Source organism: Alosa sapidissima, chromosome 20, assembly GCF_018492685.1.
Source record: "Alosa sapidissima isolate fAloSap1 chromosome 20, fAloSap1.pri, whole genome shotgun sequence".
NCBI classification, from domain to species: Eukaryota; Metazoa; Chordata; class Actinopteri; order Clupeiformes; family Clupeidae; genus Alosa; species Alosa sapidissima.
In genome coordinates, this window is record NC_055976.1 from 26,144,474 (window position 1) to 26,216,247 (window position 71,774).

General features: G+C 42.6%; 3 protein-coding genes across 5 annotated transcripts; 1 reads left to right on the forward strand and 2 right to left on the reverse strand.

Annotated features, from left to right (window-relative positions):
* Window positions 1-5,342: 5,342 nt before the first annotated feature.
* On the reverse strand, window positions 5,343-11,947 carry LOC121694523. 2 transcript variants are annotated; one of them, XM_042074709.1, is made up of 7 exons: window positions 11,652-11,947; window positions 10,023-10,665; window positions 9,689-9,803; window positions 8,906-9,023; window positions 8,474-8,665; window positions 8,098-8,288; window positions 5,343-7,875 (listed from the first exon to the last, which is right to left on the reverse strand). In XM_042074709.1, the coding sequence occupies exons 2-7, from the start codon at window positions 10,632-10,634 to the stop codon at window positions 6,557-6,559; spliced, it is 2,547 nt and encodes an 848-aa protein (XP_041930643.1). In that variant the 5' UTR covers window positions 10,635-10,665; window positions 11,652-11,947; the 3' UTR covers window positions 5,343-6,556. The 2 variants fall into 2 exon arrangements, with proteins under 2 accessions (XP_041930643.1, XP_041930644.1); XM_042074710.1 differs by lacking the exon at window positions 11,652-11,947 and adding an exon at window positions 10,778-10,823.
* A 1,218-nt stretch (window positions 11,948-13,165) lies between these two features.
* Window positions 13,166-19,896, reverse strand: LOC121695021 (kyphoscoliosis peptidase-like). The gene is made up of 6 exons (XM_042075501.1): window positions 19,244-19,896; window positions 19,025-19,139; window positions 15,901-16,018; window positions 15,152-15,343; window positions 14,756-14,946; window positions 13,166-14,499 (listed from the first exon to the last, which is right to left on the reverse strand). The coding sequence occupies exons 1-6, from the start codon at window positions 19,544-19,546 to the stop codon at window positions 13,166-13,168; spliced, it is 2,253 nt and encodes a 750-aa protein (XP_041931435.1). The 5' UTR covers window positions 19,547-19,896.
* A 1,543-nt stretch (window positions 19,897-21,439) lies between these two features.
* LOC121694524 (sodium bicarbonate transporter-like protein 11) lies at window positions 21,440-47,409 on the forward strand. 2 transcript variants are annotated; one of them, XM_042074711.1, is made up of 20 exons: window positions 21,440-21,670; window positions 31,379-31,429; window positions 33,081-33,197; window positions 34,083-34,126; window positions 34,507-34,726; window positions 35,124-35,205; window positions 35,789-35,912; window positions 36,332-36,532; window positions 40,587-40,671; window positions 40,943-41,068; window positions 41,194-41,307; window positions 41,437-41,569; window positions 41,921-41,994; window positions 42,121-42,346; window positions 43,253-43,359; window positions 43,895-44,060; window positions 44,354-44,527; window positions 45,178-45,373; window positions 46,172-46,341; window positions 46,677-47,409. In XM_042074711.1, exons 1-20 carry the CDS (start codon window positions 21,607-21,609, stop codon window positions 46,741-46,743), a joined length of 2,541 nt encoding a protein of 846 aa, XP_041930645.1. In that variant the 5' UTR covers window positions 21,440-21,606; the 3' UTR covers window positions 46,744-47,409. The 2 variants fall into 2 exon arrangements, with proteins under 2 accessions (XP_041930645.1, XP_041930646.1); XM_042074712.1 differs by lacking the exon at window positions 21,440-21,670 and adding an exon at window positions 26,605-26,802.
* The last annotated feature ends 24,365 nt before the right edge of the window (window positions 47,410-71,774 follow it).

Sequence of the window (71,774 nt, forward strand, 5' to 3'; positions counted from 1 at the left end):
ACCGTATGTTTATCTGAGCCATATTTATTTGGCATTTTGTGTTGGTTTACATGTTGTTTGTCTGATGTCAGTTTGTTGTTTTGCCACCTTACAATCGTATTAATATTTTGTCTTCGTTAACTTTATACATATAGTGTGTGCAGCATATGAACACTTTAGTGAATTATTCATTCATTGGTTACACTTTACTTGACAGTATAGACATAAGAGTGACATGACACTGTCATGAACATGTCATAAACAAGTCATACACGTTTATGACATAACATTTCTGTTATTAAGTTACATTTGGTTTTTGTCATAACAAGTTAGGTTAAGGGTTCATGTGATCATGACAGTGTCATGTCACTCTTATGTCGATACTGTCAGATAAAGTGTTACCCATTCATTATATTCACAGGTTGTACTGTGTCTCCGTTTTTCTCCTTTTCTCTCTATTATCATATATTTGTAGTCATAATGCATCTATTTTTACACATGGGGTAGAAACCAATTAGGCCATGGTTATGTATGAGCTGTGGTGCCTTTGAGTATCTTCCCTCTGTTGGAGCTGTCCTTTGGGTCTTCTCTCCAAAACAAAAATCAGTAGCCTATTTAGGTATATTTTGCTGTCTCACCTCACTACACCTACCTGTCTAATTTGCACTTCATGATGCTCTGCAATAAAAGGCAAGGTAAACTTATTCAAATAGAGACACATTCGTTCACATTAATAATTCAAACTGCTTAAACATGCGCAGACATGAGCATGTCCTCCCAATCCAAACCTATATAGCCATGCAGATATGATGCCGCTGCATCCAGCACCTGTGTGTTAGTGAGCAGCATTTTAGCTCCTCTTCACCATCACTAAAAAGGCCATTTATCTCACACCTCTCACTCTCAATGCGTCACCTCTTCTTACAGAAGAGTTCAGTCGAGGGTGAAGGACCCTGCAGTTAAATGCTCCAGAAGAGGACCATGACATACGCTCAACTCAAAGCAGCAATCTCTCTCTCACACACACATTCTTTCTCTCTCTCCCTCACTTGCTCTTTCTCTCTCTCTCTCTCTCTCTCTCTCCCACATGCACACACACTCTCTCTCTCCCTCGTTTGCTCTCCCTCTCTCTTTCTCTCTCTCTGAGGGGTTATATAATAACTTTTGTTTCAACTCATCATTCTGGATACCACTATGAGTACATACTCAGGAGAGGGGATATTATAGTTAAAAGTTTGAAACTTCTATAAGGTGAATCATTAATAACCACAACGTAAAGCATTCAAATCTACGAGGGCGCTCCTTGAAAACTGATACAATTTAGTAAACATCTCTAATGCTCTTCTGCTGTTGTTTGTCTCCATATTTCTGTGACTGGGGGCCGTGGGGAATGACAGCTCTGTTGAGTGATGACCGGCGGCATATTTGATGGGAGGGGTGTATTTGTCACTACCCTCCTGCTCTGTCTACTTGACTGTAAACCACTTGGCTCCATGTTCTTGTTTGCACGTTTCATGCATCACTTGTCACTCGTGCGTGCGTGCGTGCGTGCGTGCGTGCGTGTGTGTCTGGCTCTGCTCAGCACCAGGATCACGGTGTCAGAGGGGCATCTGAACTGTTACTCAGTTGAAGTGGTACTCACCACTTGAATGCAGGGCACGTGTAAGTCCATTAATTAAACCTCCCCGTCTCCACAGGCTCTCTGTAAAACGTTCCTGCTCATGCCAGGGATACCTTGTCATGCTTGATATTATAGCTTTATTACCTTTCATCCTTGGCCTCCTTGAGGCGATGCTGCCATGCCGCTCATTCTGGTCTCTCTCTGCCCTTCCAGGGTCCCCCTCGCAGTCAAAGAGGTGTCATGGGCCACTTTGATTCTCACTGCTGGGCCCCTCGTTCCCAAGCAGCACTCTGATAACAACCTTCCAAAAGAGAAGGGAGCTTTCACACCCTGTCCTCCAGGAGCCGACTCGGGCCTTTCAACAGCCAGTCACATCTGAGAAAGTCAGTCCGCGCTCTGGGCAACGCTTTGGGGATGGCTGTTATGACAGCAGCGGTATTGTAACCCTTCAAACCCCCCCCCCCCCCACACACACACACACACACACACACCCTTTAGTGTGTACGATAAGATTTGAGGTGAGCTGTCTTTATTCCCCCTCTTCAGATAGGCACTGATCCGCTTAAGCATCTAGATATGCTAGTCTTCAGACTTATTGACTTCTTCTTTCATCCGCTTAGATTTTTTTATTTAGCTTTCTATGCCTGCTGTTTCTGAGCACTGAGCTCAATAGCAGTGTTGAAAAATCTTGGTCAGAGGTTTGTGTTCTGTGCTGTGCTTTCTTTTTCTGATCGTTGTGAATCAATGTGTTTGAACAGAGGTCGCTGTGTTCAGTTATCCTAACGCCGGCTCAAAATGGGCAATACTCAATGGGTATGTTCTTTCACACTCTCAGTCTTATGCAATGCTCATCCTCTCCCACATTAACAGCATGAACCCAACACTGTAAAATTATGTATTTGGACGGAATTTAAGTATATATAAGTATATATACTCTTTTGATCCCGTGAGGGAAATTTGGTCTCTGCATTTATCTCAATCCGTGAATTAGTGAAACATACACAGCACACAATGAACACACAGTGAGGTAACGCACACTAACCCGGAGCAGTGAGCTGCCTGCTACAGCGGCGCTCGGGGAGCAGTGAGGGGTTAGGTGCCTTGCTCAAGGGCACTTCAGCCGTGGATGTGGGCATGGGAGAGCAGTGCTCAACCACTTCCCCCGGCCACATTTTTCCTACTGGTTGGGGATCGAACCGACAACCCTTCGGTTGCAAGGTAGGCCACAGCTGCCCCCTATAAATTTTGTAGCCCATAAGATCAAAAGCTTGCGAGGCTTCCCGTCTTTGCTTAAGGGCTTCTAAACAGGGCACTGGACCAAGCTTCCTGCCTCATGGTTGCTTGGCATATAGTAAACTGGTAAATGGTAGTACGAAGCAGTTATCGCCTCTGTGTAAGAGCGTGAAGGTGGCCGCCTAATCTCTGTTCCCGAGTGGGGATCATGGCTATTTATAGATCTCGGACAGTACAGGACTTTGTTGTTGTATCTGGCCACACATTGTGTGTGTGTCCTGTGTTGCACAGAAATGGAAAAATCTGACCCGTTTCAGTGTTTGTGTGTATGTATGTGTGTGTGTGTGTGTGTGTGTGTGAGAGAGAGAGAGAGAGAGAGAGAGAGAGAGAGAGAGAGATAAAATGTGGTCTCTGTAGCACTACACATTGGCATGTGTTTGAAGCATACATAATGCAGATTCATGAAGATGTTATTTGTCTCTGTGTTTCGCTTCGAGGAGTTTAGACCATGATAACAACGATACAATGAAATCGATTCCACTCTAGAGGTCTCTTCCTCAGCCTGTGCCAATCATCCTGGTTACATAATACACCGTCAGCTGTTTTTATGCCAAGTGAACAGAATGCAGATTCATGACAGAAGTTTTTTTTTCTCTGTATATATATTGCTTTGAGGAAGTTGCTGAAGACTCTGCTGTCATATAGGAGACGACTGATTCCTCTCTAGTGAAACTCTACTTCAGTCTGTGCCAAGAGCATTCGCTGTTTTCTTAGAACTCAATGCCCTCCAGAGAAACCTGGAAACTTTGATATGCTTGCAGGCGGAGAGTCAGCACCATGCTGTGTGCAAGGTGATATAGTTTCATTTGTTTGCCAGAATGTTCCACAGGAGTCTCTCCGCTGGGAGTACTTAGTCACCTGTGAATTTCGACATACTGAGACAAAACGTCTTCATCTCATAATTTTTTCTCTAATCTTCAGGTTGTGGCAGAGAAAAACTCATTTAACGGTCTTTCCACAGTGGCTACCCGTTACAGATTTGTAACTGAATAGTCAGTTGCACTCGGAGCCAGTGATTAACATTATTGTGGCCTGGTTGAAATTAGGAAATGAAAATCGATTGTGGCTGTCAGTGTGGGTTGTGGAAGTCCATGATAGATAAATAAAATGAGAGTGGAGAGAGAGAGATAGAGAGAGAGGTCACATCGCAGTGATTTATACACATATTGGCTAATCATTTCATCCTACTCAATAAATTGGAAGCCCCAGTACTTTTGTCTCACATCATCTGATTGCCTATAAATGAAGGAACCAGGCAGTGTGTTTTGTCTTGATTAGATGTGAAGAGTCTCATATCTAGTCTACCATCACCACTGTGGCTGTGGTTTTTAAACGCCATGTTTTGGTCTGGTGGCCATTTTGTTTTCCCATTACTGGTGAACTCGAAGAATTGCTCTTGTATCTGAAAAGGACAATGATAAGGCAAGTTATCTCTTTGATGTGGGGGAAAAAACTCAATCTCAATCTCGTCTGTTCTCTGAGCTGACAGCTCTGTCCTCTTTAGCGGAGTTTAATGCTCATCTGGGACAGCGAGGAGTCAACACAAAAGTGAGACACATAAATATAAATAGTCAAAAAAGGAAATCCAGGAGGACCATGATATCCCCCCAAAGGCACAGACTCTTAATGCCTCAAAAAACAACAACATTTCCAAGTAAACAATTCTGTAGAACATCAGAGGCTGTCTGAAATGACAAAACACCGCCCCCTGGTCCCCCCCAAACAAAAAAAGACGTCGTAATACTCAATTGTAGTCAGAATATGAGTCTGATACTGCTCCATTAGGACGTGACTTGGGGCGTGTTTCAACCAATACAGGGAAAATGCCTCTGCACTCAATTGGATAGACCTAACCAATGAGAGCAATGAAATAGCCTACTGTGAATCCTGTAGGGGGAACAGCCAAAACATCCTTTTTCTCCACAAATGCCTCAACGCTGTTTTTAAAGTTATTGCACTATCAATATCTTGTATAACAGGCGCGATAAATGTCTGCCTTTAGCGACAGTCTTTTTGTTGCAAACAAAATTAATTGAAGCACGCTCAGGTGACGTGATAGATGAGGCATCGTTGTTCATCTGTCCATCATCATACAAAGCCCGCCCAAACAATTTGATTGGTTTGAACCGGTCTGATTCGAGCTAGTTGCTTCTCAATGGAACAAGTCCAGACTCAACTTCCTGACCTCAAATTTTGTGGGCGGGGCTAATTTTGGGCTGGCTTTCCAGGTTAAGTGTCAACTGCAGTCTATGACTATTTAATATAAATAAGTGATATGCTTGTATGTAAATATTGAAGATTTGGAACAAGGCTTGCTGACATTTAAGTGCATATCATATATGTCTATTGGTCTATACTGGTTTGGTATTGGTAGCCTTTAGAGAATGTGAACTATATCAAGATTAGTGATTCAACTGCTAAACACAGAAACCTGGGGAAGGTTTAAGAATAAAGCTTCAACATTCATTTATTTTTCATTTCAGCATGATATTCATGCTTTTTTGCAATGCATTTAAACGTGACATATGTTAACATATTTTGCGGAGTATGATCATCACATTAATTATAAAATCACTATGCAAAGTCCAAGTGATGGTCTTTCATTACTTAATACTCACTAATAATTTGAATGGCAGATATTGGCCTTTACTTATCTGACTTTCCCTCTACCACAGCTTTTGCATTCATTTGCCAATCCTTTAATGCAAGGTGATATCTGACAACTGTGAGACATGCTGTGGCAAAGGGCATTTGCGAGACATACTGTACATGAGCTCATACTAACATATTGCCATCTACATGTATATATAACATAACAATTAAAACATTACAATACATTACAGTACCTAGTCACAGTTTATATTCGCCCACTGCAGTCCATGAGGTTAACCTCAGCCCCTGAAATCTGCTGGGCAAATGTTTGCCATTCTCTGTGAGGTATAAATAGCAGAGGTGGTATGTTCGAGAGGGTGTGAGGGTCTTGCACAGTCTTTGACATGCATGAGCGGACAGGTACACAGAGAGCGAGTGCTAACCCAGCTGAACATGCCACATATGCCCCGTGGGATACGATATATAATAGCCCCCCGTGGCCTGGCTTCACATCGCTCACCCCTCCAACAGAGTGGGCAGAGTGAGCGGCAGCAGATAACAGTGAGTGTACATCGCTGGTTAATGGAAGTCGAGACGGAAAGTGTGTAAAGAGGCAGCACGAGGGCCCTGGTATGGAGATAGATAGGGTGTTCGGTCCTGCTCATGATGATGAAAATGATGTGTGGCTCAATGCACTGCAAATGTATTAGAGATGTGTGATAAGCCATTTTGAAATGATGAGTTTATGATGTGCTTTATCACATGTAAGAGGTGCCCAGGTGTGGAGATGGAGACCTGGGAAATAATGTGTGTCAGAATGTATTGCAAAGGCATGAGAGATGTGCAACAAGCCATACTGAAATAATCAGTTTAATACTATGATGTGTTTTATCACATGTAAGAGAATCGCAAGGCCAAGTTAAAAACAAATTGCCTAATTATTAAGATGGTGATAGCCATACATGATGAAAGGTGATACCAATGTACAGTGACGCATGAGAAATTAAGCATAACAGTGCCTTGATCATTTGGGTAATTAACAGATTAACAGGCAGTGAGTCCTCAGACTTCTCATCTCATTGTATTCGGTGTCCTGAGGACGTCAAAGCACAGCAGGATGTTCAACTCTCCGGGCACTCCCTCTGGGAAGCTGGCGGCGAGTTGGAGCTGGGGGACAGTGCTGGTGTGCACCTCCCCCTCCCACATCTGGCTCCTCTGGTTGAGGCGCAGCTCCGTGTGGTCCTGTCCGATGACGTTCACTTTTATCGCCCTGGGGACTTTCACGCAGAAACGCACCATGGACATGGGCTCCAAATGGCCCGTGCGTGGCTCGAAGAGAACACAACCACAGTCATTCCAGATCGAATAGCTGAGGGGGAACGGAGGCAGGGTGCCGTCCCAGTCGTTGCGCAGCACGTAGTCGCATATGTGGGATAAGGAGGTAGAGGTCGCAGGCCCACCGAACAGGCTAAGACAGTAGATCCCTGCCCCTGGCAGAGCTACACTGACCGTGACGTCCTTCCCATCACAGGAGAGGAGCACGTAGCGAGACAGGGGGTTCTTGGATTGCTGACGTTCCTGTCTTGACAGATTAGCTTGGAGTTTCATACTCCGCTGATTGCGAAAGGTGATACTACATTGCCCCCGCTGAGTGTTTATTATGGCTCTGGTGTGGCTGAAATCAGTAAGACCGGCTTTAAGCGTTTCATTGCCGGGCCCACAGTTATTGCTCAGACCTGGTGGGAAGAGTTTATTGATGTTAATGACGGCACTGCTCGTACAATGCAGTAGGAACGTACCAACAGGACTGTATGAGTTACTAGTGCTGTCATTATCCTTTACAAACACTACCAGCCGATAATAGCCCACATAAGGGCAGAGAATGTGGCAGTTGAGCTGGTCAGGTTCACTTTGTGTGGCCACGCATCTCTTGGCCAGCGCTTCATCCAGGTCTTTGTGGGAAAGTGTGCACAGCATCATCAGAGGCCGGCTGGTTTGGAGCACCATCTCAAAAGTGGCAGACTCCAGCATGATCTCGGCCTGATATTGGCATGGTTTGAGCCCCATGTTCTTTGCGTTCTGATCCAGGCCCCAGGACTTGGATGGGTTCTCGGGGAAGCTGTCTAAAGGCGAAGGCTTGGGACATTCCAGCAGGAAGTTGCAGACCTCTGGGAGTTCACCAGACGTTTTTGCTGTTCGAGCAAACACAGTCACGTCGAACGACCCCTGGGTCGGGGGTCGAAGTCGCATCTTCATGTGAGTGGTGGTGACAGTGAGGAGAGCGGCAGAGGTGCTCAACTCTCTCTGTATATTGCCACTGCGCTGACAGATCCGGTAGGAGAACTCCAGAGGCTCTGGGAAAGTCATGGAAACAGTGGCCTCACCATTCTCTGAAATGGAAAAAGAGAAAGGTAAAGATGTTTATTGACCTAACAACATATAAAGGAAACAGCAGACAAACAGGAATAATAGCATTGTAATACATTAGGATACCCCTACTAATTTAACATCAGACAATTGTTCACCAGTTGACGAGCAATGTTTGACTTGCTCGACTTGTCTTTCACGGTATGTATTATGACAAATCCCCCTAACGAGATAGGAATGCAAACCTGTGACCAGCAGGAAGTGTGTGGGATGGTGAAGTGTCAGTCCCAGCTGGAAAAATCGGGAAGTTTTTAGGACCCTTTTCCGGAACTCCTCCAGCGAGATAGGCTGCCTGAGAAGTTGCCACTCCACGTCATCTGGGAAGTGGTCACTAATGAACATATCTGGGTCCGGCAGGAAGTAGAACTCATTGTAGCTGGACAAGAGACAAAAATATGTCTGATTTTTATATGGATTTTTATTAGTTGCTTAGTTATTTCTGCATGGCGTTTAATTAACATTTTTTTTTACTTTTTTAACACATTTCATTGACCTTTTCCATTACAGCAGTGAATTGCACTATCTCACGTATAAGACAAGTGGCAAGGCAGCCTGTCTCACCATTTGTTGAAGACTCTTTTGGTGAAGTCCACATTTCCTGCTCCCCAGCATGAGTCCAGCAGGTACCAGTGACCCTGGATACGCACGGCGTTCCAAGCGTGGTCAGACTTGGTGGGTTCGGCATGAAGACCAGGCCGGTAGCTGGCACCTTTGCTGTGACCACTCACCTCCTGGCACTCGATCCCAACCTCACTGCAGGACCACACAAGAGGGCAGTGGGGAAGAGCAAATCACCAGAATGTGTTAATATGGATTGTCCCAATTCTTTTATAGGTTTACATGAACCAGAAGAGTTTCTAGAGCAAATTGTGAGTGCTTTTGTAGCACTACTGAATAATTCATTAATTCATCTCTCTTTATGTGTTTCTTTTTCTCTATATGGAGGGCTTCACAATCAAGTGGTCAATGTGAGAGGTCAGGAGGTCAACCTACCTGCACATTTGCATGCACAACCTTGAGTATCCACAACAGATGCCTCGGCCAGTCTCGATGACCCGCTGAGGTGAGGTGATCTTCTCAGTCATCCCCAAGTATCCGCTTACATCATATTCTATACAGAGACATCCAAGCACACTCTCATCATGTCATCTAAATAATTATACAGCTACAGAGATGGCGTCTCAAGCCATGACAACGACTACGGCTACACAACAACAGTGACACATTAATACAAATGTTATGGCATGGTATGACTTACTCAGAATTTAGAATGCATCTAAATTTGAATTAACTGCTCCCTCCACATAATTAAACACGGCAATATTCATTAACCAAATGTATCTCTGGTTGTCTAGCACTGTCTGGCTGTGTACACAAATATAAACTCATATTGGGTGTTTAAGGACACTCGTAATCTCTTTCGCAGTATTGCAATGTTCAGCCTTTGGCAAACAGCATATTCTTCTCCTTGACACCAAGGTCTTATCTGGTCAGGAATCTTGAGCACATATTGGTCTATAATGATTTCATCCTCCCAAAGCCTAATAAACGAGCTTGCCAAGTTTGCAGGCTCACGATGTCAATGAATCTGTGGCAAGTTTTTTTGGGGCCCTATTTAGCATGGCTACAATGTAATCCTGCTAATTCATGATTGTAAGCCAGTGTAATATTAACTATTAATATTATTAAAAGTGGCTATGAAGCAACAGACTTGGGTATGGATATTACGATGTCAGGAGTATAGAATAGAATGATGATTAGAGTTATGGAACTGACCAATGTTGTGGCACAGCCAGATCCAGATAGCCCTTAACTTTTGCAGGTCTGTCGCTGCACCCACAGTGATGGCTTGAGTGATGGCCTTCACAGAGAAGATCCTCTTTCTCCTCAGCTGCAAAAGAAAACAATATGATATAATTTTTGACACACAAACATACACACAAAAATGTCTTTTAAGTAGTGATATCCACCAGCCAAAAAGTCGGTTTCTGCTGGCCTGGTTTCTAGACCCTTGCGGAGATGTTTGCACTTTGGACCTCTGGGCACCAGTTTAATATATTTTCTTATCAGAGACCGAGATAACAGTCAAATGATAATGCGATAATCTCACCTCCTCTCCGGCCTTGATGGCATGGGCATCAATCTGGCTGAAGACGGCTGGGCTTGGGAACAGGTGCTTTTTGAGCTTCCTGCTGCTCTTCCGCCTCCTGAGGCTCCCCCTGGCACTTCTCTGTGAGGCTCGGAGTTTGCCGCCACGTTGAATGTCGTTATCACCGATTTTACCGCCGTCCGTCGTGTCTTCCCCACGTTTCGGGAAAATGTCATTGAGTGGCCTTCTCTCTACGGCAAACCCTTTCCCTTTCTGGCTACGCTTTGTGCCGCTCTTCCTTCTCCTGGTGCTTCTTTGTTTGCTTCTTTGTGTATCAGTAGCTTGTGTGCCTCCCAAATGTGCAGCTTGCGCATTGTCATCTATCTCCATAGATATATGTGATGTTTTATCGGTGTCTGTGTTTGTTGACACTTCAGTCGGAGGTTTTCTCTGTTGGTTCTGACCACGTTGAGCTCCATTGCTCCTTCGGCGCTTTGTGCTAGCCCTCCCAGTCTTTCGTGAGGTCATGCTTCCTTTCTTTCCCACTATAACTCTTCCCTTCTTTTTCTTTTTGCTTTTGGGCTTCCTTTCTTTTTTACGCACCTCCTTCAACCTTGTGATGACAGCACCCATCTTGTCTTGTCTTTGTGTGTTTCAATAGTGTCTGGAAAGAGATGGAAATCTTTGCTTAATTGTGCATTTGAGAAATAATTTAAATTTAATTTAATGTATCTCAAAATCAATTCAGAAGTTCTACTGTATATCTTGGACACAACCTTTACTGTGCCATCAAAGTAAAGTGTCAGTTCATCTTCTCACAAGGACACAATACTTCACTCTGTCCTCAAAGTGAAGTGTCATCTTATTTTGCATATTACAAGAGCATAACAAGAGCATACAATTAATTAATATGCAAACATTCACTTTACTCCAGTATATTTCATTGTGCATTCTTCAGCTCAACTTGCCGGTATAGAGCTCCTCTTTATTAAATACGCCTTGAATATACCTCTCTAACATATTGTATCCCTCAACCTCTGCTGTGCTCTGCTCTCACTGTGCAAATGTTTTCAGGACCTTGGCTGTCTTATTTCATTCTTCTAATTTCTAACTTCACTGATTGATGATATTCAAGTTCCTGGACTGAAGAAAAGGACAGAAATCTTAATTTAATATAAAATTAATTAATTAAAAATGAATACATTTTTGTTTTAGTCTTTCATGTGAGTTCGAGTCAAATATTTTTTTTTTAATTTGAGTCTTTCTCTCCTGTGAATAATCAAATTCCCTCTGGTATTCTTGGAACTGTCTCCTGGAGTGAAGGAGACAAGCTATTTCATCTGATCACTGATGAGTGTATCTATTCAAAACAGCATAATGTAAAAATAATAGCTTAAATAATGTAGTACCTCGTTTCATGTCAGCTATCAAAAAGAAATACTGAACACTAAAGTGTCTCTGTCTTCTCATGCATTCAGTATCTGAATCATACCACATTAAGCAGTAGCTTTTGTCCAAGATGACATCACGGCCATGGACATTTCAACCACTGGAGTTTAAATCAAGCAATTCACTATCGTCTTCACAGCTCTCTTTAAATGGCGGTGTGAGACTTTGTTTTAGTGCGTCAGTCTGTCTGTGCAGTCTTACCTTTATTCCTTCTTTGACAGCGGTGCACCTTGTTCTGGCAAGTGGTGTATCTGTGTGTCTAGACTTTCATCTACTTCTCTCTGATCCCACCATCATCTGCAATGGATCTCCTCTCCTGAACACCTTCCGAATATTATCCCTTGCGCCTAGCTACAGGCTGAAGTCCACATTATAGGATTTACCAGAAATTAGGAAGACAGATAAAGGTTAATGTTGACAGGGGTGGAGTATCAGCTGTGCCAATACCTTCCAGTAATCTCCTCGTTGGCGCTGATACAATGTTTGTTCAAGTGCATTTTACATTACAGTTCTGCATTCAAATTTACTCATTGGCATTCTGTCATTTGTTCTCTAGCACCGCATTTTAACTTCTACAACAAATTCGTCCATTTCCTAGTGTTATATTTCCACACGCATACAATATCCCCAAAGATGAATAGTGTAGTGAGAGGGAAACTGAAAGCTTAAGCCTGCAGGAGAAAATAAAATAATAAAATGACGCTGTTGTGTCGTTATGGGCTCCCTATCAACAGAATGAGTTGGTCCGGCGTACTTTGGCCCTGTGCTGTGGTGTGTTAGTCATATGGAGGTAGTGGCATGGGATATCCAATGTGGAACCACACCCTTTATTATAGTCAGCTGTAAAACTGCAGAGCTGGGTGTGTCAGGGAAAGTGGGCACTTGTGTGAGTGCATGTCTGGGAAAGGAGTTCCCTGCTGCTTTATCTTGTGGGACTGGCTGGTACTGACCAGGTTTTCGAGTGACCAGTGTCCCCGGATGGGCCTCAGGTTTACTGGTATAGGTTACTTCCCTCTCTGTGAACTTTATGTCTTTATCTTTATATAATTCATATAACTTATAATATAAGTTCTCTTGTCCTTGAGCCTAAACAAAACCATTATGTTTGCCTTAGAGTTGGATATTATCAAAAGATAGACTATCTACTGGTATCTATAAAGACTACTGTTTACATATTAACACACTACTCTGCACTGTGATAAATATATCTGGATATTTATTGAAGCCTTCTCAGATTGGTTGTGTGACTGGTTTCAATGATTTACAGATGCACATTACAATTATAGAAACAAATCAAACATATAGCATTGAAAGCAGATTGCACTTCTTATTGTTTTGCATTTCGGAAAGGAACACAGTACCACATGTAAATCTTGGCAACAAAATACTCCATAAATATATAATAATACATACATACATAAAACATAATACTTAATACATGAATTTTAATCAAGGTCCTCATGATTCGATTTACAGCAAAGGACACATGAAGGAAACATGTCACCACTTTTTTGTAATTTCACAGTTCATATCTTGTCATCAACCCATAACTCATTGCTTCCCAGCCCATCGCGAGCCTCAGCACCTCTCTCCATTCAAACTGATGGTCGTGCCATAAAAAGTAAGTTGCTTATTTTTTATTTTAGAACGGTGCAGCAAATTACTTTTTTGATGTTGTTACATCTTCATCAGAGTCTGTGATGCTCGTGTCCACCTCACAGTTCATTTTGTCCAGTCAGAACATCAAAAGACATGACGATGGCCATGTTGTTGTTAGAGCCTCCCCCACAGCCTGCAGTACCGGCAGTGGCCAGTTTGAGCTGGGTGGCGCTGTTTCCCGTAAACACCTCCCCCTCCCACACGCGGCTCTTGTTGAGCTGCAGCTCGACTCGCTGCTCACCCTGCACACTCACGCGCTGGGCGCCCGGCACCCGCACCCGGAACCGCACCCAGGTGCCCGGCTCCAGCAGGCCGCTGCGGGGCTCGAACAGCACGCCGCCCCGCTGCCAGGCCGTGTAGCCACAAGGGAATGGCGGCCAGGATGTCTCTGAGCTGCTCCGCAGGACAAAGTCACAAAGCAGGTTGAAGTCCTGGTTGGCGGCAGAGGTGGCGGCTTTGCCGTAAAGGCTCAGCTTGTAGACACCGGGCTCTGGTAGAGCGACGCTGATGGTGACCTTGCTGCCGTTGTGGGTGAAAAAGACGTGCCGGGAGAGGGGGTAGCCGGGGCGCTTGCGGTGATCTTTGGCGAGCACGGCGTGCAGCTCCAGGTCCTGTGAGTTGTTGAAGGTGATGTTGCATTTGCCCTGCTGCGTGACGAGCTGGGCCGTGGCGTGGCTGAACTTGGACAGGCCGGCGTTGAGCGTTCTCACTCCAGGGCCACAGGTGGCGCTGAGGTTGGCTGGAAAGAGCTCATTGAGATTGATGGCACCAACTGTGCAGCGGAGCAGGAAATTGCCTGCGTTTTGGAAGGGGTCACCCACACTCTCGTAGTCCCGCACAAACACAGACAGCCGATAGTAGCCGATATATGGGCAGAGTACATGGCAGGTAAGCTGGTTAGGCTCAATTTGTGTGGCCAAGCATCGCTTTGCCAGTGTCTTATCAAGGTCTCTGTGGGTTAATTCACACAGCATCATGACAGGTCTGGTGGTGTGTAGCACCAGCTCGAAGGAGCCAGAGTCCAGTGCCATGGCGTCTGACCCATTCTTGCACGGCTTCAGCCCTAAGATTGTGGCATTCTGCTGCAGACCCCAGGAGAGGAAGGGGTTCTCAGGGAGCTCCTCGACCGGTGCAGGCTCTGGACACTCCAGCAGGAAGGAACAGACCCAGCTGAACGTTCCCGTGGCGTTGGCGGGCCGGGCGAACACCATGATGCCGAACGTGCCACACACGGGCGGCATCAGCTTCAGCTTCATGGTTCCCGTGGTGACAGTGAGAATCCCGATGGACGCGTTTGGTTCCTTCTGGTCAGTTCCGCTATGCAGGGAGGCTTGGTAGGTAAAGTCCAGTGGCTGGGAGTAACTCATGGAGATGGTAGCTTCGCCATTCTCTGTGAAAACACAAGTAATGGTGAGTCCCTTTATTTGGGTTCATCATTTGATAAATGGGCAAGGAGAGAGCTCACCTGAGCACAGTGAAGAAGGCTCTATGCCCAAACAAGTCTGTGTAATACAAATTTACTCATGCAAAGTGTGGCCTTTTTTCCCCTCTTTTACTCAGTTACAAGTTCGGTCCTGCACTCTAAGAAACTAAAGAGACTGAGTGAAGCCTGCTCCTATTCCTGTGCTTCCAAGGAGAGAGCTCACCTGTCACCAAGAGGAAATGCTTTGGATGAACCAGGGTCAGACCCAGTCGGTAGAATTCAGATGTTTTCAAGACCCTCTTCTCAAACTCGTCCAGAGGGATGGGGTCATTCAGTAACTGCCATTCGGCTTCATCTGGACAGTGAGAATTGATGAAGTTTTCAGGATCAGTCAAGAAGTAGAAATCATCATATCTGTTAAGATGAGGCAGAACGCAACATAGTTTTAAATGAAGGAAGAGTAAAAGGTGTTTAAGCAGGTTGAAGTTGCTGACTCCATATTCCAAAATCGTCATTTGTGAAAAGTCCTCCTATTGTAGCACATGATAGATTATTTGTAGTTCCTTTACATTTGAGGATCTGCAAAATAATGAAACATGTTTATGTTGTTATCTCTCACCTTTTGATGAAAGCTTTATTGTCTAGGTCCACTCTGCCTGCCCCCCAACAGGAATCCAATAGGTACCAATGACCTTCCAGATGAACCGCATTCCACATGTGGCTGGACTTAGTGTTCTGGAATGTTTGGCCTTGCCGATATCCAACGCCTTTACCATGACCAGACACCTCCTCACATTCGATTCCCACCTCCCTAGCCAGAGAGAAGGTGAAATTATCTCAATGGGATAAAATATGTTTCAAGTTCATGTTTCAAGTGCTGCACAGTCTTGTTTGTTTGTTTGATAATGGTAGCCAATAATACTGTTCATATATCCAATGGACCACATCGGCCTAAGTTTACAGTAGGCTATGGTAAAAAAAACACCAGGACATAACTTTTCAGACCTCTATGCTCTCTGTAGGCTTTCATCAGACCAGACCATGCAAGTAGCCACCTTGAAGGTCAATGTTAATTGAGGAAGTAATACATTTCACATTGAGCCTAGAAAAAAGACATCCTTCTTTACTAAATCGTATTTATATTTTTAGAATGGGCTTCTCCTTAATGGTAATCCTGACTGACCATACTCTGAAAATCACATACACAATCATTTTATACAGAGCTTTTCTTTATACACACCAACACTGCTGAGTGTTGATGATTAACACTGAACTATTAACTCAATAATAAAATAAACACTGGAAATGTTGCTGTGTATAGTTCAGAAGTTGTATATCCCAGTTTATCCATGTCATGAAGTCACCTACCTGCACATCTGCTGGAGGACACTGGAGTATCCACAGCACACGCCTCGGCCAGTCTCGATCACCTGCTCAGGTGAGGTCACCTTCTTGGTCAGCCCCAAGTATCCACTCACATCATATTCTACAAACACACACACACAAAGAGAGAGAGAGAGAGAGAGAGAGAGAGAGAGAGAGAGATTGACGGTACTGAAAGATACAGTTACAGTACCCTCCAGAATAATTGTCACCTCTGCTAAAGTTCACTAAAAACCTGTATCATACATAATCTGTTGGTGATTTATTGTAATCTCACAAAGAAAAAAAATAGGAAAAATCCAACCTTGAAGGGAAGCATTGATAATTTGCTTCCCTTCCAGGGTGGATTTTTCCTCATTGTTTTCATTGTGAGATTACAATAAATCACCAACGGATTATTTTTTCTACCTGTTTTTAGTCAACTTTACCAAAGGTGCCAATAATTCTGGAGGGTACTGTATTTACAAACTATAGGCAGGTTATTAATTGAACATCACCGTGTCATTACAGCACAGTGTCAATTTGATTTGTGTCGGTCAGACTCACCCCGTATCTATGATCTTTGTTGCCAAAGCAAACTTCTCCTCAGACATACTGTTATGTTCTTTAGGAAATGGGCCATGTTCCGCATTGTTGATGTGATAATTTCATGCCTGACTCTGAAATCGTATATGGCCTGGTACTCATGAACTCATATTAAACTTTAATCATTTGATCCTTCTTAATGCCCAATTAATGAGCTGGCCAAATCCACACGATGCACCATGCAAACCGTCACATGATGAACTTCACTCTGTATGGTGTCAATACACCCAATTGTGTTGCTATCCTTACTCGGGGGTCCTGCTGCTATATTCCACACTGAGGATACACTAGCTGACAGCTGCTCGCTCCATCTAATGTGGATTTCTAGGGAGCCTGTGGGCCACTTCAGTGTAGGCAGCTGGACTTTAAGTGGAAAGCATGTAAGTCATGATCAGACTGACCCAGTCCTCATTAGGAAGGTCTGCACACTAATCCCCTGCTAACACACGACACACTACCAGTGTCATACTGGCGGGAGGTCATTCTGTGGATCTGGACACAGCAGGCTATATCAGAGACTTTCTAATGAGCAGACACAGCACTCGAAGAATCTCCCATAGAAATGCATGGGGTTAGTTTGTAACGCAAACATGGCAGTCGTCTACACCAGTGTTTTTCAACCACTGTGCCAGGCCACACTAGTGTGCCGTGAGAGATCATCAGGTGTGCCGCAGAAAATTACCCAAATGTCACTCACTGGTCCAGAAAAGCAACTGTTGCATCAAAGAATTTATAACCACATGCTCTCATTGATTGTATGATTGCACTATTTGTGGTATGCAGGCATTGTACAACGGGGGCCCCATATCCAGTATTCACAGAATCATCACATATCCAGTTCCAGTAACAGCAATTAAATGAGATATAGTCACTTACAAATGAAACAGAGGGCGCTTGTTTTATTGAGCAGGTCTTGCATAGAAGCCATAATAAGGCCATATTTGTGTATTATTTGAAATTTTAGGCTATGGTATCTTTATTTTTTCTTCACACAGGATGTTAGTGTGCCGTGGGACATTTTAAGTGTCAAAAGTGTGCCGTGGCACAAAAAAGGTTGAAAAACACTGGTCTACACATATTCCGCCCCTTCCTCCGGCAAAAGTTGACATGTGTATACATCGTGCCAATCATGTGTTGTGATCTCACAGCTAGAGAGGCTGGTGTGTCGTGATTCGTAAAGCATTGCGCACGCGCAATTCTACCCGAAATAGATGCCCGATAAGTGCCCAAAAAGTGTTGCAATATGGCTGCCGAGTGGAGGGACTTGCCTATAGTAGATAACATGGTGTTCCTGTGCCCAGAAAGAGTTATCATTATTAGGGCTGAACAATTTGGGGGAAAATATTAGGTATTGTGATCTGATTTGCAATATAATTTTTGAAAGTCAAGCCTCGGTTCACTATTCACTATATAATATATTTTAAAATCACTAGCATTACTTCTGCTTGCCTTTTTTGCTGTACATTCATCATACTGTTTCCTATGGGGCTTTCTGCAATGTTGCCTCAGGAAGTAGCAAAATACTCAGTCATAATAAACAGGCCTATAGTATTATATCAGATATAATAAACAGGCCTATAGTATTATATCAGATATAATAAATAGGCTTATAGTATTATATCAGATATAATAAACAGGCCTATAGTATTATATCAGACATAATAAACAGGCCTATAGTATTATTATAATAAATGTGGTATAAAATTATCACTAATGTCTGTAAACATCATGATGAGACAAAGAGTGTTTAAACGGTAAAACATGTATTTATATAACCTCAACGACAATCAAGTAATACCCAGAAATCATTCTTATATAATAACCTTTTATAACTTTTTAAATAACAAGTTTAACTATTTCTAATAACATAACGAAGCCATCCTACAAGAATGTGCACTCTGTATCCCGATGTCTCTGCTTGCTGCCCTGTGTCTCATTTTGTTGCACTGTGTCTCATGCTGCCTTAGCCTAGGCCTTTTGAAGAAACCAAAGTCGGCCTTGAAGCTGCAAGATAACACGTACACAGGGCGAGCTCTACTCATAACAACCAGTAGGAGAGTGCAGGGAGACAAACGATATTTAACCCATGCACAATGTATGACCTGTGATTACTCTATACTGTACACCCCTGAACTTTCCGTAAACTTAAGGTGAAAAGTTCGTACCCTTGGCAGCAATATTGCTGACTTGCGAAGATAAGAGCGAACAACGATCCTTTCATAACGCCATCTGTGGGTTCGGGGTAGTGTTGTGTCAGCATTGTGGAGGGGTATAAGTAGGAGAGTTCTACCTTTGTTCGGGAGTGCCTTCTCGAGATACACTCACGGTTTATTGCTGTTGGTATTGCTGCTAGCATCAATAAATCCATTTTTGCATCGAATTCTGCCTGCTTGAAAGCTCCTTTTTGCTTTAGCATAGGTTTTACTGGTGATTTTTCTTGAAGTCGTGAGCTCAATTTTCTACTTATCTACTGGCCGATTTGATGACCTTAGAGTTGTGAGTTAGGTCAAATGCAACCACTGACCGATGTTGTGGCAAAGCCATATCCAGATTGCTCGAAGTTTCTGCAGATCAGTTTGTGCACCCTCGGTGATGGCTTGTGCGATCATCTCCACTGAGTAGATCTTTTTGCTCCTTAACTGCAAATCATTAGCAAATTATCAAATACACAAATGTCCCTAAACCTACAGTAGCCTACATAATGTATAATAATTTGGGAATATGTTTTTTTTTTCCTTCTCACCTCTTTCCCAGCTTTGATAGCATGGACATCCACCTTCTGGAAGACATCTGTGCTTGGTAAAAAATCTTTTTGAAGCTTTCTGTGTGTAGTATGTGGCTTGAGGGCTGTCCGTGGACGAGCACCACCACCACCACCACTGCTCTCTGTTTGCCTTGTCTGGGCAGTGTCAGCACTGAGCATCTGCCGTACCTCCACAAGGTCCCTTTTCACTGAATTCTTCTTCACCCTGCAGGAGGTGGCCGACGCCTTGCTCTCGTCGGACAGCTGCCTCTTGGCCAACGGCCGCTGGTGGTCCCTGTCCATAGAGGCCCACTTCTGAAACACAGCGCTCTTCACTGCGGTGACACCAGACGGGCGGGGAGGGGGAGGGGATGTTGTGATGCCACCGCCACCATACGGCTTTTTGCCACTTGATGCCTTCCCCACCTCCAGCCTCCATGCCTGTTTGATGACAGATTTATCTGCCACTTCTTCAGAAGTCGGGGAGGTGTCATCGGCAGGGTCTTCTGAGGCCCTTTTAGGAGCCTGAAGGCCGCCCTTCTCCTCCTGAGTGACAGTTTGCTGCTTAGTTAGAGGAAAAGGCTCCTCGGTGACTTTGGTGTTGTTGCTGTTATTGCGGTTGTTGTTGTTATGGTGCCTGACTTGGATGTCAACATCAGACAGAATCTGTCTTTTTGATTTCAGAGGCTCATCTCTCCTCAGGTGGATAACATTGCCCATATTGTCCTCTTCTGTGATACAGCAAGATATCTGTGAAATTATGAAATAAAAATTATGAAGAGATTATGATTAACAGATTATGACACAGTAAAATACTGTGTTACATTTCCTCAGAGTTGAGGCCATTTCCACCTGCAGGTATTGTATAAGCTTTTCTAGCACCCAATAGGTAACAAATTACATTTGAAAGTTGATGATTGCAGTCTTAGAAATGCAGGCACTTATGCAAATAGCATCTCACAGACAAATCAGTTTCCTCTCATCTCAATGTGAACTTTAGACTATGAAAATAACAATAATTTTTGTTTTTAAGACTCTGAGACCTTTTTAAGGTTATCAACTCAAGTACAACCCAAGCTAGCAGTGTCTCATTCTATTAAGTGCTCCTTGTCTTAAATGCAAGTGTTCTCATGCCTTATGTTGTGCAACTACATCTGGATTAAAATGCTTACCTTGAGAGAGTCTTGCCTTGAACCTTGCTTGACCTGTGCAAGCATGTGTCTGTTTGTGGTTGTGTATTTCGCGTGTGTGTGTGTGTGTTTGCTTTGCTCCGATGGATAGTGTGTGTGTATGTTTATTTCAAGCCCTCGGTCCTCTCCTCATCTCGGTGCGTAGACCTCTGCACCCGTCGAACCACTGGCCAGTTTTATACTGCACCCGGGGCTGGGATGTGTTGTGCCTGCGTAACCGGGGGATGACAGAACCTAAAAATACTGCATGGCAGCTGATAGAGAGCTGCTGTAGGACTTTCCACCAGCCTGGGATTGATGGGTGGGTGGCAGAGGGGGGGGGTGTAATGATGGGCCATTGAGGTCTCGGGTAGTGGAATGGTGTGAGATTGTGTGGAGGCCTTTCAGTTGTTTGAAGTTCACACTTGTAGATTTTCTTTCAAAGGAATAAAGTTTTACTTCAAGCTAGGAACTGCGAGGTGATGCATTCGGCGGTGATTTTTTTTAGTCACACCATCAAATAGCCTCTTTAAAACAGGCCGTTGGAGTAGAGGATGCTGTGCACCCGAGCACCTCCAACATGGAAAACACTGATCTGTCTGGATTAACACCAAAGAAATATGGGCCAGGCTACTGGCTGTAGGGCACAGTATTTTCCAAGTTTTTAGATTTTGTTTTCTGATGGAAATCTGCTTTCCCCTCTCAATTTCCTCATCATAAACCACGTCTAAAACAATCTACAGGCAATATATTTAACAACTTGCTCATGGACAATCCAGAAGAAAGCTACTCTTTAAAATCAGCCCTGTCATAACAGTACTTTCATGAATTGTATATTAAACTGTTGTTGTGTCACTTGTTCTTGTAAACATTCTCTTTGTGATGACTGGTAAATGTTTAGTGGTTTTATTTATGGCCTAGACTGCTCGCAAAGTTTTAAAGCCTTCGTTTTCCCCCACCCACTTTCTTCTTTTCCAAACCTCTGGTCTAGTTCTCTCATTGGCTATCCTAAATCCATGACTGTCAGGTGTGTGCTTGTCCCTCTCACCTGTGGGACGGCTCCTCTTGCCCTGGCAGTGACAGTGTGTGAGCGACTTCCGCAACCCCACCTTGCACCTCTAGTCCTCAGGTGCCACCGCTGTGGACTAATCTCAAAGGAAATCACAACACCACACAACACCTGAACAGCCAAGCATGAAGAGCCAGAGGGGACCAACAGACGCAATGGAAGGAGTTACTGTGAATAGGTTCGCTGAAGGTAAGAGAGACAACAGGTATTTTTTAGCCTTGTGTGGTTTTTGTGTGTGAATTCTTATTATTAATAGTCACACTGTAAAGGAAAAATATGCAAATTGTGGGTACTCTTAAAAACAAAATAGGCCTAGGAGTTTATTTGCAGAAATGTTTAAGGAAGGTTGTCTTGGCTTTCTGAGGGGATTCAAGGAAGGAAGTAAAAAAAAGTTAGGGTTAGGGTCTTTATAGGCTACATTAAGATACAATTAAAATGAAAACATAATATAATCAAATAATAATTTGTGGAAGTCAGGGGCATGTGGTTTGCAAATGTGACTTTGTGGTGTTGTTTATATGATAACTTGCTGCTTGCAATACGTTACACGTTTCGTGAAAAAAGCTTACATTTTTCTTTAAGGTCGGGGTTTGTAGCATATTGAAATAACAAAATAGTACATAGGCCTACTGATGTCTTATACCTTCAAGACTCGTTGTGATCCACTCTGTCTCTCTCAGTCCGAGTGTCTGATTGATTATTGATGAGCATAATGAACATTCATATGGTAATTCTGGTAATCTTTTTGTCTGCTCATCTTTAATGGTTGACCCCCATGCATGTTAAATGAACCGTATCTGTGTTTACCCTCGCAGTCCGTTATGCATTTAGCATTCCCATTCAGTCATCTATCTCAAGTCAGAGAGGACAGAAAGATGAATGAAAGTCTTTTTTACCTACTCTGTTAGGTATACCACTGTTGTCTCTGAATTGAATTAGGCTAGAGGTTTCAAAGCATACAAGTGGTCTGTAGATGTCACCCTAGAACGTCGGTGTTAATCTTTTTTTTTTTCTGCATGTTTTGTCGGCTGGTTTGAAATAAAAATTTTCCTTAAGGTATGCAAAATAAATGTTGACCATTATAAATACAGTAAGTAAGTATGAGTATATATACTCTTTTGATCCCGTGAGGGAAATTTGGTGCAGTGAGGGGTTAGGTGCCTTGCTCAAGGGCACATCAGCCATTCCTACTGGTCTGTGTTTGAACCGGCAACCCTCCGGATACAAGTCCGAAGCGCTAACCAGTAGGCCACGGCTGCCCCTGAATACTTACTCGTGACGGCATACTGTGTTTTTAGACAATACCTCTTACAGTAAGACAAAACCCCTGCTTCTTCGAGAATGTCCTCAATACTCAGCTATGTAAAACTACTTTTAGAATAGTATCGACTGTGATTTTACAATATGCTAAATATCTAGAATGCCTGATAATTAATTATCCATGACTTAATGCAGGGTTTTCCTAGATGGTTGATTAGGTGTAGGTTGCTTTAAGTATTACATAAAAAGCTGTGGCGTCAGTGCTTTGAAAAGTAACACAAAGTAACTATGGCACAGAATGTTCATGAAAGCAAGTGGCAGTGTAATAAGGCGCTGAAATATTGTTATTGTGTTTTATTTTTCTCTGTATTGAGTAGCAAACAGAAAGGTAAATATTGGTGGAAACAGGAAATCCAATAATAATGCAGGCACTAGGTTTGTGATAGACCCCAAGCATACTCTGTAGACCTATTATTGTGTCTCTATCACCTGCTCACAGTACATTTGGTCTAGATTGCACAGTGATGTGTTCGCTGTGGCTTTCATGGTGCCTATTCTCATTTAAATGATCCAGGCGCCCCGGGCTCACCACAATAACTGAGCGCAATTATTTTTGTGTTCTGTCATACCGTATATCAGATGACTGAGGGAAGAAGTCAGCCTTTCTCACCTCACTTCACCTCAGTCTCAATCAGCCTGCTGCCCAACCCCATTCATCTTCACACTAGAGTTATTGAACTGTGTCTTGCCTGTTGATTATCTAAGAACTCGGGCCACAATGGGCTGTTATGATACGGACAGAACTCGGGGCTGCCTGGGGTTGGTTGTGGTCATCAGTATGTTGACAAGCTTCTGTCTCACTGATGAATCAGACTGTAGCCCAGCACCGCAGCACAACAGACAGGCAGACAAACAGACAGCAGAGAAAGACAGACAGGCCACGTGACTGGAGTCAGGATGAGCCTAGCACAGAAGTAAGGAGGCAAGCTGCACTGCTCTATTCAACCAGCAGATGGCGATAGTTAACTTCAGATTTCTTTCCCCTCTCGCCATATCACTCCATTATGTGCATTTTTTCTGCTTTGCCCATTCTCAAACATTGCACAAAAACAGACTGACACAGTTAAAAAAACTGAGGCACTGAATGTGATAGGAGGTGTTGTTTCCTCTAAACACGTAACACTGCACAGCAGTGAATGGAACTTGATGTTCATCTTTTACATGTTTTGTGGCTGGATAGATTTTGGTCGGCCTAACCGTCTTTGCATTCCTAAGGTTTTTGAAGCAAGTTGTTGCCATGTTTTGTGTGCGATTTGTGTGCGATGTTCACACTTCCATTAACATTTACCAATAGATTTCCAAATTTTAATATATATATAGAAGAAAATAGAAATACAGAAAGTAGAACGTCCTGGATAGTATTTAATCCATGAATCTCAACATTTGGGATTATAATGTTTATTATACTGAATGATTGCATTTGTAATGATTTTAAAATCACTACCCAGATCATTTTCTATCCATTTGGCAAAAAGTATGTGTCTTGTTGGTAATATTGGTAGCATTTGTTAGCATGGTGAGCATTACAGCAGAGAAAGAGTGGTTACTATGAATGCTTGTACAAAATAGTGAAAATATTGAAAACAATTTCAATGTATTTACCTCTAAAACATCCTTGAAACAATTTGGCAAGAAAGAATGGGAATCTTGTTGGTGGCCTGCAATTTCTACCAACCCGTTTTCTTCCTGGAATTCAACCAGTGGCCTTGGACTTACAATCAACACTCTCACTGCCCCTGTCTGAGACACTGGGCCCGCTGCTGTGGTTCTGCCTTGCTGTCTACAGCCCCTGTGAGGAAGCTTCAGGAAGGCAAACAATAAGTCCCAGGGCCATACGCAGTACACACAGCACAATGTCCTATCTCTGTTGCTTCCCTACTACTCTTATGAAGCTCGCTTGATCCCATGAAAGCCTGTTATTTACTTTGTCTGTTTGTTTTTTAACCATCCAGTACATATGGAACGATTAAGATGCCACAAACATTTTTACCACCTTGAAGGTTGTTTGTCTGGCTTATATCTTACAGAATTAATGTAGTGTTTTGTGCACACTACAATTATTTTTTTTCTTCTCTTCTTCTGTTTTAACTGAGAGCCTTGGGTGTTTTGTGGAGTTGCCTTTTGATGTTGGTTTAGATGAGAGAAAGGGGTTTACAAGGCATCTAACCTCTACAAAAATAATTAGCGGGAATGCTTCAAATGATTACATTATTGTACAGGAATTCCATGAGCAGCATTCATGGGAGTGCCAGGGAGCTCAAACAAAGGTTCGCTTTCCATGGAGAAATGGGAACAAAGGCGAGCTTAAATTTAGATGTCCTGACACATCTAATGAAATGTCCAATAACAATGAAAGTGTTTTTGGTGGCCTTCAGTGTGAATGATAGTCATGTTCATCTAGTCATATTTTGTATATTATTCTGACATCAAAACAAACTAGCATGGAACAGACATAAAGCGTTTTTTTCACCTGTTATCTGTCTATATTATCTTGCTGAGCACTGTTGTTGTACAGGGTCATATTTTTTTAGTTTTTTTTTTTTAGGTTTCTTTGACTAGGAACACTTTAATACTATATAATTTATTGTTGTAAAGTTGTGTTCCAAAATGCGACTGTCACGTAAATCAGTACTGTGCACACAGATAAACAGAAAACAGAAGAAAAGTCCCTCAGACAGTTGTCAGCACAGATCATTTGAATTGCTTACCACTTGAAAAAGAAAACAGATAGTGCCTTTGTTTCAGGACACAGGAGTATTAAAAGTCACACACACACACACACACACACACACACACACACACACTAGCATAACTACACTTAAAAGCATTGAATCTCTACTTAAGAAAGCCATAAAAACGTTTGATAACAAAGCATTGTCATTTCACCTTGCAATATCTTAGAGAGACATACATTTTTAAGCTTTGACAATTTCAAAAAGTATGCTTGTTTGGTATATAAAGTGTTACATAATCTTGACCACCCCACCCCCCGCCCCACCCTACCCACTGCATGGCTATTTCCAAAGACTTGAAAGCGGAGGTAGTACACTGGCCTCTGTAAAAGGGGACTGTGATACCATTTAGACACACCACTTTTGGGGAAAACGTATTGTCAATAATAGGAAGTAAACTCTGGAATATCTTGCCTCTCCCAATAAGAGAGTGTCCTACATTGAACACCTTTAAAACTCACTTAAAACAGTGGGTCCTAGAAAACCAGAGATGCACTCAGTTTTAACGGTCACACATTTCATCACCCATACACTTTCACTGTTAAATTGAATGCAGTATAGAGATGGATGAATAATGTCTTTGTCATCGTGTACTTTTATTTTGCTTTGTTTGTTTTGTCAATGTATATGTCATCATTATGTATACCTTTTAGTTTATAAACTGCTGGCTGTTTCTATGTTAGTCTTATAGTAGTTATTTTTACTAATTCTGGCATATTTACATGGTGTTTTTTTATAAAACAATGTTTATAAAATAAATATGGTCCCTATCAAATCAAATAAACAAAACAAAACACAAAAACACACACACACACACTTGATTGCAGCATGATATTCTTCCTAGAAGTCTAAAAAAAGTCTTTACTCGGAATATCTAAAAAGGAAAGAGCTGAACTGTCCAACTACAGTACTTTGTAGTTTTAATGGCCATAGACACCACAATCCTCCGGATCATCCTCCACCCTCCTGCACATGTGGAGCCCAGGGGGTTGGAGTTAGGTGGGGGTGGAGGGGAAGGAAGGTGCGGGGGGGGGGGGGTGGTGGAGGGCATAACGGAGGCTTCTGCTGCTGCCGTGCTTACTGAGAGCTGAGGACTGGAGAGGGAGACCTGGAGTGGAGCCGACAGCATTCTCACTCATAACCATGATGGGTTGACCCGGGGGGGGGTACACTCACACACAGTAGGGGCACAAACTGGGCAACTCTGAAAAAACTCACAGACCTTGCGCAACATGGACGGCAAGAAAGTGCTTCATTTTGTGCCATCTGGTGAGTACAGACCGGTTATTTTGGGGTGTGTTTCCTGGAACATGAGAGACCTTGTGGCATACACGTGTGGGTCCCTGCCATATGCTCTGCTAACTCAATGAAGGGGGAGGGGAGAGAGGTTATGTCTGTCGTGGCTGGAAATGTAACTCTTTATGTCAGAGAGTGTCCTATGTCCATACATGAGGAGAAGTAAACGAGCTTTATGTTAGCATAATGTGACCTAGACCACTGTAAACGGCATGCAGCCCTGGCGGGTGTGTCAATATTGGCCATGCTGCTGTAAAAGTGGTAACTGTAGCACTTGAAATAGGAAGTTGGGCCATGAGCAACAGCTTGCAAAATCAAGATTCAAGAGAAAGGTGATGAAACTTATAGCACATAATTAATTCCATTTCTCTGGTTTTAGGTCTTCTAGGTCCTATGAACTGACTTTATAACATGCACAGGAACTGAAGTATTGTTTTGGTTTTGGTTTTGAATGTAAATTGGCTGCTGTATGAAATCCTCTACCTATAGCATGTGTAATTTAACGTCTCTCCAGTGTATATTTGTAATTGTACAAATTAGAGTGTAAATGTTATTCCATGTGGATTTTTGTGGTTGTAACAGTAGGTCATCTGATGTGTTCCTCTATTGTCTCAAGTTGCCCTTGACTGGCCATATTTCACAGATCTCCCACATTCCTGTCAGCAATGCCTAACCATAACATTTCCCTTAGGGCCCGTCCACACGGAGACACTTTTTGGGTTAAACGCAGAAGTTTTGCTTCGTCTTGGCCGAGCATCCAAACGAATCCTGTAAACGCACTGCCCGAAACCGCACTTTTTTGAAACCTGGTCCCAGAGTGGAAAAGTCTGAAATCGTAGCCCTTTTGAATTCGTTTGGACAGCAAAACCGCACATCCTACTTGCGTATCGATGATGTCATCGCCACACCTCAGCTGCCCTGGGCTTGACACTTTATAGTATTGCCTAACAATACTAGTTTTCATACATGACATTACCTACGATTAAACTCCGTAGGATAAATATCACAACTGGTGCTGCGCAGTGCCTATAGCTTATGACTTGGTGGACTGAACACTGTTTTTTTAATGCATTCTAGCTACTGTCAGTGATGCGAGAGAACTTAAGTTATTAAGGAAGTGCGGTGTAAGTTTACATTAATTTGTGCATAGTGCCGGTGTCATTAATTTATTTTACATGTCTTACAACATAAAAAAAATGCATTCATAGTGAAGTCAGATATGAGCATACAAAGACGCTTAGAACTCATGTTAAGCCTATACACGGGTTTCCCGTTTACCAACAAAACTAGATGCGCGCGCAGCCGTGGGGCAGAAGACGCTTGGTGGCCGTCCACAACGTTATTAACTTAACCTAAATAGTCGGCTGCTGTAAGCTACAATCGGATTTTATTGTATACCCCTGTTGTCTCAATGATAATAACATCTAATTTCAGACTATATTTCAAAGTTTGCCGTTCATTTGCATTATTAATGTAACATCGTATTTTGTCATTTTTGGCGAAGACATGCATTCCGTTAGGGATATTGAACATATTTAACATTCTCTAACCATCGTGATTTCGAATTTTCAGCACAAAAACTAATTTTATTCTTTTGCTCTTTTGCATTGCTCTATGCTGTTCTATGGTGCTTTCTGCCTCTTGGTTGCGCACGCGTGTTTTCATGACGTTGCATAGAAATCCATGTGTAGATGCGCACTAAATCCGAATGCGCGATTTGATGCAAGCAAAAGTATCGACTGTTACTAACAAAGGTATTATAGCAATATTATAAATGTGGTGACGGAATGGCCTAGAACTTGGGTACGCCTAGCCTTTGCACTTGCGGTGATAACCAAAACTAATGTGAATCGCGGACTATCCTACAACCAAAGAAAGTAGAGGAGATTATTTTTACCTGCGTCAGCCAAATAAAGGACGGGACTGTACCCTTCACAAACCGTAAAAATGAAGTTTATTAGTTTTACAGTTGACTACAGTTGACAGTTCACTATAAGTCCACACAAACAATTCTGGTTTCCTTGCACTAGACAGTTTTGTCGTAGCCTACTCTGTCTGTTGTATGGCCTACTCTGTCTTTTGTGGACGGGCCCTAGTCTCACCAAGCTATGTTCAACCTCACCTCCATGTTGGTACTTCAGAGAGCCCAGGTTGTAAAGTCCCCTTCTGCTTAGAGTGATCAGTACCATACTGCTCAGTGCTCAGCCATTGAGCGTGAGATCTCCTGTCTGTTGGTTTCAGGGGAGTTTGCATTACAATTGGATGTATAGTCATACCGTTGTGTAGGTGACTACTTGTGTCATGATTAGGGGAGGTGGGTTGGTCAGTCTCAGGAGTATTTAATGGGTTAAAATGTTCTGGATGGATTTGCTAAAGAGAGTGCTAAGAAGATTAATGGCAAGAAAAAATCTCTCCTGAACTAATCTGGCCAATTTCAAGGGTTTGCACACTCAAGCCGCGGTCATTTTCAGTTGATAATTGTGGTGAATTGGTGACTTTTCATTTAGCCTCTGTCATTTGATATGAGTTTTCCCCCTTCTTCTATGTCAATTTGTTAAAACATTCATTGCGCTGTTGATAAATCAACTTAATTCCTCTTTTTTGAATTAGTATGTTTTTGTAACCACTGCTTCACCCTAAGAGGATTATTCTTTGTGACACAAGATTACAGATTCACATACCTCTCTTGATTTTATTGCGTGAACTTTTCTAACAAATATCAGGGTTGCAGTGAATGTACCACATACACCACAATACATGATGTTGTATAAGACCTGCGATTGTTCTGATTACCATGTTAAAGACTCATGCAGTGAAGTATGCGGCAATACCATGGACACACACACACACACACACACACACACACACACACACACAGCCTATACACACCTGTATGTACACACACAAAATGCTTATTATCTATACTTTCATTCAATTCAATTCAATCTTACCAGTGTTTTGAAAGGAATATACAATGAACACATGCATACAGAATCATGTAGGGACTAGTAGTTGTTCTGTATCGTCGAAGGTACAAAAGAGGAGAATGGTATTTAGATATACAACACAAAGACATGCCTCGACTGTTTTACAGGGCATGCTGAAAGGGCAAGTTGTTTCTCTTGAGCCAGAGCGGCTTCTCCTCCTTTGTATGGATGCAAATCACTCTCAGGTGCATAATAGGTGCACAGCAGAGATGGGCAGCCTTTATGCTAATGTGGCATGTGGAGGATTTAATTCCTTCACGCCTGGGATAATGTAGCAAAAAAATATCTGCTTGATTCACACATACCGCTTTGCTCACAGGGGACTTTTTCTCATCACCTGTCTAAAGCCATTTTTTTAGAAAGTAAATAATCTTTGCAAGATGCTATAAGAGTACTGTTTTTTTGTCTGTACTGACACCAGCAGAGATAGTTGTTTTCAAGAAATGCTGCATGGCAGTGTCATTAGGTCAGATAGAGTACAGCTTGCCCACTATTTCAAGGGCTGCCAGCTCACAGGGGCTCTTGAGAAAGGCACGGGCCTTGACATAATGCTATACTCCTGTCAACACCCCAGTACAGCATAGTCAGCAATGGGAAATCAGCGAGTCTGGTAACAGGAAGTTCTCAGAAACGGGCAACAAGGAGAGGACTACAACAACACATCCGCAGGAGAGACAGGAGGAAACACTCACTACAGTAACAGCTCTGACTGGCCAGGGTTTGGTGGAGCAAAATTGCACAATGTTTAAAAGACTTGTGCAATGCTACGATTTAAGGATTTTCCGTAAACATATGATCATTGTTGAACTAAGTGTGAACATCCAAATAAACCCTAAGTATATAGTTTGCCAATCTTTTCATCCAAAGAAAGAAAGAAAGACACAGAAGCATACATACACCCAGAGGCACTTTCTGCACTAGTATCAAGGAATGTGTCTTTAAAAACATTTTATTTATGAGCATGCAAACTGCTCATGGTAGTTCTACTGCTGCAGGTTGAATGCACTAGAAGCCAAAGAGCAGCTCGGGTTAATGTGGCATAACTCTGGGCTGTCTCAGAGCTATGTGGCTATTATGAGTACATCACATGCATGGACACATACTTTCTATCTGTCTGTCTCTCTCTCTCACATACACACACAAAGGCACGCACACACACACACACACACACACACAAAGTTGTCTTTGTGTTATCTTATTTCAGCTTTTTAATAGCTGTTAAGGCAACAATATGACACAGACATGAAGCTACACGCTGTTATTTCTTCATAGTTAAAGTTAAGGCTTCTCATAGGCAGTGGTGATTGTAGAAAAAACACACAGACAAGACACATAAAGTGTGTGTAAAGTGTGCTGCTGTAACGTGGTATATCGCAAATAATTAAATAATATATTATTGTTATAATTACCATGTCAACTATATGGTCATGCTAATAAATGTGTAATTCCACATGACATTACACACCCCAGTGTAAACCTACAGTAGTCCTACATTCTGTTTTAGGAAAAGCCTACAGCAGAAAAAAAAGCTCTTCATGACCCTTTTTTGTTTGGTCTCACAGAAGCTCCATCATCCGGGAGGTCTAAGAATGGATATGTGTTCCAGGAGATGGGTGAGTAAGACAACTGAATGGAGTTTTATTTGAATGTCAGTGTGTTGGAATATTAGGCCCATTTGTATTTTTAAATGGGTAACCCTCTTCTCTGGATGTCTTTCTCAGATTATGCTGTGTGAGTGATGGGTTTGGTCACATCTGAAAAATCATGGTGGAAAATTGGAATGTTAATCTCTCCCATGTTATTCTCTCTCTCTCTTCTTTCTTTATTATGTATATACCTCTAACTCCACACTACGTTATGAGTATTGCTTTCCATGCGATGGAAGAATTTATTAGAAGCGGCTATTGTTATATTGCTCTGAGTGTCTGGTTTGGAGTGAATTTTTTATTAGGCTGCAATGGGTTCTGTTCTCTTAAACAGATGGTAATGTGGGCTCAATATATGTGCTATATATGTGCTATATGCACTGTAAATAATGGTAGGCCTAGTTTCACCCCACACCTAGCATAAGAGATTCTATACATGTATTTAATGATTCATGTCAATGAAAGTCTTGTCCTGTCCTTATTTCCATTTTGAATTATGCATGTTTTAGACATGTTATACCGTTAAGTAGGCTAGCCCAGTGTTTCTCAAAGTGTGGTCCGCAAGCTATCCCAAGTGTTCCGTGAGCAGACGTGGTAAAATATAAGATGAGTTTTTTGCAATATTGAACCAACTTGTATGTAAATCCAAACAGTTCTGCAACACTGTCTATGTAAGATATGCCAGTTTAAATCATATGAGTCCTCTGACACAATAAGCAAGGAGCCAAGACAATAAGCAAGGTGGTTCAGTGAAGGCCTATTGTGTAGGCTTATATAGGCTACTGTTGAAGTGGGTCTAATCTTTTTTTTAGGTGGTCCGTGCGTTTCTTTTTTATTGGTTAAGTGGTCCTTTGTCTGAAAAAGCTTGAGAAACACTGGGCTAGCCTACTATGTTGTTGTTTTTAGATAGGATAGTAAGCCTAGGCCTGTGCTAAAATGGTAGAATTGTACATTTTGGTAGAATTTCATAGCATAATATACACTTCCATGTCGTATTTATTTGTTTGTTTATTTATCACTACATTAATAGGCTATTGTAGCCTAGTCAACATGTCACGAAAAGTCAGAGTCGGAGAAACGTGCCTTTTTAGTAGTTTACTACTAGTAGGCCTATGACGCTACCATGGCCTGACGCTACCGAGGATTATGTGTCAATTTACTTAAATCCACAGTCAAAAACGTCATGACATATCTGCTGGCGTTATAGCAAGTACCCTACAAAAAGCTCCATCAGAAATGTTTGTGTTGCTATATGGCAAGGGCATGGACAATGGCAGGTTATGTTGCGCTTATGATGTGGTGACTGACTAACAACTCTGGCAAAACTAACGTTAGCTGAAGGTTAATTCATCAGGTCGAGCATGCATTTATTTATGACTGCAATATCGGTGGATTTAAGCCATCAGAACACTTGAATATGTCTGAGTGGAGCAGAGCGCTCTAGAATCTTTGCTTTGATGTCCTTATCTCAGTAGAGTGCCCGTATTCTGATAGGCATTTGAAAGCATGTTTCCTGATCTTTCACGAAAACATAAACTAAATTTGACCCATGTGATTTGTTACTTTCGCCGTAGAGTGTCACATATATGATGGATACCCAAATCTCTGACCTTTTCAGAACTTCAAGATGAGGAGCAAGAGGAGTTTAGGGAAGGTCAAAATGGACGACAGAGTTCATCCAGTCCCACAGAGGATCACAGTCACTATGACAATCAGACAGAAGTGAGCGTTTCAGGTATGTAAGCCATTGCATGTGTAGCTTAATATGTATAATTGTGTGTGTGTGTCTGTCTTTTACTGTCTATGGTGTGTGTCTGTCTGTGTGTGTGTGTGTACACGTGTGTGTGTGTATGTAGGTGAGTGGGTGTGCATGAATGTGTGTGTGTGTGTTGCCTGTGTGTTTGTGTGTGCGTGTGTGTGTGTGTGAATTTCTTACATTTGTACTCTGTCAACTGGCGGTCAGTATCTCTGTGTAAGCTGCTGTCTTGAGCAAAAAGGCTGCCTTTGTCGGTCATTTCCGCTGAGAGGCAAACAGCCAGGCCTACTCAGGGTAGCCCCAGCGGTACACCAAACAAATCAGACAGACTGGCTGGCTCAGAGCACAGCTCCTCCCTCTCTCCAGCCTCCCCTTGAAATAGAGAGCGCTGCCAAAAAGCCACATATTTCTAATTCATAGTCAGAAACAAAGTCAGTTGTGCGCAATGCATAGTTCTGCTGAGTCTGTGTGATGTCACAGGGGAGAAGCCCATTGCCAGGTTTCTGCTTTGTCATGGTGGAGGTAGGCAGACGCAGTGAGCTCGGGGACGTTTGTGTGCCCAAAACATACGGCTCCGCGCCAGCCAAGTTGGCTCCCGCACAGGGTGAATTTATGTATTCTTGAGGACAGGCTGTAGGAATTTCTGCCATAACTCCAAGCACAAAGCCCTCAACAGGCATGACACAGATAATGAGTTTTTAGTGTGCCCTCTTTTCTCCCTCCTTAGTGTATCCTATCTCAGGACAAGCTGGATTGTACTGGAAGTTATATGACAAACAATGTAGTACTTTCCTCTTTGTTTCTCTCTCTCTCTCTCTCTCTCTCTCTCTTACACACTCACTCTCACCTTGCTTTTATTTATAGACTGCGATGACTCAGGATTCGGTCTCCTGAATACATCAAGAAAAGTGAGCCTTTATTTAATACACTCCTTGTTACATTTTAAACACAGACATACTAGACTAATACAATCTTAGCCCATAACCTTCAATCCTACTCAGAATCAGAAGTTTTTATAACAAAGCCATTTATTTATTATAATTATAACTATTATAATTATAACAGCACACATCCACTATCGATTCACTCACTGGCCTCTATCAGCCATCCACAGTATGTGAAGCTGATGGACTTCATATAATAACAGCACATATCACATTAATAACAGCACATATCCACTATTGATTCATTATACATATGCACATCTTGCTGCACGGAATGAGTCACTGTTGCGAACACCGATGAAATCTGGTGCGAACACTCACTGGTCTCTGTCAACCGTTCACAGTATGTGAAGCTGATGAACTTCCAGGAGGAAGTGAGGGCCCACAGGGACCTGGACGGCTTCCTGGCGCAGGCCAGCATCCTGCTGGACGAGAAGGCGGCGTCCCTGGACGAGGTGCTGCGGCGCATGTTTCAGCACGTAGCTAACGATGGGCAGGCGAGCTGCAGCTCGGACGAGGTGATGAACGGCCTGTTCACGGATGCTGGCGGAAAAGGGGCCAATGGTGAGTTTGAGAGAGTGCAGGGGTCAAGAGAGTTGAATTACTTTTATATTATATATTCCTCTCCTCCAGGATGACTTTTATATTATATATTCCTCTCCTCTAGGATGAATTTTATATTATATATTCCTCTCCTCTAGGATGACTTTTATATTATATATTCCTGTCCTCCACAGTCTTTCACAGAAAGTCTTGTCTCGACCTTTTTATCAAATCGTTTCTCTTTTGCCACTCTCTGTTATGGAAATCAGCGCTGTGGGAATTCCATCTCATGCCAGGAGAAATAACAGGAACAAGAAGCTTCCATCATTCGACGTTGTTTAACCTCATCCACCCCACCCCCCCCACACACACACACCACCACCACCTCCTCCTTATCCTTCCTTCTTTTCTCCCATAGTGCATCTGTTGACGGAGACCATCCAGGGGGTGACCGCCACAGCTACGGGGGTGCGCTACCAGCAGTCTTGGCTCTGCGTGCTGTAAGTGACCCACACAGTGGCACCAGCGTTGATCCATGGCTCCTTCTCCTGTCCGTGGTGCCACGTTTCTCTCAGCCCAGTACATCTGTCCCTCGCGCTGTGCCATGCTGCTTGTTATCACACCATATGAGTCACCGCTGCCCAGGGCCATGTTTCCCACTGAATAGCGGAGCGCGGAGTGAGCGCGGAGTGAGCGCGGAGTGTTGCCATGCTCCACTGAACTAATTGATATTGTAAATGGGAATATCTGTCACGCGGTGCCTTAATCCTTTCACGAAATTGGACATCTCTGTTTTGTTCTATCTCTTGCTCATTATTCTTTCATGTCTTTTGCTCTGTCTTTCACATTATTTTTTTTTATCTCTCTCTCTTCTCTATCACTCTGGCACACACACACACACACACACACACACACACACACACACACACACACACACACACACACACACACACACACACACACACACACTCTCTCAACCATTCTCTCTCTTTACTCTCTCTTGCTCATTCTCTCTAATTATTTGGAGCTCCTCCTCAGAGGCTCTAACCCTCTAACTGTGTAAATATTCCTCCCTCCGCACAGCTGCACTGTGAAGAGTCTGCAGAGGCGCTGTGTGTGTATCACACGGCTGGAGAGGCCACAGAACTGGGGGGTGAACTGTGCTGAGGTCCGCTACGTCATCCTCATCCTCGCCCCACCCAGAACGGTAAAGACCTGTGGTCTCTGACCACACCATCTGACTACACACTGACTATGCACTTAAAGGAGTTTTTTTTCACACAGATCTCTGTTTCTTAAGGTCATCAAGTACTGTCAGTACGGGAAAAAAACCAACTACAGTGCACACTGGGGGATTCTTTAAAATCATTCATTCATCCCCAGAGTGTAGCACTGTAGCTGTCTGGTTGCTTTAGCTGCTGGCTGCAGCAACTCGAGCTAGGTTTTTCATTTGTTCGTTTTGTTTTTTCTTCGAGTTTTCCTTTAAGGCACATGGCAATCAAAGTACTTTGTAGGCTTAAGCAATAGGAAGTACTGAGTGAAAATCTTCGATCCCCCTTCACCGATTCATAATAACAATCAATAACAAAATTCTTCATTCCCACTCTCCTCTTCCTCTGCTCTCAGAAAAGCACAAAGACAGCCATCGAGTTGGGCCGCACGTTTGCCACCATGTTCTCCGACATCTCCTTCAGACAGAAGCTCCTGGACACCAAGAGCCAGGAGGAGTTCAAGCAGGAGCTCATGTGCCAGAGGCAGAACCACTCCTCGGCGGTGAAGAAGCCTGCAGTGGAGGAGAAAGACCTGCACAGCAAGGAGCCGCTCAAGGTCTTTACCATAGTCGTCATTCGGTGACTTCACTTCATTTGAATATCTGTGTGCACGCATTAACCCTTAAAGGAGAATGTTGGGAAATTAACATTCTAAAGAATATCTGGGTTCATTGAATTCAACATAGAATTTTAGAACCTTCAATTGTTGCGGAACTTAGAACGTTCAAAAACCTACACCTTTAAGGGTTAAGTCTTCTCCTCAGATTTTATTACTGACAATTTACAGGCCTCCAAAACATTCAGCAAAGGTTTTTCTTGAAGAGCTAGGTGAACTGCTATCAGTCGTTTGCATAGGGTTTGACTGTCTTATTATATCAGGGGATCTGAACTTGCATGTGGATAATCCTGAAAACAATTACGCCAAGGAATTCATTGCACTAATCGATACTTTCTCCCTAACACAGCATGTACAGGGGCCAACACACTCTCTCGGCCATACCCTCAACCTTGTTATCACAAAGGGTCTCGATGTCTCTACACCTGGCCTTATCTGATCATTTCTGCGTGTTCTTTGATGTGTATATGTCCCCACACACTCAAAACACAGTTATGATGGTAAAAAGGAGAATCATAAATGATCAGACAAGTGCTCTCTTTGAGCAAGCACTTTCACTAAAGTCAAGTCAACTGTCAGACTCTGTAGAAGACTTATTCGATCACTTTAATGCAAAAATGGCAAACATTATGGATGACATTGCTCCATTACAATTCAAGAAAGTTAAGGACAAACAGAAAGCACCATGGAGACAAAATCCAGCAGTTAAACTTCTAAAAAGAGAGTGTAGGAAGACTGAAAGAAAATGGCGTAAATACAAACTTCAGATCCACTATGAAATCCATAAAGAGATGCTCTGCACATATAACTCTGATAAATGAACAATTCCCCCCTCACAATTAGCGCCTGAACTTCTCTCAACTAATAAATGCAATGAGTTTTCATCTTTTTTTAAAGGTAAAATTGACAAAATCAGACTCAACATATCTGCTCAATTACAAATTCAACAACCTGAACTTCCAGCAACAAACAGAGGGAAACTAAACTTAATGTCAGAGTTCAGCTTGATGGACTACGAAACACTTAAAAAAACGGTACAGAATCTCAGCTCTTCCACATGTGTCTTAGACACTCACTGCCTACCAATTTCTTCAAAACTGTTTTTCATCTCATAGCGGCGGATGTCCTTCAAATTGTAAATGTATCACTGCTGTCTGGCACTTTTCCTAAGTCACTGAAAACAGCTGTTGTAAAGCCACTTCTCAAGAAGAATAACCTGGATGCCTCCATGATAAACAATTACAGGCCCATATCCAATCTACCTTTTATTGGCAAAATTATTGAAAAAGTAGTCTTTAATCAATTAATCACCTTCCTAACATCAAATGGGTATTTTGATTACTTTCAGTCTGGTTTTCGGGCAAATCACAGCACTGAAACAGCTCTCATTAAAGTTTCCAATGACATACGCCTAAACTCAGATTCAGGTAAAACATCAGTCCTAGTGCTACTGGACCTTAGTGCAGCATTTGACACTGTTGATCACAATATTTTACTACACAGACTAGAACACTGGGTTGGATTTACAGGCATAGTTATCAGCTGGCTAAAATCATATCTACAAGAAAGGAGCTTCTTTGTTGCCATCGGAAACTGTACCTCAACACCAACGTCCTAAACCTGTGGTGTTCCCCAGGGGTCGATCTTAGGGCCACTATTATTCAACCTCTATATGCCCCCACTTGGACAAATCATCCAAAATAACTTGATTTCATATCATAGCTATGCAGATGACACACAAATTTACTTAGCTCTGTCACCAAACGACTATGGTCCTCTTGAATCTATGTGTCAGTGTATAGAACAAATCAACACCTGGATGTCTCAAAATTTTCTTCAGCTGAACAAAGAAAAAACTGAAGTAATTATATTTGTTAAAAAGGAGGAATAACTTGCCACTCTCCTTGACACAAAGGGTTGAAGGCAAAGGATACAGTTAAAAATCTTGGTGTATTAATTGTCAGTGATCTAAATTTCAACAGCCACATGAAAGCGACAACTAAATCAGCTTTTTACCACCTCAAAAATATTGCCAGACTCAGAGGGCTGATGTCAAAAAATGACATGGAAAAACTCATTCATGCATTTATCTCCAGCAGGGTTGATTACTGTAATGGACTGTTCACAGGCCTTCCTAAAAAGACTATTAAGCAGCTTCAGATGATACAAAATGCAGCAGCTAGGATTCTAACAAAAAGTAAAAGAACTGACCACATTACTCCAATTCTTAAGTCCTTGCACTGGCTTCCAGTAAGTCACAGAATTGACTTTAAAGCTCTATTGCTTGTTTATAAATCAGTAAATGGAGCAGGACCTAAATACCTGTCAGACATGCTTCAGCAGTACACACCTTCTCGTCCTCTCAGGTCCCAGGTGAAAAACCTGCTAGTAAAACCTACAGTTAGAACTAAACATGGTGAAGCAGCTTTTAGCTGCTATGCGGCTCAGCTGTGGAATCAACTTTCGGATGACATCAAAAAGGCCCCAACTGTAGCCAGTTTTAAATCTAGACTTAAGACCAAACTGTTTTCAGATGTTTTCTGCTAACTGTGCCGAGTTCTGAATTCTGAATCTGCCTTGATAATTATTCTACTTTATCTTGTATTACTTTTTTTTACTACTTTTGCCTTCGTTTTTTGCTTACTAATTATCCTTTATTTTTAAATTATTTTACCTTGTGTTTTATGTTTTCTTTTTATTATGATCTTTACCTTTTAACTATTCTTTGACTATATTGCCTTTCTATGCTTTTTATTTGTTATTATTGTTTGGTTTTGTTTATGTAAAGCACATTGAATGACCTCTGTGTATGAAATGCGCTATATAAATAAACTTGACTTGACTTGACTTGACCATGGGGTTGGGGTGATTTGTGGGGTTTTGGGAGGCTCCGTTTAGACATACCAGGCTGTTATTTTTGTTTACATCGAAATGCTTTTTGCTTGTAAAATGGCATCTTGATCCTCTTTTTTTTTGCAGGTTTTTAGTTTTTTTTTTCAGGGGCGGGGGGAGGGGGCTCAGCTTGTTTTGTTTTTCTGGTCAGGCAATAATATATCTCGTTTGTGAGAATTCCCCACACACACACTGAGACCACCCTGAGGTTTCCCCCCTCTTCCCATCTATCCCTCCTAACAAATAAAGCGCTACTCCACAACACAAATCAGTGCCAGATTATTACACTTCTTCCCCCCCCCCCCTCACTTCTTTCTCCCTCGCTGCTCCTCCGCACTCACTCTCTCGCCCAGCGCCCAGGAATGGCTAGCAGCTGGAAAGCAGACCCAGTTAAAGAGCAGCTTGCCTGAGCCTCTGCCAAGTCGGCTGTGGTTCTCTGGCACCCCAAACGGGCTCGTGCGGCTGGTGCGATGAATTATTTCATCATGTATAGCTTTCTAATGGATGGAATTACTTTGTCCTGCAAGTAGCCTGGACTTCCTGAAGTGCTCACCAAAGATAAATGACAAGTGCTATTGTCCGAGGCTTAGCATTCCTAAATATTTACACGCTTGTAAGCATCTTGGTTATTTTGAAGCCCAAGCACTCAAATCTATAAATAAACAGTGTATGTCTCGATGTGGCTGGATTCCAGACAGCTTTTCCTGCAGTAAAACATGAAATGTTATGTTACTCCCAGCTGTTACAAGGGAAAGCTGTCTGTAAACACATCAAAGTGATTTTTTTTCTCTGTGTTACCTGATGAAAGAGCAACTTGCCTTTATGCAGCCTTTTTATTTCATTTAGAATTCCTGAACTGCACACGGATCGACCTCTCCTCTGGGAGTCCTTAATCCGTCAAATTTCATTGTCCCTGAGAAGCATATTTAATGTGGAATGTGAATGCTCTACGTTACAATGTGTGTGTAGAGACATTCAGTATTGAGACCTGGATTTGGGGTCAAATAGGCTTTGCAGAATGAAAACTGTTTACTGTAGGATCTGAAGGGTATATTGAGATTATGGAGCCCCGTTTACACTGTATGTTTGCTCCTGTCTACAGTTAAGGGAGTTCCTTCGGTTTGGCCGCGGCATGTATGAAGACCTGTGTCGCAGACTGCCTCACTACCCCTCGGACTTCACAGACGGTACAATGTCTTTTCTCTCCAACCTGTCTTCTTCGCTCGATGGTGTTTTATGCCCCCAACGTCGTCTTCCAGGCAGCGCTGCCACCGTCAACTTGAAGGCACCTAATCCTAAACCTAACTCTAACCCTAACCTTAACCCATGCCTAACCATAGTGCCTTTCAGGCAGCGCTGCCTTGAAGACAACGTTGGGGGCATAAAACACCACTCAACACTTCTTATTTGCTTCTACTTTGGTGGATGATAACATCTGTTTGTTTTCTTACCTTGCAGGTATGTGGGGTAGTAACAGATCGTGGTTGAAATACACCACCACGTCCATCTACTTATACATAGCCATCTTACTGCCTGCCATTTCCTTTGGCTCTCTGAATGATGAGAGCACCAGGGGAGAGATAGGTGAGTCTGTGAATTTATCCCTTGTCCCTTTCCTTACAAACTGAAAGATTTGTACTTCGCCCTGTAGAAAAGACCATGTGCACTTTCCTTGACTGACTTTATTAAGGACGATCTCTTTCGCTCAGACGTACAGAAGACCATCGTTGGTCAATGCATCGGAGGGGTCATCTATTCTCTTTTGGCCGGCGCTCCAATGGTCATTCCCCTAACAACTGCGCCGCTGGCCATTTATATCAGTGGTAAGACCCCACAATCCTACCATGCTACCTCCTCTCTGTGCTGTAAGCAATGGACTCCCTGCAGAGGAGTCGTTCTGTATTGATTGTGTGAGCTCTGAAACGCGGGGTGTTTGGGGAATGTGTTTGCAGTGATCCGTGGTATTTGTGATGATTATGACCTGGATTTCCCGGCCTTCTACGCCTGCACTGGACTGTGGAACAGTCTCTTCCTTATTCTGGCAGGGGTCTTCAATGTCAGCCTCTTCATGAAGCTCTTCAGACGGTCAGTTCAGACGGGTTTTGCATGAAGACAGATTGATTTATGGGTCGACCCATTGTTATCAGCCAGTTAGTTAGTCAATACATCAATCAGCCCAAATGCTAACAACAGCATTATCAATGTACAGTGAGTCCAACAGGAGTTCTATCCTTAATACATAACCTTAGTTTTTGTCATAAATTCTTAAAATAGCATTCTAATCAGGAGTTAGTCTGGAACATGACTGTTTTGACTTCCGCCTCTGTAGCTGTAATCTCAGTATTTGGTTGAGCTTGATGTTGTGTGTTTTGGCTCTGGCTATGATAAATGTAAAGGCTCTCTGCTCAGCACATGTTTCCTCTTTTGCCCACATAGCTCCATAGAGGAGATATTTGCCATGTTCATTGCCATCGCTTTTGTGGGTGATGCGGTGAAAGGCACAGTGAAAGGTATGTTCTGGCCTTACAATACACTGGATGTTATGTAGACACTTCAAGTAGTTTTGGATCAGTTCTACAATTCAAATCTTACTAAGTTCTCTCTCTCTCTCTCTCTCTCTCTCTCTCATATCTCAGTCTTCCATAATTATTATCATGCCCCTGAGCTCAACGGTACTTTGGGGGAGTTGGAGCACCTAGTGGAGATGGTCCAGAACTTCACCTCACACTCTCCAAACCTCACCAATCACCTGACCCTTCCTGCGAAGCTCATCTTGTGCACAAGGGAGCGCCCAATCCTCTGCCTCCTTCTGATGCTAGGCACGCTGTGGCTAGGCTATGCCCTCTTCCTCATTAAGAGGAGGTATGTCTTTAATTCTCCGCTAACATGAACGCATGACCATCATAGGAGCCTGTCTGAGGAGCAGCAGAAACAGAAACAGAAAGGAGTACTGAAATCATGATAGAAGCAATGGAAGTGCCAGTGAAATGAGTACACACAAGTATCACTATGTGAACAAAGATGTTATGGCAAGTCTCACTATGTGAACAAAGATGTTATGGCAAGTCTCACTATGTGAACAAAGATGTTATGACAAGTCTCACTATGTGAACAAAGATGTTATGACAAGTATCACAATGTGAACAAAGATGTTATGACAAGTCCGAAATTGAAGACATTGTAAAATGAAGTAAATAATATAAAATGAAATACCTATACCAGAACAAAATATAACAAAAGGAAAAAAACAAACATAAACATAATAGGTTTTTTATAATACTAATGTTGTAATGTAATAGTAAGAATGTTTTTAGTGCTGTAAACAAATATGGCTCTCAAATATGTATACTTGCAATACATTCACTTGGCTTAGTTCAATAATTTTCCTTTACATTACGCTGATGTTGTGAAATGCAATAATGTCCTACGCCATAATGAGTAAATTAGCTTGGGTAGTCAATGCAGAACACTCTTAAAATCTACATTTCCATCTACTCAGCTACCCACTGACCCATGCAACCTTATCGGGGCTTTACATCTTCAGCCGTGGGCCTGTTTAAACGGTCTGTTGCAAAGCATAATGGAATCATGATCCATTTTGTTTTGGAACTAGCTGCCAGGATCAAAGCATAGCCCCCATGAGGGTGCTACGCAGATATCAATCAGTTGATAACTGTGTGCAACAGTCAAATGAGCTGAGTCCCTTTTCACTGCGAGAGGGGGGAGTCCTCAGGATGGAGCTGAATGGAATCCCTTTGTGTTCCGCAGCCCTTTCCTGCATGCCAGAGTGAGGGAGGTGGTGTCCGACTGTGCGCTGCCCATCTCCGTTCTCGTCTTCTCTTTTATCGGCTCTTATCTCTTCATCGATATTGAGCGTGAGTACAGGCGGTGCACGCACACAGAGGCACACAAACAAACATACACACACAGTCACTCACTCTTGCGGTTTTGCGCGCACACACACACGCACACACACGCTCTCTCACTCTTTAACACACACACACACACACACACACACACACACACACACACACACACACACACACACACACACACACAAACTACCTGCAGGTTTGAACGGATATTGGCATTTTAACATCTTTCCTGCTGTAGTTTATGAGCTGAAGTAATTTGTAAGACTAGTAAGGCAGTAATGAGGCCGCTTTGATGACAGGCCTGTGTGGAACCAAGAGCAAATTCTGATTAAGTGAGCCCTGCATGCTACCCTGACAATCATGTAAATATGTTCACTCTTTGGGGATGGACCTAATTTCACAGGCTTTGTTGCATATCAAATGAATGGCAGGTTTATAAATTATAAATGGATTGCACATTAACTCATGACGTCCTGTTGTGCTGTGATTCAGTACCCAATAGAGGGTTTTTTTTGTTTTTATTTCCCCCACGTAGTTCCTGTGTTCAACTTCTACCACGGCCCCATGTTCAATGTGGCCTCCTTCAGCAGGCTGTCACCCTTGAACGCCCTGAGTGCTTTGGGCCTGGGCTTCCTTCTAGCCATGCTGATATTCGTCGACCAGAACATTGTATCGTCCCTTACCAATGCTCCAGAAAACAAGTAAGCTGCTCGAAATCTCATCTTCAACACCAATTAGGAAATAATATATAACGTTAGTGAGAATTCCCCACACACACTGAAACCACCCTGAGGTTTCCCCCCTTTTCCTATCCATCCCCATGACAACTAAAGCACCACTCCTTCTTAACTACCCCTTCTTAACCGTTTCATTAATAACTAATTCTAGAATGCTCTGTGCTAATACTCTAGAACACCTTCAAGGTTATGCTTTGTGTTGGATTGGCTGGGCATACTTGTAAATATAGCCTATTCTGTGTGCGTGTGTACTTGAGGTTGGTGAAGGGTACAGCCTACCACTGGGACCTCATCCTCACAGGCTGCATCAACATCATGATGTCCATGCTGGGGTTGCCATGGATGCATGCTGCCATACCGCACTCCACGCTCCACGTGCGTCAGCTGGCGGTGGTGGAGCAACGTGTCGAAGGAGGCCATCTCTATGAAACGTAAGTAACAACCCAAGGTGACATGGGCCCTGTGCGTGTGTGTGTGTGTGTGTGTGTGTGTGTGTGTGTGTGTGAAAGAGTGGGTGTACGTAAGAGAGAGGGGACCGGAGGGGGAGGAAGTGGTCCATTTCCTTTAGATGTTCTTTTGATGACTAAGATCGATTGGATAACGTAAGTGGCAATATAAATTTCTGAACTGAAACATGAATTCTTCAAGAAAGAAAGCACTGCAGTGTGGCAAAGCCAGAGAAATGAAAAGAACTATCCTTATGCAAAGCCCTTTCAAAACCCAAGGATTTCAGTGAGAATCTATAAAATCTCTCACTGTGAAAATAAGACTAAAAAAAAAAGGATTCTTGGATCTTTTTCCTGATCGAATATATGTTAAACGTATTTCACTACAACTGAGATTATCTTTGTCTGTAACATTCTGGGGGAAAAGCTTGTCTCTCTGCGTAGCATACCAAGTGTTTTTCATTGACTTGCTTCTCACACATATAAAACAAAAAACATGCCTCATTACCAACACAGATGTGTGTCTGTGTGTCTGTGTGTGTGTCTGTGTGTCTGTGTGTCTGTGTGTGTGTGTGTGTGTGTGTGTGTGTGTGTGTGTGTGTGTGTGTCTGTGTGTGTGTCTGTGTGTGTTTTAGGATTGTAAGCGTGAAAGAGACCAGACTCACTGCTCTGGCAGCCAACGTGTTCATCGGGCTGTCTGTGTTCCTGCTGCCGGTGCCACTGCAGTGGATCCCCAAGCCTGTGCTCTACGGCCTCTTCCTCTACATCGCCCTCACCTCCATCGAGGGCAACCAGATGTTTGACCGCATGGCACTCCTGCTGAAGGAACAGGTAGGCATCAGCCGCCCCTAGCCTAATGTTCTTAGACCAGGGCTACAATAGGTCTGCAACTGAAGCGCTCCGTTCGCGCAGTGTAAAAATTGTTTGAGAAGACGGCTCTAATTTTTCTGAACGTATGCGACGCTAGCAGCACACGTTCTGCCTCTGGAAGGCTTTTTAGGCTAAAACATTTTTTGTCACCTACAGCAAACATCACCTCACCATCTGCTAGCTGCCTGTGTCCTGAATACACTGTAAAAAAACGCAATCTCTGTGGACCGCCCACAGGCTCCAAAAACGGCAACAAAAACAACCTGAGCAAACCTAGCCCATAAAAACATAACAAACTGTTCCAGCAAATCACAGACGAGATGAGATGCTTGTTTAGGAGAGTTTCAATTGCACGGAAGGAAGTAGCGAGCTAGCTCTCTGTTTTGTTTGAATGTCAACAGAAATGACGTTACCCAGCATCGCTTAGAGCACCTTTAAAGTTCCCTCTCAGTCCACATTAGTACTTGAAATTATGAAATATTGATGAAATGCATTCATTCTCAGTGCTGTCAATAGTCTTACCTAACAATTTCAGCTAAATTATTTCTTTTTTTGAACAAAATGAAGGTAAATCATAATAGATTATTGAGCAAGACCATTACTGGAGATGTTTTTGCTATTGAATGATTGTTTTTTTGCAGACATCTTTTCTTGAACAATATAAAGAGGAATCATAATAGGTAATAGGCAATTGGTGGAGATGTTTCAGTGCCATAAATAACTCGAAATAATTGGAGGATTGTTGTTTTCTTTTTGCAGACGTCTTATCCTCCAACACACTACATCCGGCGAGTGCCCCAGAGGAAGGTGCACTGCTTCACGGCCCTGCAAATGGCCCAGCTGACTGTGCTCTGTGCCTTCGGCATGTACCCGATACCCTACATGAAGATGATCTTCCCTCTTCTCATCATCCTGCTCATTCCAATCAGGTGACGCTCCAAATCAATGCACACACACACACACACACACACACACACACACACACACACACACACACACACACACACACACAAAGTCAAGACAACAGTATCAGCTATAATTGATAATTGATCAGAAGATATACAGTATGCTATACTATATATGTTCACAGTCATGCGCAGCAACATCACGATCAGTCGTTCCATGATGAAGATCTTTTTTTAGAATCAGTGCATTTGAAAATAATGGCTTGTTTTTGCAGCCCTGTATATACGATTGAATGCCTCATCATTTGGATGTATCGGTTAGTGAGAAATAACTAATCTTTTCCTTTTTTTCCCCTCAGGAATTTTATCTTGCCAAGCATAATTGATGCAAAATACTTGGACATCATGGATGCTCAACATGTGTGAACAAACAAAATATGCTGGACTAAACAAAATATCTGATGCTCTTGAAAGTACAGGAGGATGTGATGTTTATAAAAATGCTGTTTAATATTGTTTGCGGGGGTGCTGTTAGAATTGGTGGGTCCTATGGAAGAATATAATATCGGGCCCATCCAATAATAATAATGTTGGTCATTATGTTCCTTGGAGTCATCATCAGATGACCCATGCTGACGATGTGGCTGACACAGAGATACCAAAGGCTATCCTCAGATGTGATCGTCTACCCTGAGTGAACTTTATTCATTTTATAACCACTTTCTCATTGTCATCTTGCCATCCTATCAAGGTTATGTTATAATATTTTATGTGCTCCAGTACTATATCACATTTGAGTCTACAATTACTTATCATGGGAATGAAATCATCCATTTCCTTTTGCAGATGCACTGTTCTTATCATGTAGACACACCTAGTTGACTCACAAAAACATATCTGTGCTTTATTGGAGGTGGGATTTGTTTTGATGTCTTTCTTTCAGGTGGAAATTAATGTAGAACTTAAGAGAATTTTTTTCAAAAAAGAAATACATTCCTTTAAGACTTGTGCGATGTTATGTGGTTTGCCACCATATTGGCATCTTGTAAGAATATTGTGTAATTGAATTATTAAAAATACATACAGTATTAAGTCTGGATATACTGTACAAGTTTATTCACATACAGTACTTACTATGTCATGATCGATGACCAGCTAACCTCTGACCATGTTGCTTCTGTCGCCCGGTTATGCTGCTTTGCACTGTTTAATATAATGACAATGAGACAGTATAACCCAACACGCCACTCATCTCCTAGTACAGACCATGGTTATCTCACAGATTGACTACTGCAACATACTCCTCACAGGCCTTCCAGCTTGTGCTGTAGAAATGCTACAGACGGTCCAGAACGCTGCGGCCCTTCTGGTCTTCAATCAACCAAAAAGGGCACGTCACCCCACTGTTCATGGAGCTCCACTGGCTTCCCTTAGCCGCCCGCATCACATTCAGATCACTAATGCTTGCATACAAAGTGATTGTTGGGTCTGCACCCAGTTACTTAAGTGCTCTCATAAAGGCTCATGTTACCCCTTGACCACTGCGCTCCTCCAAGGGTTGTCTGGCACTGCTGCCCCCACCCCCACGGCAATCCAGACTTTTTTCATCCTTGGTCCCCTGATGGTTGAACATTCCGTCCCTCTCTGTCTTCAAAAAACTCTTGAAGACACTAGCCTACTCTTCCAAGAATACCTCCTCTCCTAACGCTTCTGACAACCTCACACACCTGATACACACTTACCATGCTCTCCTCTCCTCTACCTCCTTCCTCTCCACTTTCCTCTCTTCCCTTCTCTACCTCCTCTTCCACCACTTCTCCTCCTACCAAACTTTGACTGGTACTATAGGCACTCTATCCTGGACCATAGGAATTATGACTGCATCTGTCATAGGTGCAGTGGTAATTCCTATGGTCTCCTCTGCACTATACTGTATCTTAAATGTTATTTTATTGCTGTAGCTGTAGCTCTGTAGGCCAAGCTTACATGTAGCTTATTATATTGCTGTAAATTTCTTTGGGATTAAAGCATCTGCTAAATGAATACATGTGCTACTGACAGAAGACTAAAATGACTCTAGTGAAACAATATGGGATGACTTGGTCATGGTGAATGCATAGACCAGTAAAATATGATGCCAGTTTATTAGATTGTGATACATAGCTTGGCATGACTGCAGGGTCGTGTTAGCCTTGGAACACCCAGATCTTCACAATTGTACAATTGGGAGTGTGTCTGGAAATGTTTCATTGACATACGACTTTAAGCAGAGGCGTAACTAGCAGTGAAATTAAACTTAAATTGGTACATTAATTTGCCGAAAGTTCGTATGGGTAGACCATCCCCAGGCTAGAGTAGTGTAGGCGCCCTCCTGAATGCATTACGCCAGTGTACTCCGCTAGATGACGCTATACGCCATATTTTGCAGCCCGAACCATGCTGTCCTCCATCGTCCCACAATTCTCAGAGTGTGCCAGCCATTGACAGCAACGCTGCAGCTCCTCCGCTTGCCTAGTTACCAAGTGGAAAAACATTCATTGCTGTTTCTTCTCTCCTGCATTTAAAGTAACTTCCAAGTAAGTACGCAAATGTCGGTTTTTAAGTAGACGCTAGTTTGGAGGTTGGTTGGCCAGATTAGTTAAACAAGCAATCATATCCTTCCGTGAACGTTACGTTGTTAGTCATCATGTTAGACATGTCACGTTAGCTTGGCTTCTGCAGCCAAAGCTGCTCAAAACACGGGACATGCTATAGCAATAGATAGCTTTGGTTAGCTAGCTTGCTAGCAGTGTGTGAAGTTTATAACTTAAATGTGAATTGATGGTAGGTTCAGATATTAAGCATATCAGTCACACAGACTCTGAATAATGACGCATTTTATTGACTCAGACAACTTACGTGGGTTTTCAGGCTGGCGGAGCTCTTAAAGCAACGTTTAAGTTCTCAGTTAGTGAAAACTAGTTAACGTTAGCTGGTTAAGTTAACATTACTTCATCTGGAAAGATGTGTAGTCTGAAGGGTTTTCGTAGCAAGCTAGCTAACCACTGGCTACCCTTGCGGCTGAGTTTAGGCTACCATAACGATAGGCAGCTAATGCTACCCTCAGGCGAGTAGCTAACTTTCGGTGACTTCAACGTCAAAGTTAACTGGGAGAGCAGTCAAAGACTTGTACGCGAATGTTTCCTGAAATAGGCCTAGCTGCTACAGAATTGTCATTCATGACTACAGCTGAGGGAAACGTGTGCAGATTTGGTTCCAACTTTGGATTTTGCAATATGTAGCCTACTTACAACACCAATATCGTTAACAAAAACTTTTTCCTGGAGAAATAAGAGAATAGGTTGTTGTAACTTGTGGGTGTCCATTAGTGATACTACATGATTACTTCGAAGGGGATGCTTGAAGAGGCGTGGCGTGTATTATTAGCATAGTCGGTATGCATCATCCCACCTCATGCCTTCCTGTAGTTAATTGTTTTGTTTTTTATTTGCCTTGCACCACTGCATATTGCCTAACCAGACATTAGTGAAATTACTTCAGTTGGTTAGCAATGTATTTATATTTGTTATACAAATATCCCCCTCTTCCTCCGTCCACTCATATGTTCTACTAAACTGGGTAAATTGGGCTAAAACCTCGTATAAGCTCTGGTTATCCATCTGGTAAATAACTGAGGTTGACCAAAGTAGTTATATTAGATATTCCATGTAACCTACCTATTGATATTTGCTTGGTGCTTGCTAGACTGCTTGGTCCTTGCTAGACTTCGTGCCCTTTTCGTTGCAAACCTCCTTATGGTACACTTCTGGCAAATCTGGCAGTTAATAATTGTGTTTTGGGTTGGTAAAGGCCTTGGTCCACCTGTCACCTCTTGATCAAGTCCACAGTATGGTAAACATATGCCTAATTTTTATAATGGACAATGGAACAAAGTTACTCTCAAAATCCCAAGCCTTCAATAATATTTTGTAGATTGTAGTATGGATTTGACTTTGATGTTGATGCTTGAGAGATTTCTTAATTGTAGGCCTATCACAGATGAGGCTATTTACCTGATAAGGGTTGTTGCAGTGGATGATGGTGGCTGTATCTCTGAATCGTTACTACTGAAGTTGTTTTTTTGGGAAGAAGGGCAGTGTTCACTCTTTCCTTTTCTCTTTCTGTCTTTTATTTTAAAGAAAACCAGAGTGAATAATGTGGCTCTCCATTTATGCTGCTTTGATGATCAGATAATTATCTGGGTCATCAGCATCGGCTTCAGTTGTGACGTTGGCTACAAAGAACCTGCAATTTTTGTCCATCAAACCTGCATTGTCCATGTGTCATTATTCTTACTTTTGCCTCCATCTCTTGTCCAGGCTTTTATAATCACATTCAAGGGTTGTTTTTTTTAAAAATCTGTACTGCATTCTGAAATTGACATGATTTCTATGCTTTTGATGGCATGGAGGCATGTAATTAGAGGGAAAATGGTTGGCAGCCATGGTTTTTCATCAGCATCTTTTTTCCCTCTTCTGTCAATGGGTTGGTGACTTGTGAACTATACACAAACCGCTCTACAAAGTATGCTTAGATCAAGCAATAAATTAAATGCATTTACAAATTATTGTGCTGCATCACTGGGATGGAGAGCTGCATCATGCACATAAGTACAGCCTAAGATAATTTGCAATGCTTTTTTTTATTTTTATTATTATTCAACATGCATTAGTGATTGGCATGTTTTGACTTTGTTGTTCACAGAGGAAGTAGGTCTATTCATTCTAGTAAGCTTGATGCTAATAACATCCTAATTAGCCTACTGCTAATCATAACTGGCTGATATTTCAAAACAAGTCGGCTGAAATATTTGAGCTTAAGCCTATTTTACTGAATGTCTTCAAAACCAACCAGTCCTCTAGCACCCCGCCTCTATCTGTAACACGGTAAACACCTTCAAAGCTCAGGCCTTCTGCTATTCTGAGTTAATGAAATATTGCACATTACATGTAATTCTGTGGCAGATATTTCTACCTGTTTCTCTGTAGGATGCTGCCATGTTCCTATGCAATGTTTATGGCCCATTGATTATTACCCAGACAAGACTACCAGGCTATTTCTGAGACATTTATTAACATTTATTCAGACTTCAATTTTCTTTGATCAACAAAGTAGCCCACTGCTAAGTTACCCTTATTAGCATCGTGTGAGATTTGTTTTGAAGCTACTTATTGACTATCAAAAGTCAACAACAGTAGACACAAGAAGCAGTCTCTAACCTAAAGGCTGAATTTGGTTCTGACTTAAAAACATTAGGCCCATGTTTGTTTTACATGAATTTGCCTCAATACCCAGTACTTGACATTAATATCGGTCAGAAAACTTAGCCTCAAAGAGTAGCCTGTGACACTATCTAAATCTGTCTTTGATATTTTAATGAAACTGATGATTAAAGTTGTTACTGAGAGCTCGTTAGTTGCATTGTGTTGCCTGAGATCATGATGCCATGAGCAGCATGCTCCTCATGGTTGTATTCATTGGCATGGTTTTATCCAGAGTCCGACCTTTTAAAAGAGGGCATTTGCAGAGAGAAAAAATAGTCACATGTTAGTGCCTTTGCATGCTCTGGGGTCTGGCTCCAATGAAATATTAGCCGATGGCTACACACCATTCAGTATCATCATTCAGGCTGTCATGTTTGTTTTGTATTTTTGTGCTCATAGAAAAATTATAGCCAGACTTTGCCCCTAATTGATTAAAAAGACTGACAATGTTTTTGTGAAAACTCATTTAAAAAAAACATGCTGTGTGCTGCAGTTGGTGTTTTCCATCAAAGGAAATGAGATTGTTTGTCATGTTTGGGCACTGATGTTTTAATTAAATTCATGTAGTTGTTGATTTGAGGGCTCATTTGGCTGGAAACAAGTGATTGATCATTGTCAACTGCTCAGACTAATCGGAGGATATTTTAAAACCCTCTGAGTATTTATACAGTGTATGATGCTCTGATAGGTCATGGCGGATCATTGGGTTGTGTGTGTATGATGCTGTGATAGGTCATGGCGGATCATTGGGTTGTGTGTGTATGATGCTGTGATAGGTCATGGCGGATCATTGGGTTGTGTGTGTGTATGATGCTGTGATAGGTCATGGCGGATCATTGGGTTGTGTGTGTATGATGCTGTGATAGGTCATGGCGGATCATTGGGTTGTGTGTGTATGATGCTGTGATAGGTCATGGCGGATCATTGGGTTGTGTGTGTATGATGCTGTGATAGGTCATGGCGGATCATTGGGTTGTGTGTGCAGACTGCAGAGACATTTTCCATACTCTGGGCATAGACTTCAGTGTTTCCCAGAGAATTGAATTCCATTTGTGGTGGTTGGTTTACAGAATTAACTTGAATGCAACCGTTTTTAACAAATTAGTACAGCGTGGTTATGATACTAACCAGATTTAAGCACAATTTATTACAACCTGGAAAATCATTGTGTGGTGGTCAATGTTGATATTGTGGTGGGCTGCCACAAATAACTCAATGTATGGGAAACACTGGACTTACTTTGGAACACACAGAGTAGAGTAAAAAACATGTCTTAAATAAAAGGTAAGACTTGTGGAACTATAGTTTCAGGTCATGTTATGACCAGGTTATGACAACACCCATTTAGACAACTGAAGCTGAAAAGAAAGGCGGCATCTTTAGCTATGGCTTAGAAGGGTGGACAGAAGTGTAATGCCATTAAGGTCATTTTCCTGTTGTCCACTATGGAAGCAATACAATAAAATTATACCAAGCCCTGGAAAAAAATGCTTAGTCTTTTGTTTTGCTCATGACCCCCAATAACCCAGAAACGTACACACACACACACACACAGGTGCGCACAAATACACTCACAGTCTTGGGATACTCACATCATGCGTTTCATAGTTTATTAGCCCTCATATTTTTGTGTGTGTGTGTGTGTGGAAGAGAGATAAGTTACAGAGAGAGTGGAATCAGTTCACGGTTGTTGTTTTTTTGCCTAGCGTGCATGCACGTGTGTGAGTGTCAGAATAACACAGACTCTCATCATGTCCAATGGCGATTCATAGGGAAAGTTTGGTATCCTAGCAACTCACAGGAGAAGTGCTAGTGCCTGTGGCAGTGGGTACCAGGCAGTCAAGAGGGCTCGCGGAAGAAGAACTGATGAACAACTGTTTGCATCTAATCAAGCGCTCATTGCCACCACTTTTATTTATTCATTTTTCATAAAAAAAACAGACCTGAGAGAGGCTTCACGATTGTGAAGTGCAGAGGAGACTTAATGACCCCTCTTTGCAGAGGCCCATGGCTGTGGTTGGTGGTGTGTGGTTTCTGTGTCTGTCATTGATGTCATCACAGTGATACCTGAAATTGAAGCAAAACAGGCACATCATGGGCAATGTGTCTAAAATGAAGACATGCTCTATTTGACAAAAGAGTCCAATTGCGCTTGGTAAGTGTTTCCTCTCCTCTCTTGATTGCTTTCAGAAAATATCTCAGTTGTCTTGTCACATTGGAGAGGTAGGCTATAGGCTTCATTTGGTGCATTCATGTGGTAGGCTTTCTGAAGGAAATGTTGGATTTTTTCAAGATAATAATGACTACTTTTATGCCTAGTGTCCTGAAGAAAGTGGCAGTCTTGCTACTAAATACATTTTACAGTTGGCACACGTCTATTTTTTGGTAGTAAATGCCACTAAAATGATAGCACTGTATGTAGTTCTGGTATGGTAGCACTTCTGTATGTAGGCCTGTTTTTTATTTGTTTGTTTGTTCAGATCCATCCGTCATGACCTTGTTACCTGGCCAGGAGTTTAACGTGCATGCATTCACCATGTGCCTTGATTTCAAAATTTCCATCATGGAGGATAACTGTCCACATTCAGGGTTGTGTTTATTCCACTCACAACCAGTGACACATTTCTCTGACTCATTAAAGTCTCTCCCTGATGCACACGCCGCCAACCCTGGCTGCTAGTCCCCACCATGCAGCTCTTTTCACAGACTTGTGACACAATACCGATGCCTGTATAGATTGGTGTGCGTACAAGGAGACAAGAGAACTGTTTAGCGTTGTCAGTGAGTGTCCTGGGGGCTTGGGTGCCGCCATGCCATGCCATGCGCCTCGTGGCTTTTAACATCCTGGCCACCTGCATGTCTCACTTGACATGCTTCATTATTCTAATGATATTTTGTAATTTTCTCTCTTTCTCTCTTTCTCTCTCTCTCTTTCTTTTTTTTATTTGTCATAAAGACAGACAGAAGCTAGAGCTGTCCAGAGGAAATGATGCGAGACCGTCAGACCCACATGAAGGGGCTCAGTGGAGGCACATTAGCTGTCTGAATATCCACTGTCTCTTCACAATGTGGCTGCAGGGACTGTTAAATGATTCCAGGACTCGACCAGCGTGTCTCCATTCTTCCATTTATATCTGGTTATAAAACTCAATGGAGAGCACTTTTCCTCGGTGCCAGGACTCCACACAAGACAAATGCCCATTGTGCCCTGGTCCACCCAGTAATTTGCTTCCCTGGTCAAGATTTATGCTAATCTTTTTGGGGATCAACTAAACCATTATGCTTCCATAAAAGGGAATAATTATTTCATTGTGCACACATGAAGTGCATTGAGACGGTGCTAGTATTCAATAGCTGCATAGCATTGTTCTGTCAGGGACAAGTTTAATAAGGGGAGTTATGGGTTGGAGCTACAGCAAAAACGGGATGTTATGTGCTAATGCATTTGCCTGATGTGTCAGGGGCAAACAGTGCAGATTTTTTCTTTGCAGAGCACTGAGTTGATTCGCCTTTGATTTTTAAAGTAGTTTTGCATTGCATATGCGTATGTTTGTGCATAAATGTTTGGGCAAGGGTGCAGACAGCGTCGCCTCGTTGCACACTTCACAAATGGCAGCCTGTGTTATTTATCGAGAAAATACTGTCAGGGACTGCATTCATAAGTCATTTACATAAATGGATGGCAGTGAAAGAAACATGCTGCTCTTTTTTCACTTTTTTTTTCTCCTTCCTCCTCTCACTAGTGCTTTTCTCCTCCGTGCTGAAATAAATGTAATCTTTCCTTTTGACATTCAACTGATAAGGTAATCAATGAAGCATGCTGCTGGTTGGCTCGGCGAGTGGGAGGTGTGTGTGTGTGCTAAATACTAAAAGCTTCCTGTCATTGACAGATTCATTCCATGTTTGAGCTCTCTCTCTCTTTCTCTCCCCACTCCTCAAGCGCTCTCACATTGAGAGTAAATCTTTGGACAGCCTGATTTTATATGTAAATAGAACATGTATTCTCAGTGGAATCATAAATTGCCTACTGCCTAGGTACTGTATACAGAACACTTATTAATTCACTTATAAACGCTGCCATTCGGGCAAGACGAGCACGTTTGGGAAGGCAGCTGGACCGGTATCAATAGTTCCTGATCACCGCAACAATTAGCCCGAATTGAATTGAATTGAATTAAATGGAAGCTTATAATAATGATATGGAGAGGTTGTAATGCCTGTTTTGGAAACATCTGTAGTAGTCCCCTGATAGCAATAGAATGTAAATGTCATCCATACATATGGCAGATTTAGCTGCATAGCCTAGAACTTGTCTGAAAGATAAGCGAGCGAAATGCCTTTGCCCACCAACTGTCATGATGGGATCATTAGACAGACTGGCACCAGCAGGGACATTTATTCACTGCCATTCTCATTATAAGGTGAATTTTTCACTGAAATGCTCTGACTTTTAAGAGATTTCAGGGATTACTGGAGATATTAAGTCCTAATATTTGTGAAATGGGAGTCCCTCTATCCCCCTTAAAGGGCTAGGAGCCTGAACCAAAGATCTGTGCCGCTTTAATGTGGTCCTGCTTTTATGTGGAGATCATCCGTTATCAGGAGCGCTTTGGTGACAGAGAGGTTCATTCTGACTGAAAATAATAATAAAGAAAAACATATTTTCTGTGCCTATTATCTGCAGTCGGTCAAAATCGTAGGGATTGGCTCAGGGAAATGTCAGCGGAAGATGATGACACGGCGAGGCCATCGCGTCCTCTTCAGGATCAGAGGCAGTGGGGGAGCGAGCAGATTTCATTTTCATCGGCCTTGATGCAGGCAAATCGAAGATGTTTCAGTCAATAGTGGGGAATCGCTCAAGCCTGAGAGGAGAAATGGCTGAGGTGTCCACAGCGAGAGCCTCAGGCAGAGCATGTGTCGTTGGCGTTAGTCAGCCCCATCAATAGCAGCAAGGGCAAGTTGCTCAGGTTCCTGTCTCCGGGGATCTCAGTCTATCGGCTTGGACAGCCATGCTCGACCCAGGCCAACCCCTCCCTTGCTTCAAATTGACTCCAGTGTCCCTCCACCACACACACACACACACACACACACATCCCATCATGCAGCAGTTTTCAGTGGATTTTCTGACTTGGTGGAGCACAAAGCTCATGAACTGTGGCCCTTTCAAGAACTGATTTCGAGACTCAAGAGCCTCAACAAAACCTCCCTCTTCAGTTTTTTTTTGTTGTCTTTTTTCTTTTTATGTTCCCCCTTCAGTCAAGCTCTTGCTCAGGTCAATGCTAATGAAAACATCACTCTCGTTTTATTTGGGGGCTGTTTAATTCTCCCCCCGAGCGGTGAAAGAAATAATGCGGTATTGCTCACTGTTCTGCTGCTTGCTGTGCCGCTGGATGATAAAATGAAGTCTTGTAACAGTATGTGTGTGTGTGTGTGTGTGTGTGTGGCTGAGATAATTAAATTCCCAACAGGTGAGCAGTGCAGGGCTTTTGTAAATAAGACGAGGAAACCGGTTTGTGATGATTCATTCCATTTTCATTTCCACGGGAAGAAAGTTGATTTGTTTTGATTACCACCAGTTTGAGTGAGCTATTAAGGGGGTACAATTTAGTTTACTGTGTCTATCAGGTCCCACAAGGTGTGCTGGAGATTCTCAGTCCTGATGATGGAATGGGTTTTTTTCCCATGTGCATGGGTGTCAGGACCCCAGTCCACCATCATGTCTGCCACCAGTGATTTGCGCTTGGCTAGATGACCTTGTTGAGGTGAGGCTATAGACAGATAGCCATGACAGCGTTTTATCAGACACCGTAGTGGTGTTGACAGACATGAGTATAGTGGTGTCAGTGATGGTGACCAGCTTTGGTGAAGTGCACGGACATGCCTTGTGCCTGGGCAGGCTCAGCCTTTCCATCTGCATTGTCAAGGTGTGTGTGTCTGTGTCTGTCTGTCTGTCTGTCTGTCTGTATTTATTTATTTGGGGGCATCATTGTTTTTATGGGGTGAGATGGCTCTGGTGTCTCAAGGTTCTTTAGAAAATTCCATCATTTGTCTCATATTTTCTCTGCCCTGGCAGTGTTCTATTTCGGCTCATCCTTAAACCACACAGTTTCAAATCATCACAGGAAGAGAATCCTCTTCAGCGGTTTTGTTTCGTCTTCTTTTGGAGCAGGTGGGCCATCTCTTTGATAGTCATCTCGTGTGACAAATTATGCCAGATAGTTTGTCACTAAATAAAACTCCTTGCTGTTGCGACGTTGAATTTGAGCTCCAGTTGCAATGCTCTGCTTATTCTGTGTGTCAGACATCTGCTTTTCTCTTTATTCGTGTGTTTTTTTTCTTTGACTTTAAAGTAACGTTTGAGTGATTCTCATGAAATCTTGATTTAAAGGATATCCAACATGAACATTTTCAGAAGTTGTTTAAAGACAAATTTCCTTCTAATGAATGAAATTTAAGGTGTAAACTTAAAATTTTTAAAAGACAAAGCCCCGCAAAATGTATCATTACCTCAATATGACATTACATCAAATAAAGTATTAAACACTTTTTTTTATTTTCAATGTAAATTGTTAACATTCATGTACAGAGCTGTATTAAGCATGTGTCTCTCAGCTCAGACTACGTCAAATAAAATCAAATGCAGCTGTATGCTATGAACCTTCAGCACGGGCTTCTAACACTACTGCCAGCCTGACAGATTCCATCACAAACAGCATATCCCGCAATGCTAGAGCCATGTAGGAGTTAATAAACTGTCTTTCACTGTATATTTTGGATGGCCTTTCCGTCCTGACACTGAAGTGTTTTGGCCTGCTGGCCCAGCCATTTGTTATCCATCAACTTGTCTATTAAGTCCAAATTAGATTAGGTGACGAGCCTCTTCCCCCCCCCCCCCCCCTCTTCCTGGCTGTTGGAAGAGGAGAAGTCAGCAAATTGCTGTACATTAACGTATTTGAATCTGCGGAGGCCGTACAGCATACTGATGACCCTTCAGCAGCCCCTCTCCCTTGGAGGCTGTTGCTGCGACTGAGCTTTTTAGTCTCCAAATCGCCATTGGCTGAGGAGGCGTCATTAGCACCTAAGCAATGATAATAGCTTCTTTTTTTTCCCTCTCTCTCTCACTGGAAGCTAGTTCACTTTAGTCCGAACATGGCTCTTCCCGAGCAGGCAAATCAATGGCTGTTATTTACACGTGATGGAGAGATGCACCTGGGGGCGAGAAGTCTTTTTCTTAGTCGCCTAGCAGATTCGGAGACAGACAGTAGCAGGCTTGTGTGTTGTAGGCTTACATTTCTGAAAACCTCACTCGATGCTTTCTGGTGGAGCAGAAATGTGCTGAACGGATCGTGCAGGCAACACAGATTGGGTACCCACAGGGACATTGCTGTAAATGCCTCTCATTCACTTTGAATTGGCTTTCGTCGGTTCTGTTGCATCGCTTCACTAGCGTTGCCTGCTGCAGAAAGTGAAGAAGTTCAACTTAACAGGTGTCAGCCAATCAGATTGCCTGTATGCAACATGCTGTTACGACATGTACTGTATACTAGCCAACTCACCTTAGCAAGTTAACTGTCTACAGCTTGCTAGTGAAGTTAAACAGCATTTCCAGTGGAGTCATTTCCAGATGTCAATCTCGGTACAGCCCCAAACATCAGGAAAGCCCACAGTCAAGCATTGACGCAGAGGCCCCATTTGAGTGTATAGTGATAGTTCCTCAGTTTGTGACGTGGGTCTCTGGGGATCTTTATTTATGGTTCTTTTGAAAGACTCCTGTAGTCTTGATGAAAGGTTAACTTGAATGTGCAGTTCAATTTCACACAGTGCTTTTCACTATTTCAAGCAATGTCACATCTGGGGATGAGGAATCACAGTGTTGACCATAACTTCTGCTGATTATCGAATCGATACGGTCATGATACTTTGCCACCGATAGCGATAACAGCATGATTCAGTGATTCTGCAAATACTTGATACATGCCCTGTGTAAGTGTGCAGCGATAGTTTCTCCATTTGTGAGGAGTCTCAACTTCCGCTCTAATTGAGATTTGTCATGCATATCCCTGTAGTTCCTGTCACCAGGATACAAAAGCTCATCATGAGCCATGAGAACCATTGTCTCGGTGCTCCAGCAGAGAAATGCCATTCTGCAGAATGGGGCCTGTTACTGGGCTGAGAGGAACTGTGATTAGGTGTTATTTTTATGTGCTGCTGCTGCTGGTTTTTTTTTTTTTTTTTTTTTGATTGTTTGTTGTCTATAAAAAGAGAAAACCGTACAAGAGATTAATTAATTTGTTTTGATGGTGTCATGGGGGATGAGCGGAACTGATGTGCTTTTTCTTGTTTTGCGCTTTTGCAGGCCTCTTTATTTGTGGGAAGAAAAAAGGCTTATTTTTTTAAGTTTACCATTTTTAGGTTCTCTCTCTCTCTCCTTCTTTATCACCACCTTGACATCAATCATCATATAGTTCCTACTTCACTGATGGATGGATGGATAGATAGAAGGATGGATGAATGGATGGATATGGATAAAATGGAAGACGGAATGTTATAACATTCTGTTATTTCCCACCAGCTAGGGTGACATCTAGGGTGACTTTCGGTGCAGACAGTTGTGGTAGTGATCACTCAGTAGTGACCTGTGCCTACAAGTAACAATAATGAGATCATCAGCTCTACCTGCACTGTTGGATTGACACATTACCAAAGATCCTTGATTACTAGCTCCACTTTAACCCTGATATTACAGTTCAAAGAGGAAAGAGTCGTTGCAGTAATAACAAAAACACACTCTCAGCAACAAGACCCATCACCAGCCCCCCAACAGGTTGGCTGGATCTCCCAATGTTTCTACCGTGGATGGCAAACTGCCATCTCCGAATTACTCTGAAAGAGTCATTAAAAGAGTTATTTTTTAACAAAGCAGTCCTTTGAATGAAATCGTTATGGTCCTTATTGTTAGTTAGCACTGCTAATTGCTTAAAACAACATGAATTAAGACACAAATAGAAAGAGACACGGAGTAATTTAACAACTAATAGTGTAAATGAGCCTGATGGGTAATTGATTTGAATAAATAAGGTATAATAAATAAGTTATATAATAGATAGGTCTAAAATATAGATAAATAGATACGTTTGACTGTCAAAATTGTAAGTAGTTGAAACCCTGTTCTGTAGCCTGTTTGTGTAACCCCCCCCCCCCCCCCCCCCCCCTCATGTTTTTTTGTTTGCTCCCTTCATAATTGTATATTCCTGCTACAGCAGAAGGCCGAGGCCGTGCTGACCTCCATAGAGGCTGTTTTCCCCCGCCCCGGGCCACCGTGCAGCACTGCTCTGCAGATCCCATTACCATGCTGGGAACCGTCGCCCTCATTTATTACCTATTTTGGCCACTATTGTTTTGGTTGCGCCTCAGAAAGGAGGGGTGCAGTCGCTCGTCTCCAAAGACATTTTGTTGACCCTCAAGGGCAGTGGGGAAATGAGAAAGATGTAGATGAGCGAAGATGCCACTCGCCCCAATCAATATGCTGGGGGTTTTTTTTGGACATTTTTTTCCCCCTTGCAACTTGGTCCCCTTTTCACCATGGAAAGGCTCACTGCAATGGCGCTGTCAGAATATTGAGATTTTCGTGAAGATGTTTTGCCACGAGACGAGGGTGGCAACCCCTGCTGCAAGCTATTTGTGTTATCACCCAGGCACCGCAAACGGGAGCCTGTTTGTATCAATACATGCTTAGAATCATCTGACTCTCTCTCTCCTCTGTCTTACACACTTGCTCTCTCTCTCTCTTTCTCTCTCTCTCTCTCTCTCTCTCCAGTTCTGACTATGTGTGAGGTGAGAGCCTAATAATTTGCCTTCGCAGAACCATTGAAGCGAGCTAATCTGTCCAGGCGCTCCTTGCGTAGACGGTGGAGGAGCACCTCCCATCGCTTGAAACAGTAGCTGCTCAGCCTAATTGGACTCCTACTGTTTGGATCTGCAGTCTGATTGAGCAACAGAGCAGTGACTTTTCAAGCAGACTGTATTCTAATGACCCCTTGCCGTGGTAACTAGGAAGTGAGGTGTATAAAATCTCTACAAATGCCCCCCCCCCCCCCCCCCATACAAATTCCATGTGGAGAAGTGAGTGTCTGTCTGTCATTGGTTTGGCTGGAAATACCCTGAGCCTGATGTAGGTGTGCAGGCCTGTACTTTGAATGGAGGAGACTCTGTTTTCTTTCACGCTTCAAAATTATCCCCCTGGTGGCTTTTTCGTAAGGTCACTTGCGTTGTGTTTGACAGTTTCCTGCAAATCACTTTTCAGTCACTCCTCTTCCTCCATGGGCTACTATCCGAACGGCTGACATGACAAGTCAATCTAGATAATTCCATAAGAGGTCGTGGAGGTCCTGGCGCACAAGCACTCTGATTAGTTCTCCACGGATATGGGAAGTATGGAGACATATTTAATATGCAGATGGAGACATTTAGCTGGCACTTGCTCTTAATCGTTTCCACCTGTTTGGCAGAGGCCTTTCGTTGCTTGAGCTTCCATTCTCCTCAGGTATACGACTCCTGTGTTGAATTTTAACCATTTGTTAACATCCTTTTGCGCCAAAACTGTGGGAGGGAGGACGGAATGACAGTGAAGAGGGCCTCTAGGGACTTTTATTTATAGATCTTTGGAAAGACTGCTGTAGCCTTGAGGAGAGGCTAACTTGAATGTGCAGTTGGATACCCAGTGCTTTTTGCTATTTCTAGCAGTGTCACAACTGGGGCGGAGGAATCACAGAGTAACCGACAAATCAATACTGTCATGTCATGATACTTGGCCCACGATAACGGTAATATCACGATTCAGTGATTCCGCAGTACTCGATGCATTGCAAAATAAATCTGTGTAAATGAAGAAGACAAAGACAAAAAGCTGGAATTATGGATTTATTCACTGAATTTCACAATGGATTTGAAACTGTGTAGAAGTGCATATAGTATTAGCTCAGAGCCACTTATAAATCTAATATTTTTTTTAAATGGACCTCAAATGTCAGCCAAGAAGTGACAAACAGATTTATTTTTAAAATGTATATTTCAGTGTTTTGTTACAGTATTGACTGGTAAATCATACTGGTAGATGATAATTGTACAATTTAATATTAAAAAAATGATATTTGGTGGCAGCACAATGATAATGTATCACAAAAAGACAATACCGTATTTTCCGGACTATAAGTCGCTCCGGAGTATAAGTCGCATTAGTCAAACAATGCGTCATGAACAGGAAAAAAACATATATAAGTCGCACTGGACTATAAGTCGCATTTATTTAGAAATGTATTTCACAAAATCCAAAACCAAAAACAGAGACTATGTAACTGGACTATTAAGGCCAAAAAGATTAATGTTAATATTTTTAATGTTAATAAGATGAAGGAGTGAAGGCAGCCAAGAGGAGGGCCGGAAGGTCTAATTGTAAAGCAAAAGATTCACTGAAAGAAAATGCCATGTGGTACACCAAAATGTAGCTAAAATGTGGAGAATACAATGCAATCAAGCATTTTGGGCAATGTGGAGTCACAAACTGGCAGCAGATTAAATGTTCCTGAGAGAGAAAAAGATGGTTTTTAAAAGGACGTGAAAGAAGCAAGCCAGGCACAGACCTATAGGCCCGAAGGTAATTGTAAAGCAATTTACAAAAGATTCACTGGACAAAAATGCTGATATAGTACATGAACATTTAGCTAAAAATATGGAGAATGCAATGCAATCAAGCATTTTGGGCAATGTGGAGTCACAAGCTGGCAGCAGATTAAATGCTCACGAGAGATAAATAGACGGTTTTAAAAGGACGTGACCATAGCGCAAACCAGGCGATCGGCCTATAGGCCCGACAGTAATGGTAAAGCAATTTACAAAAGATTCAACAAAAATGTTGATGTACTACATGAATATTTAGCTAAAAATGTAGAGAATGCAATGCAATCAAGCATTTTGGGCGATGTGGAGTGAGAAGCCGGCAGCAGATTAAATGCCCACAAGAGAGAAAAAGGTGCGGTTTTAAAAAGACGTGCACAGACCGGTTTTAATAGGACGTGCAGACCAAAGCTGCAGCAAGCAGGTGATATTTAGAAATTTATTTCACAAAATCCAAGACCAAGAACAGACAGATGTAACTGGACACATAGAGGCCAAAAACATTGCGAATGTTAAAGGAGAATTCCGGTGTGATATTGACCTAAAGTGTATTGAAACATGATACCGAGTGTGAACGTATGTCTCATAGCCCATCTCGACTTGTCCCCTGCACTCCAAAATCTGGCGCTAGTTAGCCGATGCTACCAACAACTTTTTCAGTAGTGGTGCTTCGGCATCGGGCTAGCCATGCAAATAAATCACTGTTTTACACCCATTTACGAGGCTCAATGTATCTCCACACTTCATTGGTAGACTTCCTAGGGCCCTGACATTTAAAACGAGACATTGAGAACTTTGAAAAAGCACTGGTAGTTTACTTACAAGACGATTTATACAGACAGTATCTTCACGAAGTTTAACGTTTGCAGCCATCTTGAATTTAGTCATGATAAGTCGAGCAACGAGTAAGAATGAACAGGTATGATAAGGGATCAGATTCCAAAAATAATTCAGTGGAAATGCATGGATTCCAGTTTCTTCCAGTAGCAGCAACTGGAATCCATGCATTTCCACTGAATTATTTTTGGAATCTGATCCCTTATCATAGCTGTTCATTCTTACTCGTTGCTCGACTTATCGTGACTAAATTCAAGATGGCTGCAAACGCTAAACTTCGTGAAGATACTGTCTGTATAAATCGTCTTGTAAGTAAACTACCAGTGCTTTTTCAAAGTTCTCAATGTCTCGTTTTAAATGTCAGGGCCCTCGGAAGTCTACCAATGAAGTGTGGAGATACATTGAGCCTCGTAAATGGGTGTAAAACAGTGATTTATTTGCATGGCTAGCCCGATGCCGAAGCACCACTATTGAAAAAGATGTTGGTAGCATCGGCTAACTAGCGCCAGATTTTGGAGTGCAGGGGACAAGCCGAGATGGGCTATGAGACATACGTTCACACTCGGTATCATGTTTCGATACACTTTAGGTCAATATCACACCGGAATTCTCCTTTAATGAAGACGAAGGAGTGAATAGCGGCAAGAGGCAAGCCGAAGGTTGCTGACGAGTGCCCGCGCTAATTGTAAAGCAATTTACTAAAGATTCACTGAACAAAAAATGCTGATGTGGTACATGAAAATTTCATGAAAAGAAATACTCGGCTGGCCACCTGGCAAAAATATGCGCATTTAAAACCAGGGCCTACATTTTAGCGCGGGATTGTGTTTTTTGCGCATAAGTTCTTAAGTATTGAGCATAGTAATAAAAGTCCCACAACTCCATCATAATGAGAGAAATTCCCACACATGTTACAGCGCTGTCTGATAACGTTAATCTAATAATGGAACGGCCTGAATGCAGGACTATTGACTGGACGGACCAACTCTGACTTCAATTGAACCCCATGCACACACACGCACGCATGCACGCACTTGCACGACCACATGCACGACCACTTTGCGGGTGCCTCTCTCTCTCCCTCTCTCACCGCTGAAGTCAAATTATAGCCTAGGTACTTCTACATCAACCGCGATCGACAGGAAAGGAAAACAAAAGTTTAGCGATCAGGAACCGTCAGGATTTTTGCGAACACAGAAGCATGACCGCCTATAACGCGAGAGAACATGGATGTGTTCTCCATTTGAGGAACGTTATAATCGATTGCAGACGTGAACAGACAGATACAGACACGGAGCGCATAGTAGGCCTACTTTCACTTTCTAGTGTGCGTATTCATTATGTGAAAGATAATTAGTAGCAAAACAGTGATCACATATTAGCCTACATGGCAGTGAGTTTTGTTTTCAAATGTTTTCATGCATGTCTAGATAACGGGTGAGGAATGTTTAGGAGACAGACTATCGTAAATCCTCAAAGTATGGGTCTTTTATTTAGGCTGCGCAAAGCACAGCACCTTTATTTGGGGCATGGCTTGTACTGTTTGATATTGCTAAATATCGGGACTGATGACCACTGAAATCTGTGGGATATTTTGATGGTTCATGAAAGGGTGTCAGGATTTCCATCCGCTTATTGCGAGATGAGGCATCCGCTTTCATTTATTCATGGAACGTGTGTTGTGCTGAAATGGAAAAATCTTATTCCGTATAGCCAAAGAGGTCTAAGATGGCCTAAATTTAGTTATTTCATTTATTCTGCAGCAACAATTGTGTTTAAATGTAGGTTACTGCTTCAGCCTCTGGCAAGCTCAGAAAGGGGCGGCATGCAACTGGTAGCTTGAGAGCAACGTGTTGGAGACTCGTGGTGTAAGACAATGACTTTTCATTGGCAACACTATTAAACCAACCGACAATAGAAAATATTAAGAAGAGCTCTTTTATGAGTTAAATGGAAACAATTATTACTGGCCTTTATTTGTCCAATCCCTGCCGTAATTTGAGGCTTTAGGTATGCACGTGTGCTTCAGGCATAGGGCTACCTAATCTCTGACTGAGTGCACAGAACTTGTGCATTTGAGAGCGCTCTCTCGCAGCTAGACAGTTATTTTTCATGTAGGGTTCATGTCAGTTAATATGAATTAACATTTAAAAACATGTTCAATTATATATTTTTTCATATATAAGTCGCAGGGCCAGCCAAACTATGAAAAAAGTGCGACTTATAGTCCGGAAAATAAGGTATATTGTTGTATTGATATTTAGTCTCACCGCTAGTCATATCTAAATAAATTACTTCAGGGAATAGACAGGGGTTGTGTACTTATCCTGCTCTGCAGTCTGCTATGCAGCTTGCATAAGGTGTATAAAAATACTGACCTCAACCTTTTGCAGTGGGAAAGACTCTATGCACAAATTATCATGCTTATTTAACTTTCTATGGGCATTTCTATCGTAGAATGAACAACTTAGCCTAAGTGTTTTCACTTCCAGCAGGCCAAACAGCGGTTTTGTGAAGGCAGGTGGGTAACTGTGATATTGGACAAGCAAAGGGCATGACATACCCTTGTTTGCATGACAGCATTTCATCTTATCGAACACAATTCCGATACAGTGCAGGTGTTGGGAGAAATATGTAAAAGTCAGGAACAAATGCAAGGATAGTTTTAATAAAACATGACACAATATTCGTAATTTTCTAAACCTTACACACTTCCTGCAACACTGAGAAATTGTAAAAATGTCAGTGATCATGATTCACCTTTCTGGAACGTTTCAAACCACATGACATCAGCCAGCATTGTGATCCCAATTATAATTTAGCATGACTTAAACATAAACTTATTTTACTGCATTAAGCCAAATTTATAACAGTATTTCTTTTAAAACTAATAATAATTTGATGCTATTTCAAAATTGTTTATGCCATGAGTCATAATTTATTTCCTCGTCTTTCATCCTCTCCTAATGTTTCATTGTAGCTTACTGAATAGGCCCTTGCCTTACGTCAACACAATAGTTATTTGTTCCGGTTTGCTGCATTGATTTTGCAATATTGTATAAATCCAGAGAGACTCCTATTATTTTCCCGTCAACACTTTCTTTGATATGATTTCAGTGACTGATGAAGCAGGGAAAAATACCATGGCCTAAAGGGTGAGATATTTTAAAGCCTTTTCCAGCATCAACAGCCTTCTAGTTTATGCGTAGGTAACATGAATTAATTTCATAGTACATTTTACACACGTGTCACCAGATGAAGGCGACCTAGGACAGCAGCAATGTCAAAGTAAGTTAGAATCAGCCTAGATGTTCTAATTGTTTAATTGGATTGATGTTTAATACACATCTGACAATTTTAGATATCCCATGAGCAGGTTGGTGTAATTGCAACAAAAAAAACCCCTCTGTGATGGTGTTATCATAACCTACTCTGCCCCTGGAGACCCATAGTAATCCGGGGCATGTAAATCACCTTAGCAAGGGAAGCTTTGCATTTCATGGTGTAGGGTTGTATTGATGGGAGTCTCAATTAGAGGCGGCAGTTATTATTTCAAGAGAAACATCTCCTGGAAGTGCTATTGAGCTGTATGGGAGATGAGATCACAGCCATGCAAGGAAACGCCACTGTCGTTCCTGGGCATGTGATTGACATTAAACTGAGACTCACTCAGTCCTTGTAGAAACTCTAATAATGACAAATTGTAATGTAGAAATGCAATGTGCTGCCTGCAGTGAAACATAATTTGAAGTGCTGCTTGAGCTGCCACAAGTGGTGTCTTTTAATTACTTGAAAACCATTAAATATTAGGAGTCTTACCTTTTATGGTGGTTGTTTGCATGTGTTATGAGACCTCTGGAATCGTGAAGTAAAGTGGTACTTGCATAAAAAGACCTTGGTATGCTCATAGCGGCCATAAACACACACACACAAACACACACACACACACAAACACACACAGCAATCCCCCTGTTAGAAGGCCTACCTCCACTGGGTCTGGTGGGTCTCTTACTTAAGATGAAATCTGAAAGGTGTGAAGTAAATGAATTTCATAGCTCAGTAGTTCTGGAAACGGAGGCCCTCGGTGTTCACCACGTCTCTTATTGAAAGAGACAGGGCCATACTCCATGCTCTCCGCACCAGAGGACTCCCAGCAAGAGAGACAACTCGCCAGCACCACGGACCTTCGCACCCACAGTAGTCCTTCCTAGTAGTCTAGTCGCTCATCGCTGCCGCCTCTGTAGCGTTGAGTTACTGCCGTCACCGGAAGGCTCCTGTCATCAGAGGGGTTGCCTCGGCACAGGGGGAACATATTAACCTGCTCACCTTTGCACATGATCAAGGGACTGTCTGACCTCACACACTCATAAACAACACATATTTCTCATGGACAGCTAGTCAATGGGAGGACTGATTGTGTTTTCACCGGTCGGATGGGACCATCTGTATTGGTGATGAATTTCGGGCTCCAAAGTAAACCAGCCTATAATGACAATGAAATAATTTCTGTGCACACATCGCTCCCCTCCTGATCATGTGACCCGTCAGGCATATAAATCACTGCAAAGACAGTCTATGAAAATGGAGCTCAAATAGCCCAGGCAACCAACAGCTGCAGCTGGACTGACATGGTAGAAACAAACAGACAAACAAACCGCCGGTGAGCATCCCAATCAACATGTTGGTAGCTTTTGAATTTTTCCCCCTCGCTAATGCGGACTAAAATCAGCGTTACTAATGGGTTGCTTTCGGTGAGTTAAGAAAAAAAGGAAAGAAGGCAACCTTGATTGCAACAGTGATTCTCCATCAGAGCCCAGTGCTCCTCAGGTAGCCTGAGGAAACGCTCACGGACGTCCCTGATGTTACGTCGTGCAGATGGAAGTATCCAGCCTCTGCTGGCACAGCAGCTGGCCAATCCCCTCCCGGCTCCTTAATTAGCGGATGTCGGAGGGGCTTTTATTTGGCAAATGTTCCGCTGATTTCCCCCCATGCTGGCTCACAGAGTGCCTCACTTCACCTCACGTCTCGACGGCAGCTTGTCTAGACATCACGGTAGTCGGCAGGATACTGTAGGACCAGTACAACCCAACCCCCCCCCCCCCCCCCGCCTCATGTGATTGGTGCTTGTAAGTCATCTCCTCTGCAGGCTGGGAGGCCAAACACCAGTGGATGTTGTTTCCTGTGTGGTGCCATACTATAACCGTGGATTTGTTGCTGATGGAGGAGGAGGAGTGCTGTGTTGCCATGGAGGCCTGTGTAGTTTGCGGATGTCACAGCTTGTCCTAACTACATGCGAGCGTCCGGCTGTGGCGTAGCAGTGAGTGCTCTCTGTCCACACACTGAATCCGTTAAACATGCTGTTCTATTGCGTCATATTTCTCCTTCAAAATAAATAGGAGAACAGTGCGAGTAAACAGAAAGAAAATAGAAACAGGGCGTCTGCTCAAAATATTGCGCTGCACACACTATGTCACGTTGCGTTCAGCTGAGACATTCCAATTGAGAACACGATGCGAAGCTGAGGAGGAGCGGTGCGTTGGCTTGGAGGCCTGCGTAGTTTGCGGATTTCAGACATGTCAACAATATTCTTAGCCCCAGCCCAGCGATCCCCTTGTGACTGCGTGTGAGCTATTTGTTTGCCTTTCTTTTGTTCACCTGGCTAGAGCTACGTGTGTAACGGTGCGTAGAGAGAGTCTGAGCAATACAGTACGGCATGCGTGGAGCGTTCACATACTTTTACTTTCATGCAGGCAGTGAACTCAGGTAGTGAAGGTAGTGATTAATTTTCAGGGAATTTGTAGAGGGGTTGCTGTTAGGTTTAATAAAATATGAGAAATAAGGTCAGTTGCTGTCCGTTTTATTGCTTATATTTGTGTGTGTGTGTGTGTGTGTGTTTTCCTCTTGCTAGAATACACAGAGAAGTCCGCCTCGCTGCATATATTCCACCTCTGTTGCCGCAGCATAGCATGGAAAAGATGACAGGCCGAACTGGACACAGGGAGGCTGCCTGAGTCCCAGTGTTCTGGCAGGCCAATCACAACTCTCTACAGGAGGTAAGTAGAGGGCAGGGGCAGTGAAAGTAGACCTTGAAAGGTCAGTGGTGTAATTACACTTTGCTAGAGCAGACTGTTCTCCACCGCACAACGCCTGTAGGACACTAAGGGCCTACATAATTGGTGCTTCAGCCGGCGGATTAGGTGATTTTCAAACGCCGCGGCCATGCCAGAAGAGATGTTGGTTCAGTTGGTGTTTACGGAGCGTTTTTAATTTAGTTGCTCTTGTCCTTGTGCGGTGGAGCACACCACACCACTAGTGTGGAGAGAGCGAGAAGTCCTTTTAATGTCGAGGAAAAGTGGAACAGGCCCTGCTTGGGGGATGTGCAGTCTGGGACCAGGTTTTTTTTGTTTTTTTTGTTGGCTAGTCAGAGTCTGAGGAAGAGGTTCTGGCATGCATTCAATGTGTACCCAGTATTAATAAATTAAGCACAACCGCACACGCCATTGTTCTCTCTTGTCTTCTTCCTTTCTCTGCTTGCCTCTGCTGTCTGGGGTACTTGCAGTGCATCCGTGGACTTGTTTTTACAGCACGTTTTCAGTGCTTGTGTTCTTCAGGAGAAGGCTGACAACATGCTCTGTGTGGTTTGTCTGACATCTCTGGGCTTTGCTTTGCTTTGCTTTAGAGCAGTCTGAACTCGATGCTCTTGGTTCGTCTGTGACGCTGTAAAAAGAACAAGTTGTACTGCTTGTCGTCTGACAGATTTATACTGGCCTAATATTTTGACACGTCAGCTCAGAATTCATTAGTGCATTTTTCTAACCTATTTCAATATTGCATCTTTTTATGGTAGAATTTGTTATCTATTTGTCATTTTTGTAATCAGTTACCTGTATTGAAAGAAAAGGTATCAGCCTAGTATGTCAGTGTGACTTGAACAGATGAATCATTTTCGTATTTGACTGGCTGGGGTTTGCTGCCCCCAAAGGTGCTGCCCCTCTCAACTGTCTTACCACATAGTTTTAACAACTATTAGATATTTCCTGTATTACGTGCACAGGCAAAATGAATAAATGGCAGGACATTTAGACCCTGTTTACATTTGTTTGCAAAATGTGTCTTGGATGATCTGACCACAAAACAAGTGGTCAGTTATAAATGCACCTTGCTGAGGTGGTCTGAGTAGGGCTGGGGCGGTATGGATGTTTTCTTACCGCGGTCGGTAAGCAATAAATTACCACGGTTTTGCGGTATACCCCCTGTTGTTTGCTGTATACCCCCTTCGCTGTTAAGTTAAATTCTTAACAAACTAGAACATATTTTGTAATTCTTTCATGAACTAAACATGTATGACTCCTTTCTGGCCAAATTTCACAGCTTTCACGTTTAACAGCTTTATGTAAATCGAGTTTAAACGGAGAGAATAGAAAAGTGTTACGATTGTGCCAGTTCTCCCCTACTCTCGCATAGTAAACAAATGGAATGTTGGAACATCGCGCTCCCCAACACAAACGCGAAAGGTCGGATTTGCTTCATTTTTTTGATGATAGGCCTACGTTTTGAAGTTTTGTTGTGAAAACGGAGGGTTAGCCTACTTAACGTAACTGTGGTTCTCTGAGTATCAATGTCATAAGATGGTTCATCACATTA

What these genes read in the sequence shown, in the direction of transcription:
- LOC121694523 (XM_042074709.1), bottom strand. Translation starts at nt 10,634, where the DNA reads ATGGGTGCTGTCATCACAAGGTTGAAGGAGGTGCGTAAAAAAGAAAGG. An exon ending in TTGTGCATGCAAATGTGCAG is followed by an intron (nt 8,666 to 8,905) that starts GTAGGTTGACCT and finishes GTGGTCCTGCAG; the next exon opens with TGAGGTTGGGATCGAGTGCC. An exon ending in ACACTTCCTGCTGGTCACAG is followed by an intron (nt 7,876 to 8,097) that starts GTTTGCATTCCT and finishes TTTCCATTTCAG; the next exon opens with AGAATGGTGAGGCCACTGTT.
- LOC121695021 (XM_042075501.1), bottom strand. Translation starts at nt 19,546, where the DNA reads ATGGACAGGGACCACCAGCGGCCGTTGGCCAAGAGGCAGCTGTCCGAC. An exon ending in ATGGCTTTGCCACAACATCG is followed by an intron (nt 16,019 to 19,024) that starts GTCAGTGGTTGC and finishes GTGTGTTTGTAG; the next exon opens with AATATGATGTGAGTGGATAC. An exon ending in AATAAAGCTTTCATCAAAAG is followed by an intron (nt 14,947 to 15,151) that starts GTGAGAGATAAC and finishes TCATCTTAACAG; the next exon opens with ATATGATGATTTCTACTTCT.
- LOC121694524 (XM_042074711.1), top strand. Translation starts at nt 21,607, where the DNA reads ATGAAGAGCCAGAGGGGACCAACAGACGCAATGGAAGGAGTTACTGTG. An exon ending in TCCTCGCCCCACCCAGAACG is followed by an intron (nt 35,913 to 36,331) that starts GTAAAGACCTGT and finishes CTCTGCTCTCAG; the next exon opens with AAAAGCACAAAGACAGCCAT. An exon ending in TTCATGAAGCTCTTCAGACG is followed by an intron (nt 41,570 to 41,920) that starts GTCAGTTCAGAC and finishes TTGCCCACATAG; the next exon opens with CTCCATAGAGGAGATATTTG.